We start from the raw sequence: 72,089 nt of genomic DNA, 5'->3' as shown, positions 1-72,089 counted from the left end.
CATCATAGCACTAAAAATCTTTAGCTTAATTTGAGTCCACACCCAATTTATTTTCCCTCTCCCTTGCCATAAAACTATTAAAATTATTCTACCTTGATTTATAGACCTAGCTTATGATCTATAAGATTTCATAACAGGGAGCCCTCTCTAGGTTTGGAAGGTCTAGCTTCCATCCCTAAAGATTGGTTTGTGGTTACCTTTGGGTTCCTCTCCTCATCCTGGAGGAATTACGAAGTGTTAACATAGTGGCATCGTTTTCAGGGAGTCAAAGGTTCCATATTCCCCAGGAAAGAACCACCAAGTTTCAGATCTAATTACTAATGGTGAAAAATGATCACAGATAATAAGGTTATGCATTATTCACTCGACAACTCCATTGTCAACGAGATCGAGAATTCAACTTTTAATGTTCCAGTGGCGAGTCTACTAGCTCAAGATGAGTATTATATCTGCAAGGTATGCTCCCATGAATTGATATCACATTCTAGGTTTTCTAAATCCCATGCCTTGTGTATATTGACAAGTTTATTTGCCAAAATTATAAGATTAGAAAGGAGATGATGTCGCTCTTCATTTGGTCAAATTTCACATGCATGTACGCAAGCTAAGGGATCAATTTCATGAGGAATTCTTGATGAAGATGTTTATGGTATCCTTAGAGGGAAATGCATAATTATGGTATGAAATCTTGCAAAATTCCTTTTTATATTCTCTTAGGTATTTTCATATAGTATTTTATGAGAGATATAAAGAATATGATCCTTCCTTGTTGTTAGTCAAATATTGTTGCACACATTTTAAAAAAATTATTGAGTATTTGGAAATTTTTTATGAAGATGATAAATTTATGGATGAAGATCTTGTACAAGCTATTCATGAGAACCCTTTCAACCATCAGGAAGATGATGTAGAAGTCAACTTCCATGATAATAAAAATAATTTTCAGCAAACAATAGTTTCACCCATGTCCAAAAGTGAAACTGATCAGAATTTTAATTTTGAAATTCATGTCTCTTCTTTTAAGTATCATGAAGATGTTCATATTTCAAGTGAGAATATCCAATAAAATTTTTGTTCAAATTTCACATTTTTGAATATCTGTTTCGAGAAAATAATGTCCAAGAAGCTTATGAAAATCAAAGTTTTGAAATTGGAAGCATGAAAACTCTAAGCAGTGAATTCATTCACGAGGATGGTTTCCTAGGGTTATAAGGAAATATTGATGAAAATAAGGATGTTTTAAACTCCTTGGATGAAACTCAAATAATTAATTATTTTAAATCCTTGGAATCAAAAAACTAAGAAAATTTTAAAGGCCAAAATGACATTCTTAATGAATCACAAGAACGGTCCATCTTCTATGTTTTTGATGAACGTCATGTGGATGTTATATTTAAAACTGTTCAATGATGTGCAAAGTCTTACTTTGATGTACATTACATGAGAAGAGACCAATTTTTTTCTTATTCAATTGAGAATGGCGTTGAAGCTTAAGACATAGACCAATAAAAACCAATAGTTAGAAATGAAGTTTGTCTTTCGATCTTAGCTCGTCAAAATGAGGTGATTTTTCACGTTTTCCAAGATCCTTTTACTAGTTTATTTTGGTCAGCAGACAAGGTTGGTTTCATGTTATTCTCTATCATAGGGAATAGTTTTGGATGGCAGATTGAGTTGTCATGTTTCAATTTTTTATTTTTGTCTCGAGGAGTTGAAAGCAAAGTGCAATCAAGCAGCCATTTATTTGATTGGATATATTGGAAATCTTCTTTTACATTATTGGATTGATTAGTTGGATAAAGTAAGCATATTTTTCATAAATTCTTAATTCATTTTTCAAAATGTGTTTTTGGATTGAAGCAGTAGTTGTTTTGAGCATTCGATTACTATTTAGTTTTAGTTTGGATTTTAGTTTTGGTTCTTGGGCTTACAAAAAAAGAACATGTTGTAGGATTGGGAGCAACCCAATGAATCAGGCTACTAGCCTACAGTGTTCTTTAACACCTCATAGGGAGTATGCCATCCCCATTGGAGCCAATGTTAGAGTCCTATGCTATAGTAATGAAATTCATGTTTAGTCTTTTCATCATTTTGGTTAATTTGTAAAAGTGTTGTTATGATCTCATAGAGATCAAGTCCTTAGTTTTCAAGAATCTGGATATGGAGAAGAATTTAAAAAAATTGAGAGATTTTCCTGTCAAGAACAAGATCATCTACAAAAACCTCCTTCATTTTTGTAACACATTTCATTATTCATGATATATGATATAATTTGACTTTTATTTTCCAAAAAATTGATCCCTATTTCCTACCATGCGATTCTAAATCTTAATGTAACAAACTCTATATTCAGGGAAATGGTTAAACTCGACCTCCTTAGATTTGGAAAGAAATTTTCCTCTATACTTTGTAAATTTCTATAAGAAATGAGTTGGTTAGTGTGTGACATTGAAAATAGATTTTACATTGTATAGTTCCATTTGAAAATTTCAGTGAATGATGAAGGCCGAAGTCTACTTGTTCAAGGATTCCTGTGTCAATAATTTATGGTGATGTTTATATACTATTTGTGTTTTTTGTTAATATTTTGTTATGTCCATGCTTAAATTTTATTTCTTTAGTATTTAGTTAAAAGAGTTTATTTTAGAATTCACTTCCAGGTTCTCTGTTCTAAGCAATGACACATTTCACTATTTTTTCCCTCCACCATAATATCTAAAATTCATCCTCACCTAGAAGTTTTAGATATTATCAATTTCATTACTCCTCTACTCTCCTCTTTACAATGAAATTTGACAAAGACACCATAAAGGATTTCCTACCTTACCCTGTGTAAGGATTCTTCATTTTCACATCATAACAATGAAAACATTTAGCTTTATTTTACTCCATTCCCAATGGATTTTCCCTCTCCCCCGCCATAAAACTATTAAAATTATTCTATATTGATCTATATACCTAGCCTAAGATCCAGAAGATTTCATAAGAGAGAGCACTCTCTGAGTTTGGAAGTGTTACCACCAGTCCCTAAATATTGGTTTGTGGTTACCATTGGGTTCCTCTCCTTAACTTGGAGGATTTATGAAGTGTTAACAAGAATAACTACTTCATCACTTCAAATTTATTCTGATATCCTAGATGACCTTAATATGGCTTAGCATGAAATTACCTCAAGATAATATTCTTGAGCTCATTGTCATCTCACAAATATATCTTGTCCCTACACCTGACCATTTTGTCCGTTGTGAGATGATAATTCATATCCTAATCACCTATACCCTATTTTAACCTATGCCTAAACTCTCTATAACTATCATCCGACTGACCTACCTATAGGATCTGATCATGTAAATCTGTACCATAAGAACTCATAACTGTAATGTGATTTACCTGTATCCTCATACTAAGAGCATCTGCAACCCTATTGAATTTACCTTTAATGTACTTGATCTCAAAGTTGAACTCACTCATCCTGGACAGCCATCTAGATTTCCTAGAATTCATATTCGGTTGTTCAAATAAATACATAATCCATTGTGATCACTCATCAGTACAAACATCCTACCAAGAAGATAGTGCCTCCACATCTCCAATGCATGTATTATCGTTTCTAGCTCAAGATCCTGTGTCAGATAATTCTACTCATGCTCATTCAGTTTCCTTGATTCATAACACACTACCTGTCCTTCCTACATTAAGACTCCACCAAGCCCTCTCTTGCAAGAATCTATACATACCACAAGCTTTTTATCTGAATCCATAATCTTTAGAACTAGATCATTCATCAAAAACTGCTTCAATTTCTCGAAACTTGTTACACATTCCTCTTTCCATTCACATTTCTTACCTTTCCTTTGCAATGAACTGATAAGATAAGTGATCTGCCAAAATTCATCGAAAACCTCCTATAAAAACATTTTAATCCCATAAATCACCTTACCTCATCTGCATTCCTAGGAGCCTCCCATTCCATGAGCACCCTTATATTTTATGGATCCACTGATATGCCTTCCTTGGAAGCTACATGCCCCAGGTAATGTACCTTTTCTAAGCATGGTATACAACTAATGTTCTCTTAGAAATCTCAGTAATGCTACTAAATGTTGGCATGATATTCCTCATTCTTATAATATACAAATATATCATCAATGAATACAATAACAAACTTATCCAGATAAGGATGCAATACACTATTTTCCAAACACATAAAGTCGTTGGAGCATTAGCCAAACCAGGAGGAACCACAACAAACTCATAATGTGCACAATTGACCCTAAACGTTGTCCTGCAAATATCCTCTTCCTTGAGGCATACCTGATGGTATCCTGATCTTTAGTCAATCTTCAAGAAAATTGTTGCTCCCTTCAACTGATCAAACAAGTCATCAATCCTCGACAATAGATACCTATTTTTGATGTTCACCTTGTTCAACTGTTTGTAATCAATGATAGCCTTGGAGTACCATCCTTCTTCTTCACAAAAAATACTGGTGCGCTCCAAGGCGACACACTTGGTGTAATGTATCCTTTGTCAAGAACTTCCTTCAACTACAATTTCAACTCTACTAACTATGGAGTGCTCATCTTGTACAGTGCCTTTCATGTTGGTGTTGTCTCTAGTACCAACTCAATGGAAAAATACACTTCTCTATGAGGCAAAAACTCTAAAATATTTGCTGGGAACACATCCTCAAATGGTTGTAGAACTGGGTGCCTGGTTAAAACATCTACATCCTCAACTTCCTTACCTTTATCATTGGAAATATGCATTGTAAATAACACACACCCATTCCTGTGACTACACTTGGCCTGTATAACTGTCACCATTCTAACTAATGTTTCCATCTTCTTAGCCTACAAGACTCTTTGTTACTAATTGTCATCCAAATAATTAATAGGCTTGTCATAAAAACCCACATTAGTCCTGTGAAGATATAACCCGTCCATACCCAAAATCATATTTTATTATTCCAACAGAAGTACATTCAAATGCATGGATGTAGACCTACTATTCAATTAGAATGCACAAGCTCTTACCCATTGATGAACTATTTTCTTAGTACCTGTAGCCAACTACACTAAGTAAGACTTTGCATGCCCTTCCTTACTCAAACTACTTATCTACCAAGTTAGGATTAACATAATTATAATTAGATCCAGGGCCAATCAAAATATAAATAACTTGATCACAAATATTACCATCCATATCATGTTGGCATTGATGTCAACATGGTCATGATGGTGCTAGTCATATGCCTGTGTGATGAGTTCTTGGTGATGGATGTTTGACTTGATGGTCTTGTCAATTGGCATTGATGTCAACATTCTTATCATTAACTAGACCTAGTGGAGATGATGTTGTGGCTTCTGACTTGGATATGGATTCCACATGAGATGTTGGTATGAGGTTTGCATGTTATGTTGATGGCAATGTTGCTGCCACAACACATTGGAGTGTTTTTACTACAGAAGGTTGGAGTGCTTCTATATGTGATGAGTTGTGGTTTCTTGTGTTGGAGGTTCTTCCACCCGTGTCGGAGGTAGTTGTATGACATGATGTTGTTGCTACAAAAGTTGTATATGCTTCTATAGGAGTCAGAGATGTTGAAACAGGTCCTAGAGGTGTTTCCACAAGTTATGGTTGCAACTTGAGGAGCTTGTATTGGTACTAAGGTTGGCATAATAGGTCTTGTATGTCATAGCCCTATTATAAGCCTATTTATTCAGTTGTATACCTATTGTAGAGGCTTGGAGGAGTGTTCAAGAGCTGAAGAAGATGGTCCATTAGTTGGTAAAGATTTTGGTCTAAAGAAATCATGTTTTTACTAAGCTTAATCCCAGTTGCATGCACACTCAGTCAATGGAGTCACTGAAAATTTATAGTTGCATGGAGACAGGACCAAGGGAGAATTTATAGCATCAGTCACATGGATGGTAGTGATAAGGGAGAAAATGAGGTGTTTTCATGAGTTATTCTCTACATTCCTCGCTCTTCTCAGCTAATTTTTGTGTTTTGTTGAAATACTTGATTGTAACTTTTTGTTTATGGTCATAAAAGTTCGTGGGACCTTCAAAAGATGATTAATGTTGAAAATGTCAAAAAGGCTAATGGAGTTGATGGTTGATTTAGTTAATGAGCTAAATCTGGATCAAATCAAGCATATGAACAAAGTTGTGATGCCCAATAGTTCTATGTAATTATTCATTTGAGCACTTCAGTTCATGTACATATTGGAGGAAGCCCATTGTGAGTATGGTTGAGTACACTAGTCTGTGGTGTGAGTGTGAGCTTGGAGAAGACCCTGCGAATTGTGTGAGATTTATTGTGCAAAATTTCTTAAGAAATTTTCAGTTGTAGCAGCAGTGAGCTGAATTATGTTTCAATCATAATATTATGTAGTGAGTGAGGTGTTGATGTGTTGAGGATTAGATTTTGAAGAGATTGTTTTGCAGATGGTGTGGAGTTTTGATTGCAGCCTGTATTGTAAATTTATCATTTGATTAAGCTTTGCTGCTATGTTATTGTAGTGCTCACGTTGAGCAAGTTTAAGGAGTCCAGTGTCAAAATATATGGAATGAGGCTCACATGGATGAAGTGAAAGCATGGAGGCTTTGAGTATATAGTTACTTGGTAGATTCAGTAGAAGGAAGAGTTTTTTCCATCCAATGGTGGTTGGATAGTTCCAGAAAAACTGAGTGAGGCTCATTGGTCATGATAATACTAGCATATCAAAGTCAGTAGAATCATTTATTAGTTCAGGAGTAACTTGGAGAGGATCATTGACCATGGTGATCTTTAATGGATGGTAGTCTCTAGATCTGAGAGAGAAACAATTTCCTCTTTGAAAGATTCAACATATTGTGAAAGAAGATGAGTCTTTAGCCTCATAGGAGTGATCTTATCCATGTATAATTTTTTCATCATGTAATAAAATATTGAGTAGAATAGCAACAATAAGGTGGTTGTTTTCTCAAGGAAGGGTTTTCCACCAGACATAATTATGCCCTTGTGTTGATTGTTTTTATGGTTGCATGTGTATTTTGATGTGCTAATATTTTCTTATGTGATTTATTTTATCCCTGATAAAATATTAATTAGTTGGAGAAAAAGTTTGAAAGTACCACACTACGATTCACCACCCCCCACCTTTCAGTAGTGACCTTGTTTCCATCATTCAGTATCAGAGCGGGGCTTTCGTGTGCAGCCTAATCATTGGAGAGGGGGTCTTGGATATTTTGGAAGATTATGGAAAATTTTCTGAAATGGATTAGAAAGGTATTCCAATGATTCATAAAGGTAAATTTGCAAGTTGGAGAGAAAAATTGGATTCATATTTCTATTCGTTGATGAAGATATTTTGTTATTAGCTGAATATGGAGTTAAAGATAAATCTAACGATTTGGCTAAGAAGATTCTTTTGAATGGTAATACAAAATATGCTAGCATGCATGTCAAGCATTGTGAGACTGCCAAGGAGATGTTGGCCAAGTTAAAGAATATGTATCTTGGAGGAAAATTGTATTTTTTAGAAATGGAAAAAATGCAAAGGATGTTACTTTTATTGCAGTAACAAATCATTCCTCCTCAAATGATGAAGATGAAAGAATGATTGATATCAGTGAGATATTGAAAATAACAAATGAAGAGAAATTAAAGATAATTGCACTTGAAGAAAAAATTCAAAGATTGAAGGCTAAATTAGTTTCTGCAAGAAAAGAAGTATAGATGCTCAAAACTAGTGCTCAGGCATCTATAAGAAAACTAAAAATTGTTGGAGAACCTAGTTGAAACAAAGATAATGAGATCCATGAGGCATCGATGAAGCAGCATAACAAGCAAACAAGGGCCAAGAAGAAATATATAATTGGAAAGTGTTATAATTCTGGAGTTCATGGGCACATAGAAACAAGTTGCAGTAACGGAGAGATCAAACTCTCTCATGAAAAGGAGCAGAAAAAGGAGAAGCCACATCAAGCATGCAGGAAAAGGAGGTCTCCATCCAACAGGTATAATAGTCTATTGTTATTGTTCCCCATCCAATGACTTTGGCCATAAGGCTATTGACTACATGGCACATGCGAGGAATAACAATTGGTTCAACAGAAGATATCAACATATTACTCATTTCTTTGGTCCCATTAGATGTTTTGTATGTGACAATGTTGGACATAAAGAGAATGATTACAATCTTCCCGTGTGTTATAGGAGATCCATTCAGAAAGATGAGAATATGCAAGGCCAAGCACATAAGAAGAAGAAGGCTCAACAGATGAAAGTTCGGAGGGGAAAAGAGCAACAATGGTTTTTCTCCAAAAATTTAGACCTACATGGTCTCAAGGAGAGCATATGGTTACATGCAAATTCTTATTTGTGTAGCCATATGGACAAGTGTATGAGAAGAAAAAAAATCATTTTTAGAGATGCATGTGTTGAGGGGGTGTACATGATTTTTGAAGTATACATTTCATGTCTGATCTATTTTATTGTAGTTTATTTATCAGTTGGATTGGCTATATTGTTACTAATGGTTTTTGGAGAAGCTATATGTTTTTGGAGATTGATGGAGGATTAGACATTCAAGGGGAGAATTGTTTCTTCCTAATATATCAACAATGTTTTTGGATTGTGTTCCTATGTAGTCCATACATTTAATATTGATTTGATGTAGGGAATAATTTTGGTTGGTGTTGTCATATAGTAGCAGAGATATATGATTGCATGGCATAGATGGTATATTGATGAATATCATATTGTTAGATGATATTTTGTTCATATGTTGCCATGCATGTGTTTTTTTTAATCGTTCAAAATAGTTTCATTAGATTTTCAATAAAAAAGTACTTATAAAAGATGTCTCGATGACCCCTTTTCTGTCATTCCTATTGGACATGTTGGAATTAGGGGGTCGGAGGATGCCACATATAAGTCTTTACATACTTTATTTCCACGTAGATTTGAATCCATACAATGTTGAAGGGGGACAAAAGGATCACCAGAACTGATAACAACATATCAAGGAGGGGGATGGGGAGGGAGTATAGGGGGAGCTACAAGATATCCAACACGATCATGCTTATGAAAATAAAAATGTTCTAGCTAAGATTCTAGGTTGTGGAGCTGGTCATTCGTTTAGTGTTGGTTGTGGTGAAGGTTATCCAACTGTTCCAATATCTCATTTTGATAGAATTGTATATCATTTATATAAGAAAATCACTCGTTGTGGTTGTCATACCTATTTTCATGAAGAATATGCATATTAACAAGGATGTTTCAAAGCTTCTATGCTATGGAATCCATGGTTACTGGAGCCATGATACAACCTAGAGAATGAGCAAGAGAGAGTGCCACTCCTCCCTCACGTTTGAGGATTGTCGATTTCCTCAAAGATGAGATATGACTATAAGTTGGTCAATCTGCATTGATGTGATGTGCCCCCGTTGCCCACGATGAGGCCTCCCTTGTTGGCACAACATTGTTTTCACTACAAAAGGGTTGGTAAGTGGGGCCTTGGAATACTCTTCAATGATCCTGGTAGATAAAAAATGAGGACAAACACCAAAACCAAGATACAAATGGTTTATCCTGAAGTAGACAAGAACCCAATCACGGAGGGTTTGGGGATAGACTATGAGGGACTTTCTCAAAACCCAAAAAATTCCTGGAAAAGACTCTGGCCAATAACCCACTAACCCTCTGACATATATAACAACCAACTGAACAAGCTAAGACCAATCCTAGAGAGTGTGTACCTCGTAGTAACACAAATTCAAGTAACAAAGAGAATGATAGGGAGAAACAAAACTACCCATGGTCAAGAAGCAACCATACGAGGCCTTTGAAGGCAAACCATAAACAATCCACCTGCAAAAGCCAAACTTACAGAACTGACAATTGAAGCTAATGACAAAGACATAATAGGACACTTTGGAAACTTGTAGAAATGAAAACCATAAATCCTAATAGTCCCCATCCCAAGGTCCCCAGATATGGCTTGGAAGGCATAAGATAACCCACTTAGCTAGGAAAAGACAATAGGACATAGTTACCTAACCAAGGTCAGCAAAGAAGACAACCAGGAGAAAGCTTCTCCAAATTCAGCGTGGGTGTTGAAGCTTCCAACTATAGGCTATGAAAAAACCTAAATATCTGTCGTTGGTGTTCCCAAAACCTAGATACTTAATCCAGAGCTAAATTCATACCAAACTAAGGCATGCTAGGCTTCCAATTCATTTCTCATCTACAGTGAAGACCTCAGCGAGCTTCCATGGTCCCTGTCACATGCTATATAATGCTCCTTCCTTCCCAAATTCATCATTCGAAATTCCAACCGGGAGTGTAATGCTTTCTTACATCTTAACATAATCAACGCACCATCTAGAGAGTTCTTTACATGAGTGTACTATTGATTGAACTACTCATTAATATGAGCATTACTTCCGCATGGTGTAGAGGGAGAGTCCTGAGGGCCTCCGCTATAACATGTGGTCACCCCCATTAGGGGGTTTTCATGCATGTGTTGCAACGATGGATATTTGTTGTTCTTGGATCATTTAGATTATGCACTTTATGACTCACGTTTTTTCATTTTAGATACATTATGTTTTTGGTCATGTGTTGTTGGATGGATGAGATATGAGAAGAATGATTGTTGTTTCTCATGATATTTTTATGCATGCTACTGATATATATTTGGATGGATGAGTTATGATTACTATTGCTCATATAAGGAGTGCACATGTTTTCTTCTGGTGATATTTTTATGCTCATTTATTTGTTTCTAATGCCTCACTAATGATATGTTTCTCACCTATGATGAGGATAAGTAGTTTCTTCTACTTATGATGCCTTGGTATGATGGATTGTGCTCATTGATTTTTCTCTCATGGGGAGAGAGAATGTGATGATGAGGATGTATTTGGTGTTGCTTCTATGATATATTGTCATGCTGTATTATTAGATGGTCTTATTGTTGTATCTCTGTGGAGCTTGGTGATCTTGCTACAGGAAATTCTTTGATGGGATGGGGATGGTGAAGGTGTTGAGTGGCCATGCACTAGCATATGGTTTTGATAATGCTCCTAATATTGTTTCTACACATGGAGAGTTGATTCCATTGCTCATGGAGGCTTTATGTTTCGATGTATATGCCATGTATCACATGTTATTGTTGCTTCGCTATGGAGCATATATCATTGCTCATTGTTGCCATGTACTCATGATATTTCATGTTTTGAGAATGTATTGATGACACCACCATTGTGTGTACATGTAAAAGCCATGTATTATCATTGTTTCATGTTTTGGGCACATTTATCATGGAGAGACCCATGGTGTCTAACATATTTTGTCATTAACTATATATGGGTCAATGGAAGTCCAAGCTACATTCTATGCTGTATATCTTTGATGTAGCCCCACTAAATTAGCATGCATGATGTAAACTTGGTTCCATAAAAGTCTTGGTTGATGATAAGTATAGTGGAGTCATTTGTTAATCCTATGTACTTGTCATTTCCTTGTACTTTCTCCTTGAAGTATTGTATGTAATGTACTTCATTGTATATAATGTCCAAAATCAGTTAGGATCATGGTCGATGAGTAGTCTCTTTCACTTGGAAAGGAGGCTCATTCTATCAATAATAATGTATGATTGCAACCCCATTACAGGCTTGGGGGAGCATGCTTAGTTTAGAGTTGGGATGGCATTGACTAGAGAGATGATTGGCAGCTAAGGTTCTTGTTTTGGTCTACATTAGTCATCTATTAGCATGATGTTGATTATGATAGGGTGAGTGCTTCTCTCATCCTGCACATTATTGGGATTGTACTTTAGCGTTTGTATGGCCCTTTGCCATTGATGTCAAAGGGGGAGAGATTTTGGATTGTTGAATAAACCTTACATATTGTATTGAGGTTGCCATCAATGCTAAAGGGGTATTTTGTTGGCATTGTAGTGTTGGAATTGATGTTAACAAGGTCATGATGTTGTTAGTCATATGCATGTGTAATGAATGCTTGGTGATGGATGTTTGGCTTAATGGTCTTGTTTGTTTACATTTACATCAACATTCTTATGGCTAGACCTAGTTGAGATGATGTTGTGGCTACTTACTTGGAGATGGATTCCACATGTGATGTTGGTTTGGGGTTGGCATGATATGTTGATGGAGATGTTGCTGGTGTAGGAGGTTTGAGTGGTGCTACTATAGGAGTTTGGAGTGTTGCTACTGTAGGAGGTTGGAGTGGTGCTATATGTGATGAGTTGTGGTTGCTTGTGTTGGCGTTGATTCCACCCATGTTGGAGGAATTTATGTGACATGATTTTGCTACTACAAAAGTTGAATATGTGTCTACAGGAGTCAAAGATGTTGATACAGGTCCTCGAGGTATTGGTATTGATTCTAAGGTTGGCATAATAATTGTTTCATTTCATATACTCATTCATACACTACTTCATCAATTGCAAACCTATTGGAGAGTCTTGGAGGAGTGTTCAAGAGCTGAAGAAGATAGTCCATCAATTGGAAGATGTTATGGACTAAATAACTTAAGATTTTACTAAAATTAAGCCCCAATCACATGCATGCTAAGTCAAGGGTGGAGTCAAAAATCTATAATCACATGGAGATAGGATCAAGAAATAAGTTATAGCCCTAGTCACATTGATGACAATTTTAAGGGAGTAACTAAGGTGTTTTCGTGATTTTTGCTCCGTATTCCCCCCGTTTCTCAACTAGTTTTTGTGTTTTGGCGACATCCTTGATCGAAACTTTTCGGTTTATGGTCAAAAAATTTGGTGGGACCTCCAAAAGCTATTTAAAGTTGAAAATATCAAAAAGGCTAATGGAGTTAGTGGTTGATTAAGTCAATGAGCTAAATATAGATCAAATCAAGCATATGGACAGACTTGTGATGACCAATAGTTCTGTGTAATTATTGAGTTGAGCACTTGATATCATCTACATATTGGAGGAAGCTCATTGTGAGCATGGTTGGTTACACTAGTGCATGGAGTGAGTGTCAACTTGAAGAAGAGCATGCAAACTATGTGAGATTTATTATGCATAATTTCTGAAGCAATTTGCAGTTGTAGTAGTACTGAGCTGAAGTATGTTTCAAGCATAATATTATGTAGTGAGTGAGGTGTTGATGTGTGGATTGGAGTAGAGTTGGACGAGATTGTTTTGTATATGGTGTGAATTTTTAGTGTGGAGTTTTGATTGCAGCTTGTGCTGCAAATTTATCATTTCGTTGAGCTTTGATGCTATGTTGCTGCAATGCTGATTTTGAGCAAGTTAAGGAGTCCAGTTTGAAAATATATGAAATGAGACTCACATGGAGGAAGTGAAGGCATGGACTGTTTGAGTGTATAGTGACTTAGTAGATTTAGTAGAAGGAAGAGTTTTCTCCATCAAATGGCGGTTTGATAACTTGACAGAAATTGGGCAAGGCTCATTAGTCGTGATAGTACTAGAAAATCAGAGTTTGTAGAGTCATTTTTTAGTTCAGGAGTAACTGGGAGAGGATCATTGATCATGGTGGCCTTCAATGGATGGCAGATCATATATCTAAGAGATAAATCATTTCATGTTTTAAAGAGGTAGCATACTTTGCAAGAAGACGAGTCTTATTTCTCATAGGAGTGAGTGTATCCATGTATAATTTGTTTAACACATAATAAAATATTGAGCAGTGCAAAAATAGCAGTGTGTTTTTTCTCCTGGGGAAGGATTTTCCGCCATACATACTTGTGTCCTTGTGTTTATTATTTTTATGGTTTTGTGTGTATTTCTGATGGTCTAATATTTTCTTATGTGATTCAGTTTATGCATGATAAAAGATAATTTAATTGGAGAAAAAGTTTGAAAGTGCCACACTACTGATTCACCCCCACTCAATAGTGATCTAGTTTCTGACATCTCAATGATAGATGCCTGATGATCTACCTAGCTGTTATCGAATGCTGCATAAATATGAGGAATACTCTATCCAAATTCTACCACTGTCTTTGACTCCTGAGCACTATAAATATGTGGTATACCACCTCGATGTTGTAGACAATCTCTCCTACGATGAGCCTTGCCGCAATTCCAACACTGTAAAGGATTTCAACCCACACCCTTGTTCTTCTCCATAGACAGAAATTCATGCCCTATGTTAGATGCATTGAAATTATTATGTGGTGTTGAATTCTCTTTGTTATCTATGTCCTGAGGCCTTGTTCACTTCTTATCCCATTTTTCTTTATCCTTTGCATTACCTTTCCAGTCTTTTTAGACTCACGTATGCACTTTCATTAATCATAACAATGCTTTAGCTTCTGGATGGTCTCCTCCAATGATCTAGTGCTCATTAAACTCGATCCTATCCTTGAATGCTACCAAAAACCCACTAATGAATCTCTCAATCTTTGCCTTCTCCTCCTTGAGGTAAGTCACATATCTCAATAAATCTAAAAATATGTTGGTGTACTCGTCATCATTCATAGATCCCATATTTACCTCATCAAATTCCTTCCCCTGTCATCATAGTATCCCTCTGATATGTGCTTCTTCCTTAATAGTCTCTCAAACTCACTCCAAGTCAATTCCTCTTTCCTGATGCCTCTCATGTTCTTTACATATGCCCACCAAATATTTTATTTACCTTTAAGACTAAATTTAGCTACTCTCACCTTCATGTTTGATGATTAATCATGAAATATGAAGAACTTGATCATCCCAAGGAACCACATTTCTACATCATGTGAATTACTCATTTCCCCACCAAATATATGTTTCTTTGCTTTCTTGACTTCATCCACCAAGTATCCCATGTCACTCCTATAAGTATGATAACGATGATAACCGTGATACCTACCTAAACCAAAACTAGAGTAAATTCCATTTCCGTTGCCTTGTCTATTAGTTGTTTCCAAGAATTTTCCATCTTTGATTGTGTCATCTTTATCGAACCTATGCCTACCATGAGATCTACTGCCATATGCCCCATTAGTCATATCCTCTTGCCCATGACTGATCCGAAGTCATCATTGTCTCTGCAATTCTAACAAAATATGAAGGATTAATGCATTAGATTATTTGTGTTTCTCCAGTGCCTAAATGATCCTATCATTGTATATTTTGTAACTCATTATTTATGCCTTAAAACTTCTCAATATGTCTTCTATGTCAAAATAACTCATAAAACCATGATGCTCATTTTATCCATAGGGAGAGTGTCATGAACTGTAGTCTACCATTCTGTTAGTCATCTTTTCTCTTCTCTTCCTGCAAGCTATATCATGTGAGCTAAACGAAATCATAAGCAAGAAAACATACCTTAGTATAGTTTGGGGAGGATATCTCATCTAAAATACCAACAAGATTAGCATAATATATGTGTAAACATGATCACAACAATATATAGACATCATCTCAATCACCATCAAGTTACATGCATGATTCCACAACTTCAACACCAACTAGGAACAATTCATGCCTAACAACATAGGTACAATGCACATGCATACACAATACATACAAACACTCACATGCATTCATGATGAACACATTATGACAACAACACCATCAACTTTTGCATGACATCACAAAAAAAACCATGACCACCACCATGCATACACAACAAGCACATAGAACACAAGCATAAGGACACATATGTAACCAACGTGTATGCCTGACTAATACACCACCTATCCAGTCTAAGGGGTGAACCATGCTTTGATACCACTCTGTAACAACCCCTTTGCACATACCCAAGTTAATGAGTTTGTTGGGGTAAAAATGTGACGAGAAGCTACTATGATGTGATTCAACTCCCTAGGTATAGTTAAGGAAGTGGAACCGACATAATGAAACCAAACTCACCTTCCACACTTGCCACAAAACCTTCAGGAGCCAACCAACCCTTCGAGGTGGTCAACCCCTCAAACTACTTGAAAAATTACTAATATGGACTCTTAGTCATCCCCATGACAAGCCATGCATGTGACTGAGGCATTCCATTCACTCCCATAGCAAGGCATGCTAGGGGTTGTTGACTTTTTCAAGTGTTTTTGTGCGAGTGACCCCTGATTCTAAGCACCTTTTTCTTAGCCACTGCACACAACTTCATGAAAATTTCAGAAATGATGAATAACATTGAAACAAGGTTACTTACTTGATCTAACCCCTACTAGCCATGACATGAATTTCATTGAACACATCACAAATGTGTAATCTACAGGTCAAAACAACATATCTCAACATAGAGGTCTCATACTTATCTATGATTCATAAGGAACCATTGATGCCTTATCAAAATAGCTTCATTTAATATATTAGGTCATATATTCATTGTTAATTCATTTTCTAATCAAAACATGATGAGAGACATACATCAAGTTTCTCATAAAACATCGTGATAACCAACATATAACCAACAAAATTAACCACAATCTAAGAACCATAGAAATGACATATGAACACGTATATTTACCCATAAAATACAAGAGGAAATAAGGTCTTGCTAACATATGAAAAATGCAACAAGGTTTGGGACTTCCATATACCACCCAACCATAGATTGGGCTGAACCAAATCTCTCTTTTAGCCAATCACCCTCATGCCATATTCCAAGCATGAATGTGGGATCTCATGGAACAAGCCAAACATAAAAAAACTAGGGCTTCAAGAGGGTAAACCACATCAATTCTCAACTAGTGATTCTACCTCATGGTCAAACATCACTATCTGTTAGCCCAAGCTGTCAAGAGCTCCCCAACATTTGTTCCAACGAGGGCTTTGAAGACTAGCAACTCAACCCATAGCTATTGTCGGGCTTCGAGAGTGTTTTCCTAATAAGGGATTTCAGGAGTAGTAACTCAACCCACCAAGAGATTCCTGAGCATTTTTACAACCAAGGCTTCTAGGGAAAGTAAATCAAGCCAAGTTGTTACATAAATGGGAAATGGGAAAGCTAGGGAAAGTAAATCAACACCATGACTGTCAAAGAAATGAGAAAGCTAGGGAAGCCAATGTCAATCGAGGCAATCCTCCATGCCAATGACAGATCATACCTAGAAACCACATGCATATGCCATGCATGCTAAAACTAGCAAGGAAATCATACACGAAACTCCGTACCTGCAAGCAAAACCCATTGTAGTTGTTGATCGTGATGTCCTATTGCGCTTTCCTATTCTTCCTTTTCCTTCTTGCTCCAAATCCCAAGTATGCCATACTCCTCCAAGAGTGCTCCAAGAAAAATCTAAGTTTCCAAGAGTATGAGAGAGAGAGAATAAAGAGAGAGAGCTCCAAAACTGAAGTGCCCAAAGTCTCTCAACTTATCATGAGAAGTCTTTTTATTAATGAGGTCTTAATTTTCTTAAATTTTCTCTTATTTTCCCTCATTTTCCTCCTTGCTTGCAACATGTAACATTTCACCTCCATTTTCTCCTATTTTCAATTACTTTCATAATTTAAATGACAATTAATGTCTCATGTCTTACTATGTTTTTTTTCAACATTTAGCTTTGAATACCCATGACCATGGTTATTATTATACTTTTATTAACTTTATTACATGAATTTTTACCCAAAATTGTTACAAATAATTAAATTAAATTATAAAAATTGACCATTCTAAAATAAACATGACTATAGTTATTAATAATACAACTATAATTTTGGAAGTATTTTTGTCTTCTCATAATTTTTGTTATTCACTTGAGGCTTTTCACTATCATAACAAGTGAATAAACCAAATTTTAAAAATCCCAAAAGATTATGTTTCCAAAGTTTTCTTTTTATTTTAAATTGTAATATAATATCACACATATATTTTAAATTTCATGTCAAACAACAATATGTTAATCACTCACACACACACACACACACACACACACACACACACACACACACACACACACACACACACACACACACACACACACACACACACACACACACACACATATATATATATATATATATAACCACATTGTTAAATGATCACATATATGTTATTATTTCGCAAAACTATGCAATATCTCACAAATAACCAATAAGTAAAAATGTTGTTGCTGAAAATTCTAGATGCACAAATGTGCCCCAAGAGTTACAGCCTCCTAAGAGAGATTAGAGCTGGTGAAAAGCTGGATTCATCTTTATTGAGCAAGAAATAATAGTTACATCAAAAACTATCCACAAGGGAAAGCTTGAAAGTGTGCTGAAATCCAGAGCTAATCTACTGCCTAAAAAATGACTAAAATCGAACTACAAACTAGCTAAATTCTGCCTACAAAACGACTAACTGAAATGAGGCCCTAAGACTTCTTATTTATACAAATTGAGGGCCCCAACGGCCCTCCTAAACTTTAGGAACTCGGCTGCCAAAACTTGTAGTTAACAACAACTTTACTAGCCCTTGCTCGGCTGCCCTTGTGATAATTGATTTGGTGGCCCTTGAACTCCGAGCTGATGGTGGAGAATTCGAGTAAGGGCCCATAAATGAAGGGGACACCTTCCTAAAAATCCTCTCCACGAATTTAGTTGCCAAGTGCTCACTTAAACCTTTGATTTTGTCTCCAAATTGACCAAAAAACTGCATAAAGCACACATTAGACTTGTTGGCATAATGACTAACCCAATTCACTCTATTAGCATAAATATAATAAAAAACATGCAATAAACTAATGAGAATGGTGGATTAAGTCGAATTAGGAGGCTAAATGAGCCCATATAATTATCCATTTTTGGGGCTCATCAGAATGTTATCAATTTGTTATCTGAGGGCATGGGTGAAGTGAATGATGATAGTGGTTTTTTGCCACTGTCGGCCTCTCTCTCAAACAAACAAACAAAAAGGCTTGGTTTTGTATTCATTCCTTCCTCAGTTCTCAAAATTACAATTACCTTGACATTTTCTCCTAATCATTTGCTACTGTGAAAAGAAGGTTTTACATTTAAAATATTATTTATTTTTACATTTAAAATATAAATAAATAATATGACAGATCTTTTCTTGCAATCAGATTTTAAGAGTGATTTGTTTAAATTCAAACTGATCAAAGTTTAGGAATTGATAATTCTTTAAAATAATTAAAAAATATGTGTTTTTTATACTTAATAATTATTTATACTTATCAATTATTTTTTAAAGTGATTTATGTTGGAATTGCTCAAATATATATATATTCATATTTTAATAAACTAACACAATTACACTAATTTTTTTAATAATAATAATTATTATAATAATGAAAATTATTATTATAATATAAATATAATAGTTATAAAAATATACAAAATAATAATTATTATAAAAAATATTATTAGTTAAAAAACATAATAATTATAGAAGTGGTCATTTTGTATAGGGTAGTAATTTGTGTATTCAAGCTTGTGTGATCCATAATGAATTAAGCAAATTCTTTTGGTAGAAATGAGATAAGAGAAATTTTTGGGAGACGGTTTCGAACCAACAAGTCTGGTTCATCATGAGGATGAGATGATGAACCACACTTATTGGTTCTAAATGCGTCTGGAAAAAATTTCTCTTATGTGATTTCTACCAAAGACTTTCCTTAATAATAATAATAATAATTATAATAATTATTATTATTTCAGTGATTTATAATGCTAGGAAAGCTTTTTGGGATTAATCGCATATGATTTTTGCAGTCTAAAAAAACATTTCAAGCCCTTTATTGTGGTTCATCAAGAGTACATAAATAGAGAACATAATTTAACACAAAATATAACTAGTCTCAAGATTATTATTATTATTATATTAATGAAATTTTGGTAGTGACCAATTTAAATTCAAATTCATGAACATAGAAGACATGATTTAACACAAAATATAAATAGTGTCAAGATCATTATTTTTATTATAATGAAAATTTTGGAGTGACCAATTTAAATTCAAACTTATGAGAAGTTTGTAGTTCATAATCATTTGAAAATAATTAAAAAAACAATGCTTTCTATCATATGAAAAGAGTAGTTGGAATCATAGACCATTCAAATATTTAACTCAAGCTACTGTATTAAACAACATACTTTGTATCTATTCCTCTCCAATATTAATATTAGTTTTCCCAAAATTCAATCATATCATTATGACTTATGGAGTGTTAAACCTCAAATAATTTTCAATGGTAGTTATTTTCGATTACTGTGTTTTAATGCAAAGTAATTAAAATGTTGAATGATGGAAAATGGGAATAATAAGAATGTACCAATTATAAATAGTTTATAGTTTCAATAAGCAAACATTCGGGGTAAGAAAACATTTTATTTAGGATGAAACTTCAAATATTGTATTTATGGTTGAATAATTTTTATGTGCTTACACTGAGAGAGTGTGTATGTTTTTAGGGTGAGAAGGAGAAACAAGGGGAGATAGAGATATAAATGGGGGGCAGGGGGGTGGGGGAAAAGGGGGGAAGAAGCGAGAGGTAAAGATAGGGAGGGAGGAAGAGATATAGATATAGAGAGAGAAATGTTAGAGAGAGAGAGAAGGGGAAGAGAGAGAGAGAGAGGGAGGGGAAAGGAAGGGAAGGAGGAAGAGATAGATACATTTGGAGAGAGAGTGTGTATGTTTAGGGGCTGAGATAGAGAGATAAAGAAGGAGAGACAATGGGAGATAGAGATATAGATGGAGAAGGTAGAGATGTGCTTACATTGAAATCAATGCACACTATTAATCTAATTACTTTGAAATTAATGTACATCATACATCTTGTTGCATCGAATCAGAAATTAATATCTACACTAAAGTCAATGCATCTAGTGCAAACAATCAAATAGGATTAGAAACCAACATCTATAATAAAACCAATGCATCTAGTGCAACAAATCAAATAGGATTAGAAACCAATACCTACACTAAAATGAATTCATCTAATGCAAGAAATAAAATATGAGTAGAAATCAACATCTACGGTAAAATCAGTGCATCTAGTGCAAGCGATAAAATAGGATTAGAAATCAATATCTACACTTAAACCAATGCATTGTGTGCAAGAAATCAAATAGGATCAAAATCAACAACGACACTGAAATCAATGCATCTAGTGTAAGGTATTAAATAGAATTATAAATCAACATCTACACTGAAATCAATGCATATAGTGCATGTGATCAAATAGGATTAGAAATCAACAACCACATTGAAAATCTTAAATATTCATGATGTTGTAGGTCTAACTTCTATGTTTGTATTTGTCTCAGTGAGACTCTTTCTTCTTCCCTCTCTATCCACCTTCCATTATGTTTCTACCTCCCTCCCCCTCTCCTTCTCTCTCTTCCCCTCCCTCTTCTCCGACTCATTCTATCTGCCTCTCCCTAACTTTCTCTATCTTTCTCTTCTTTCCTCTCTCCCCCTAATATCTATATTTACACCTACCTCCATCTCTCCTTATTTGTCTCTCTATCTCATACCCCTAAACATATGTCATGCTCTCTCTCTCTCTCCCCATATCTCTCTATCTATATATCTATCTCTCCCTTTTCCTTTCCCTCTCTATCTATTCCCCTTCTCTCTCTCTCTCTCTCTCTCTCTCTCTCTCTCTCTCTCTCTCTCTCTCCACCCCCTCCATCTCCCATCTATCCCTCTTCCTCCCTCATATATCTTTTATAATTAATTTTTTTATTTGAAGGTAACATTACACATATCTTCAGCATATACAATATATATTAGCCAACACATATCTAGTAACATTACACATATCTTCCACATATACAATATATATTAGCCGACACATATTTTTTTTTAGTGTAACACTATGATATGTGACAACATCTCCGTCAAATTTTTTTTAATATTTTCTTTTACGTGACAACGTCTCCATCATATTTTTTTTAATAGTTTCTTTTACCTGACAACATCTCCCTCATATACTGGGCTATAGATCTCAACAAAATAAAATAAATCATAAAAACTAATTAAATTATAACTATTTCGTTATTAACTATAAAAAATTAATGTAAGAATTTATATATTTAAAAAAAATGTATTTATGACTAATTGTAAAAAAATAATATATGTTTATAATAAGTATAATGATGCCTAAAAAAATAAATCATAAAAATTAATTAAATTATAACTTTATTTTAAATTATTATTATTTTATGTATTCACCCTTGTCATCCATAATGAATTAAGCAAAGTATTTCAGCGATATTAGACGGCTAGTTTTTAATATAACCATTACTTAATAATATTTGTTTTTAATATATTAATAAATTAATATCATAGTTTAAATATTATTGTTCAAATATAGCCACTACTTGCAATTATGTCTCTACATTGCTCTCTATTTAAGTCTTTTCCATTGCTCTCCCTCTATTATTATTTTATTATTAACTATAAAGAATTAATATGTGTTACAAATTTATATATTTAACAAAACATATAATATGATTTTTAATAGTGACAATGTATGACTTAGACATTGTTACGTCATGGCTTACTAATACCACGCAAAAACAATAATGACTTTTTCTTAATTAATGAATTTAAATAAAACAATACATTTACCTTTAAAATAAATATCATACTTTGATTTGTGATTACTAGTAAGAATATTTTAGAATATATGGTAGAGTTTAAATCCCTAATATCTACATAATAACTAACACATGTCACATTGACAAAATTTAAAAAACAAATGAAATTATTATTATTTTATGATTAACTATAATTAATATATGTACATGATAAACTTGATGTTGTTAAAAGAAAATCCATAAAAACTAATTAAATTATAACTTTATCTTAATTATTATTATTTTATTATGAACTATAAATAATTAATATATGTGTTCAAATTTTGAATATTTAAAAAAACATGTAATACGATTTTTAATCATGAAGATTCTTGATGTCATGGATTACTACTACAACCCCAAAAAATATATGATATTTTCTTAATTAATGAATTTAAATAAAACAACATAACTACTTTTAAAATAGAGTTTAAATCCATAACATCTACCTAACAACTAATGCATCCATATAAATTAAATGACTAGTACACATCAATAGCCATTAAAAATCTTACCTCATGATACATGTCACATTGCCAAAATGAAAACAAAAAAAAAAGAAATTAATAAAATAAAATATTCATTCAAATTAACTAAATTAGAACTTAATTTTAAACTATTCTTATTATATTAATTATAAAAAGAGCTAATATATGAGGTAAACATATAAACATTTACAAAAAGGGATAACATTATTCTTAACCATAGAGATTCATTCCCACTTTACTTATTAATACCACATTTTCAAAAAACTATCACTCATGTTTATATAGCAATTTTTTAATTAATTATTTTTACTAAAAGTGCGAAAAGGGCATAACTAATTTTGAGATAAACATCATCCTTTAAAATATTTTAGAACAGTCTATGGAGATTAAATTCCTACCATCCACCAAATAGTTGTTGATAATGTAACACCCCCTTCCCACGTTTACCCAAGTTAACGAGTTTTTTGGGGTAAAAATGTGACGAGAGGTTACTATGATGTGTTTAAACTCTATAGGTATAGTTAAGGAATTGAAAATGAAATAATTAAACCAAACTAAGCTTCCACACATGTTATAGAACTGCAAGGAACCAACCAACCCTTCCTGGTAGTCAACCCCTGAAACCACTTGACAATATATTGATGAGGACCCTTAGTCTCTCTGATGACAAGTCATGCATGGAATTGAGGCTTTCAAGTTGCTCTGATTGCAAGGTATGCCAATGACTGTGGATTTTTTCAAGAAGTTTTGTGCGAGTGACCATGGATTCTGAGCCACGTTTTCATGGCCAAGTCAAAGGCCACTTCTCAGAACTTCATGAAACTTTCAGGAATGATCAATAACATTGAAACAAGGTTACTATTGCAAATATTGGTATAAGTACTTAATATAAATCCTACTAGCCATGACAGACATTTCATCAAAGATGTCACAAATGTGTAATATATAGCTCATAACAAGAGATCTGAGCATAGTGGTGTCATACTTATCTGAGGTTCATAAGGAATCATTGATTCCTTAGCAAAATAGTTGCATTATAATATATTAGGCCATATATTCATTTTTTATTAATTTTCTAATCAAAACATGATGAGAACCATACATCAAGTTTGACATAAAACATCCTCATAACCAACAAAAATAACCAGGATATAGCAATCATAAAATCCACTATCTAAACCAGTATATTTACCCATCAAATACAAGAGGAATCAAACTATTGTTAACATATGCAAAAAGTAACGATGTCTAGAACTTCCACGTACCACCTAATAATAGATTGGGCTGAACCAAATCTCTCTTTGAATGAATCAACCATTTGCCATATTCCAAGCATGAATGTGGGATCTCATGGAACAAACTAAACAAAACCAAATGATAGATTCTAGAGCCAAAACTACCTCAACCCTCAACCATTGATTTCACCTCACAGTTAGACATCACTAACCATAACCATATCAGTCTCTACCAAAGCTGTCGAGTGATTAAGAGTGTTTGCTCCAACTAGGGCTTCTAGGACTAGTAACTCAAACCACAACTGTTGTCCGACGTCCAGAGTTTTTGTCCAATGACGGCTTCGATGACTAGTAACTGAACCCACCAAGGGCTTGCACATTGTTTTTCCAACTAAGGCTTCCACGACTAGTAACTCAATTCAAGCTATTATAGGGCTTCCATAACGTTTGTCCAGCCAAGGCTTCTAGGAACTAATAACTCAACCCACGACTAAAGGAACATGAGAACTAACTAGAAAATAAAAGAAAAACCCACAACATCATGAGTATCCAAGAAATGGCGAGGCTAGAAAAACCACCATCAATCTAGGCAATCCTCCATGTCAATGAGAAATCAAAACCATAAACCACATGCATATGCCATGAATGAAAAAACTAGCAACGAAATCATACATTGAGCTCGATACCTCCAAGAAAACCCCATTGTAGTTATTGATCCCGATTTCCTCTTGTACTTTCTTGGTCTTCCTTTTCCTTCTTGCTCCAAATGGTAAGCATGGCACACTTCTCCAACAGTGCTCCAAGAAAAATCTAAGTTTACATGTTAGGCCCCTATACTACTAGTTTAACCCCTTATTGTTATTAGTACAACCCCCTTATTATATTGTCGTACCCATGTAGTCCCAATATTTTTATTATTGTGCCCTGTAGAAGCCCACTATTGTTATTATTGTGCCCTTACATTATTATTGTTATGTCGGCTCTCATTATATTATGACCTGTTAGATTTCTATATATAGAAAGGAGGTCTTGTCATTTGTATCATCAAATAATTGTTAATATGTGTAATGTAAAGGAGGTTTCCCCCTCGAAGAGGCTTATTTCTAAGGTATTGATTTATCTTTGCTATCCTTTTGTGAGCTGGTTTCATAACATTTGGTTTCACAGCTTTGGATCATAGGGTTTCGCTGCTCCAAATAGGTCATCGTGGCATTTTCACGATAACTTTTTTTTTTTTTCTGCGACGTTTCATATGTGAAAAAAAAAACCATTTGAGAAGAACTTGCGTTGAACCTCAGGTCTGAAGTTTAGAGCTTTCCTCGCTATATTTTCAAAGATGTGATCTGAGGAAGTTAGGGTTTTTGCAAACTCCATAATTTTAACTAAAACAAGTAATCGTGGGATTGTCACTATAAATATTTCGTTACAAAGTTTCAAAAGCTAAAACAAAAACCCATTAGAGAAGAGATTGGTCTGAACCTCAGTTCAGAATTTCAGATCCTGTCTCACTATAGTTTCAGAGATATAGACTAGGGAAGTTAGGGTTTTTGTAGACCCCCAAATTACATTCAAAATAGGCCAACTTGGAAAAATCATCATAACTGTCTCACTTAGCATCGTATTGAAATTTCGTAAGAAGTTACAGAAATAGGACAGATTTTAGTTTCATGTGTTTATGTTTCAGATCCAAAGGGAAAAACAGTGACACGTGGCACTTCATACAAGTTCATTCCTCTGAAAAGGTATAAAATCAGGTCATCTTGGGAGATTGTGTATAACTCTTTCTTGGAGAATCCAATTTTGATCAGACTAGTGGCATTGGAAAGAGGACACAGAGGGCTACTTCAAGTCACAATTCCAGAATTGGAAGAGCTGAAATTACAGAGTTATAGTCATTTCAAGATCGAGCTCCTAAAATCAAGAAAAGGTGATATGAGGAAGTTTGATGGCAAAGATCTGGTAAATTGGATACCACAGATGGAGTAATATTTTGATCTACATGAGGTGCAACTATTACAAAAGGTATGTATTGCATATTCATATTTATAACCAGATCAATTTTTATGGTATAAAGGGCTTTGTTCTCGTAAACCACTTGTTATGTGGTCAATTTTCATGGAGGAAATGATAACACATTATGAGGATACAAAGAGAAACACCTTCTTTAGCCAATTGATAAATCTCAAACAAAAGTGCTCAATGGTAGAGCACATTGAGGACTTTCAAAAATTGAATAGAAGGGTAAATGATATTCCAAAGAAGCAAAGGATTGATGTCTTCATAGGTACTTTAAAGGATAACATTCAACATGAGGTTTGTCTTTGGGAACCTAATTCATTGGAAAAGCATTCAAGTGGGCAAGAAAAACTGAAAGAAAAATTATGGAAACAAGGAATCCCGCCACTCATGACTATAATTATGCAAGTGTTTCTTCTTCTAGCATTCCACAACCTACAAGGTTTACACCATAAAAATTGGAAGAAAAAAGAGAAAAAGGGCTTTGTTACAATTGTGATAGCAAATGCACTAAAGCTCATAAGTGTGCTGAGAAGTAATTATTTTACATAGAGTATGAAGAGGAGGAAGAAAAGGATCAAGAAACATCAAAAGAGGAGAATATACACCAAGAACCAACCCCAGAGGAAGAAGAAATGAATCCGACCATATCTTGTAAAGCATTGGCAAGAATTACCACTCATCAAACTCTCAAGATAGCAGGACATATCAAGAAGAAAAAGGTTCAAGAAGAGAAAGATCACATCAAGAAAGAAGAAATGAATCCAACCATATCTTGTAATGCATTGGCTGGAATTACCACTCCTCAAACTATCAAGATAGAAGGACATGTCAAGAAGAAAAATGTTCAAGAAGTGAAAGATCACATCGAGCATCAAGAAATGAATCCGACCATATCTTTTAAAGCATTGGAAGAAATTACCACTCCTCAAACTCTTAAGATAGAAGGACATATCAAGAAGAAAAAAGTTCAAGCAGTGAAAGATCACATTGAGCATCAACAACAATTTCTCCAACTTTTAAAGGATAACGCCACTTTGGTGCAAAATCAAATGAAACAACAGGTAGATCAACATCGTAGTGATTTTTTTTTTGATGTAGGTTATTGGGTATTTTTATGGCTACATCTCAAGCAAGCTATTTATGATAAGGAAATGTTGGCAATCTACATGCGCTTAAGAAATGGCGACCTTACCCAATGGGAAGTCACTTCAAGGTAAAAATGGATCATGATAGTCTTAAATACTTTTTAGAACAAATATTATCTTTAGAAGAACATAAAAATGGGTCACAAAGATGTTGGGTTATGAATTTGACATCATCTACAGAAAAAGGAAGAAAGTTTTTGCTGCAGATGCACTCTCAAGAAGGAATGAGGATGTGGAAGCATTGTTTTGTGATATTTCTATTAATTAACTAGATTGGATAAACGAAGCAAGGGATGAATGGAATAAGGACAAAGAAGTGTGGCCACTCATTCAAAAGTTGTAAAATATCCCAATTCAAACAATATTTCCAGAACTTGAAGAGGAAAGAAAAATCATATTGGAACCTGGAGGAGTCATAGAAACAAGGACCCGATAGCTATGAAATCGATCAATTTCAGAGTATCTCATCAAGTGGAAGAACTTACCCACTGAAGATTCCACATGGGAGGACAATAATTTTATACAAAAGCATCAAGAACTACTCAAGTGTCGAGGACAACATTTTTTGAAGGAGAGGGGCATGGTAGGCCCCTATACTACAAATGTAACCCCTTATTGTTATTAGTACAACCCCCTTATTATATTGTTGTACCCATGTAGTCCTCATATTGTTATTATTATGCCCCAAAGAAGCCCACTATTGTTATTATTGTGCTCTTACATTATTATTGTTATGTCGGCTATGATTATATTATGACCCCTTAGACTCCTATTTATAGAAAAAAGGTCTTGTCATTTGTATCATCGAAGAATTGTTCATTTGTGTGATGTAAAGGAGTTGCCCCCTCGAAGAGGCTTATTTCTAAGGCATTGACCTATCTTTTCTATGTTTTTGTGAGCTGGAGCTAGTTTCATAACATTACAAGTGTATGAGAGAGAGAGAGATATAATAGATATAGAGCTCCAAAACTGAATATACCAAAGTCTCTCAATTGATCCTCAGAAGCCTTTTTATTAATGAGGCCTCTATTTTCTTAGATTTTCATGTATTTTACTTGATTTTCCTCCCCACATGTAACATGTGATCTTTTGTCTCACTTTTCTCCTATTTTCAATTATTTTCATGATTAAAATTCCAACTAACGCATCATGCCTTTCCAAATCCCTTGCCATTAATTAATCACAAGTGATCCTTGTCACTATGTTTTGCCCAACATTCAATTTGGAATGTGTGTCCCATGACTATGGTTATTGTTTTTCCTTTATTAACTCTATTACATGGATTTTTAACCATAGATGTTAGAGAGCCTCCCCTTTGTGGGAACACCATTCTCGATGTTCAATGACACCTACAGGCAGCAAGACTGCTGAAAGAAAAACATATTGCCCATGGAGCTTTATAACTTAGCTCATTGTAGTATTTATAATGGTCGATATGTTGAAATAAACCAACATGAAAAACATAACAACATGAAAAACATACCCATATTGCTTATTGGAGCTTCATAATAAAACTCATGGCAATATTTACATCCACATACATATATACGCATGCCAAGACATCACACCAAAACATATATCGAGAAAATTCACTCAATCAGTGAATGGAGAAGTATATATCGAGTGCATCTGATCTGCCATCTCCCATGTAGCTTTGTCGGGACCAAGGTTTTTCCATTTCACTTTAACCTGCTTGATTTCTCGGTTTTGGAGCATGAGAATCTTTCTTTGCAAACTGCACTAAGGTTCCGACATTAACTCTCCATCTCGGTCCACCTGCAATACAGACTATTCGATCACATCATGAGCATCTTGAAAATAATTTTTGGGCTTGATATTCTTGGGGTTGATATTCAAGGAGATATTCTTGGGCTTGATGCGTAAGTATACTTATTCAACAACCCGAAACTCCTTAATGATCCTATTATAATCTGCATAACGTTTTTGCCTATTCTCTACTGCTTCTAAATTCTTCTTTATAACCTTCATTTCCTGTTCCATCTCTGCCAACATTTCTGGTCCAATCAATACCCTGTTAACTAGACCACTCCAACTAATACAAATATTTTAACTCCACCTGTAGATTGCCTCAAATAGACTCATCCTCAGAGACTCCTAATACTCATTATGGTAAGCCAACTGAACCGGTGGAATATACTCTTATTAATTTCACTCCTGATGCATTATATACATCCTAAACATGTCCTCTAATATATTGTTGAACCTATTTGTTTGTCCATCTGTTTACAGATGGCATGTTGTGTTGAAGACCAAATTTATACCCAAAATTGCAAATAACTCTTTCGAGAACCTAGAAGTGAAATTAGCATCCATGTATCACACATTTTTTTTTGGAACACCATGTAACCTTACCACATCTCTCATGAATACATGTGATACATCATTAGCTGAATATGTATATTTTACTTGAATGAAGTGCGCTACATTTTTCAACCTATCAACCACAGCCATGATAGAATCGTGCTATCTAGATGTCCTTAGAAAACCTGTGATGAAGTCCATGGTAACGACCTCCAACTTCCACCCTTGAATCATAATGAGTTGTAGTGGACCACTTGGATGCTTACAGTCTCCTTTTACCTGTTGACAATCCAAGCATCTATCGACAAACTCTCCTACCTCTTTCTTCAAATTCAGTCAATAGTTGTGTTAGAGTCCTATGCTATAGTAATCAAAGTCATGTTTAGCTTTTTTATAATTTTGGCCAATTTGTAAAAGTGTTTCTATGATCTCATAGAGATCAAGTCATCAGTTTTTGTGAAGTGTGTGAGATCAAGTATTTAGTGTCAATTTAGGTTAGGATATTTTAAAGTTTTTAAGTGATGAAATATATCAAATCATTGATTTCATAAAAAGTCTAGCTTTAGTAAGTCTATGGTTAATGTGACATCCAAGTCATGGATAAAGGTAATATTGGGTTCGGTTTTCCATCTTTGGGACAAGTTAGTGGTGTCTTTTCAGTCAATTACATAGTCATATAAAATTTTACATCATATCTTTGTCACCATTTGTAAGCATGAAAGATGGTTTAATGAAAATAAAGAAAATAAGGGGTATGAAGGACTTTAAGGGCTTGATGAAGCTCCATAAGTAATCTAAAATCTATTTGTATCAATTAAAGTTTAAGTTAACGCTCAATTTCACAAATGAATTTTATTTTATTTTTTTGCGTTTTTGAACTATTTTTTTATGAAGAAGTGTGTTCCTACGCTTTTTATTATTTTAGCAGTAAAATTGAAGACTAGTTTGTGAAGAAATCGAGATGAAACTTGATAAAAACAGTTGTTGGTGTGTCACTAGGTGTTACAACTCCCTCCCCTTGAGAGGAACGTTGTCACTGGTGTTCTTTCTTTAAGTAAATAGTGTAGGATAGACTTTCTGCATGGTTTCCTCTCATTCCCAAGTCACCTCATTTGGGCCAAAGTGTTTCCACTGCACATTAACTTGGGTGATGGCTCACCTCTGCAGGGTGGTTTCTCTCTGACCTAGGATACGAAGAGGCTCTACCAAAATTTCTCCCTCAGGTTCTATCTACACATTCATAACCTTTTGTCATAATTTTTTTTATAAACCATAATTACTAATAGTTATATTTCATTCTATCATTACCTGAATGCTTTCCCAGTTAATAATATGCCAAGGGTCGTACACATATGTTTTAAATAAGGATATAGGGAAGACATTGTGGACTGGGATGTCATCCATGAGTGCTAGCTTGTATGCCACAGGTCTGATTTGTTCCAGAATCTGAAAAGGCCCATAGTACCGTGGTGCCAATTTTGCACAACCCTTCCCTTGCAATGTGCTTTTCTGGGGCTTAACCTTCAAATATACGTGATCTCCTAACTAGAATTCTTTATGGGTTCTTTTCTTATATTTATACACCTTCTGCCTATCTTGAGCAGGCTTCAAATTTTGGCGAACCTTCTTGATGCTGGCCTCCATTTCCACAAACATATCAGGACCCAATGCTAATTTTTTATTTGGACTATTCCAATCCTTGGGTACCCGACACTTCGATCCATATAGAACTTCAAAAGGGCTCATACCTAATGATTGATGTTGTCCATTATTGTAGGTGAACTCCACCAAGTGGAGGTAATCCTCCCATTTTTCGGGTTGTTGCAGTACAAACATTCTTAGCACGTCTTCCAATAATAGATTCACTTGTTCTGTCTGGCCGTCTGTTTGTGGATGGTATGCAGTGCTGAATTGAATTTGAGTGCCTAATCCTGCGAAGAGGGTTTTCCAAAATGCAGATGTAAATTTTACATCTCTGTCGGAGATCACTACTTGGGGTATACTGTCTAGTTGGAAGATTTCCCTCATAAATATGTCTGCAATCTCCACCGTTTTATAAGTGGATTTTACAAGAATGAAATGAGCAGTTTTTCTCAGCTTTTCCACCCCAAACATGATAGAGTCATGTTGTTTTTTTGTACGAGGTAATCTAGTAATGAAATCCAAAGTGATTGTCTCTGATTTCCAATGAGGAATGGGCAAGGGTTGTAACAAAATGGTAGGATGTTAGTGTTTTGCCTTTACCAATTGTCACTCTAAACATTTGGACAAGTATTCTGCCACATATTTTTGTAGACCGAGCCAGAAATAACTTTTCTTGATAGCAGAAAAAAATTTCTGGTATCTTGGATGAGTTGCGTAAGGTTTTCTATGAAACTCATATAATACCAATTGCTTGACAAACTTTTGGTGGGGAATATAAATCCTATTTCTGAATGTTAATATTTTATCCGGGCTAATTCCATACCCCAACTCACTCCCTTTTTCCTAAGATTCCGAAGCTTGCTGCCATAAGAATGTATATTCCAGGTCTCTGAGGGAGGCCTCTTGGATAGCCTTTGGCAGGTTATATTGTGCTTGGTTGAATTGTACTTCATAAATGCAATGTACTTTTCAGCTTAAAGCGTCTGCTACCCAGTTTTATTTTCCTTTGAGGTGTTTCATGTCAAAGTCAAACTCGCTCAAGAATGCGGTACATTTGGCCTGTCGAGCATTTAAACTAGATTGGTTAAAAAAATTTGTAAGACTACTATGGTCAGTTAATAACATAAATTTCTTTCCTAAAATTTAGTGTTTCCACACTTTTAATGCATGCACTACTACAGTTAGCTCTAAATCATAAGCAGAGTAACATTGTTCATACTCCTTCAGTTTTTGTGATTCATAGGCTATGAGTTTTCCTTCCTGAATTAATACTCTATCGACACCCTCCTTACTTGCATCTGTACATATTACAAAATACTTTTCTAGATCTGCTACTTTTAGCACTAGGGTGGTCATGAGAAGTTGCTTTAATTGTTCAAAACATTGTTGGCATTCCTCTATCCAGTGGAAAGCATGCCCCTTTTTCTGTAGTGAAGTAATTAGAAAAGCTATTTTTGAGAATCCTTTGATAAACCGATGATAATACCCTCCTAGGCCCAAAAGGGATCTTACATCAGCAATGTTTTTTTGGTGTGGTCCATTCCATGATAGTTTTGATCTTTTCTGGATCCAGCACTATACCTTCTACCGATATTACATGGCCTAAGTATTGGATTTGATCCTTGTAGAAATCGCACTTACTAAATTTTGCATACAATTGGTTATCTCACAGAATCTGCAATACTATTCTCAAATGTTGCTCATGTTCCTCCTCACTTTTTGAATAGATTAGGATATCATCCATAAAAATTAGTAAAAATTTATCCAGAAATGGCTGGAAAATGCCATGCATTAGGCTCATGAATGTGGGCGGAGCATTGGTAAGGCCAAAAGGCAGTACCACGAACTCGTATTGTCCATAATGAGTTTGAAATTCAGTTTTGCAGATGTCTTCGTGCTTTATTTTGATTTGATGGTAGCCAAACCTTAAGTCAATTTTGGAGAATATGCTAGCTCCATGTACTTGATCGAATAAATCGTTTATATGAGGTAAAGGATACTTGTTTTTGATGGTCATCTTGTTTAGCTGACAATAATCGATGCATAATCTTAATGTCCCATCCTTTTTCCATACGAATAGTACATAGGCTCCCCAAGGGGACACACTAGGGCGAACATAACCTTTATCTAACAGTTCCTAAAGCTGCATTTTCAATTTTGTTAATTCAAGAATGCTCATGTTGTAAGGGGCTTTAGAAATAGGAGCTACCCCAGGCACTAACTCAAAGATAAAATCGATGTCTTGCTTTGATGGCAACCCAGGAATGGATTCAGGGAATACATCCACAAATTCTCGAATTACAGGATTGCTCTCTAAGGAGGTCATCTTATTCCTATCATTGTTGTACCTTATTTGGACAACATAAATTTTGCATCCCTTCCTTATGCATCTTCCAAGTTGGTTGGCTATAATAAGGTGTAGTTTAACATTCTTATTGATTCCTTGAATTTCGTTTCGCTGCCCTGACTCAGTAAGATAACTGACTGATTTTTCTTTGCAATCCACTAGAGACCAGTGACCCTCCAACTAGTCCATTCCTATCAATACATCATATGAATCCAAGGGAAGGATGTTCAAGTCAACATGAATCGGTTGTCCTGAAACTGTTACAGGGCAGTTTTGTGTTTTTGGAGACACCTTCCTTTTTGTCCCGGTCGCTAGTTGAATTAGCCAAGGTTTCTTAAATTTATTTCTTTGCAGTTTACATTTTTCTACCACATTAGGACTAATATAGCTCAAGCTAGCACTTGGATCAAATAAAATAGAAACCTATTGATGAGCAATCATACCTTCACATTCGATCATAGTGGGTTGATATTCTGCTTGATGATTGTCCAAGGCAACATTGATTCTCGGCATGCTTCTTGTGATATCTCCCACTATATATGCTTCTTGCATGTTTTACATCTGTTCAGTTTGAGCTTTGTGTGGGAAATTCTTGTAATAATGTGCTTCCCCACATCCCAAACATTGCAGTGGTGGCTTTGGTGGCTGGTCTGTAATAGTTTTGCTAACTCCTTCCAACTATCTACTCTGAGTATAAGTCTAAGTTTTGGGCATATTTCTTGCAAATTTTCCAAAAGTCCTTTGTTGACTATTTCTGCCATTTATGACTTTTGGTTGTCTATTTTATGGTACATTTCTTATTTTCTTGCCAGTGGCTCCCCTAGGTCCTTCATTTTTCTCCCTCATCTGCTGATAATAGATGAAAGCTTTATGTATGGCATCATCCATTGTTTTAGGATAATCAAATTCTAATTTTTCCTTCATGAAATTTGGCAAGCTGCTAATGAACTGCTGATTTTTATCTTTTTCTTCTTGCATTTATGGAATGTACTGGTCATAACAGGAAGTAAATCACTTCACATACTCATCCATGGTTAAGGCTCCCAATCTTAACTCATGGAAATCCTTTGCTTTTTCGTCATAGCAATGTTTAGTTAGGTATTTATCTTTAAAATGTTTCTGAAATTCCTACCACGTTACTTGCTCGTCATCTATCTTCCTCATGGTTTTAATTTCTTCCCACCAAAGGGTGGTCTTCCCTCGTAATTGGTAAACTGCTAGTCGAGCTTTAAGTTTCATAGTATACTCATAAATCTGAAAATATTTACCCATGTCGATCAACCAGGCTTCTACTTCTTCTTCGAATCCCCTTCAAACAACGATGCTAAGATTTTTTTGAACTCATGTTGTAATTTTGTCTTTTGCCTTTTTGTCCTCTTTTGATCAGACACATTATCTAAACTTCATTCTTCTTACTCCTTATGGCCTTTTACTGATTCGCATTATCCTCCCCATTGTTGGCAGTTGGGGTTTTTTCTCTGTTTTCTGTACTGGCACTGGGAGCATGTTGATTTTGTCGATTGGACAGACACTTATGGATCTTGTCATGTTCTTTCCTTAGTTTCTCATTGTCCATCCTCAAGTTCATGATTTATGTTCATAGTTGTTGCATGATTTCCAATAGAACAACGTTGGCCTGTTGAGATTCCTGTCCCAATTGTACCTATAGTTCTGGGTTTGTCTCCACATAAGGTGTTTCTAGTTGTCCTGCTGGTCTGGGGCTTCTTTGCATTTTTTTTGTCTTGGTACTGACTTCTATTCTTTCTTCTCTCCCTTTCTATGTTCATATACATCCAAACTTAGTTTATGTAATTTGCTTAATGCATGATTACACGTAGATAAAAGACTTAATGAATTGTACTAAAATAACCCAGAAATTTTAGTTTATGAGATTGGGCTCTGATACCATTTGTAACATCCATATATATACAAAAAATAACCATTAAACAAATAAAAGAGTTGGGCTATAGAAATTAATTGACTATTGCCAACGAGCGTTTACACCACCCATAACCTTCACAAATTATAGGGCTATTTCATGTGGATAATGTGGCACCGAATCCCTATTGGACTCCACATAACTTTGATAGAGAATGGAAACTAATTTTCCTTCCTGGTCCTTGCCTTGGGGCAATACACCTCATTAAGGCGAGAGAGCCCCAAGGTCCTCCATTGTCCTCGTCATCCCTTCCATAGTTGGCTTCATAACTATGTACTAACTTGGTTGCTCAGAGGAGTTTGGAGACTATGCATCTAGCGCGATCTTCGTTGTTGGATCCTGGATGATCAACGGTCCTGATTGCTTGAGGTTGATGGATAGGGTTAAGATCCTTTAGTTGCAAGGGAACATTCATTTGTTCCTACTTCTATTTCATGATGCTTCTAATCTATGGCCCTGATGGTAGACTCTTAGTTCTGGTTCGGGGTCTGTCATTCCTATCATGGCATGGACCGTGGATCCTGGATGATCCAATGTCCTGATTTCTTGAGGTTGATGGATAGGGTTAAGATCCTTTGGTTGCAAGGGAACATTCATTTGTTCCTACTTCTATTTCATGATGCTTCTGATCTGTGGCCCTGATGGTAGACTCTTAGTTCTAGTTCGGGGTTCGTCATTCCTATCATGGCATGGCTGCATACTTCTCCACTAGGTAAGGGCAATTAATTATTGATGTTCGAGCGTTTTTTTTATCGTCCTTTCCTTATTGTTTTAGTAGATGAGATGGTATTTCTTCATTGTCTCTCTTGCGGAGGGGTTACTGATACTAAATGGGTTTGCTTGTCAAATATGTGCGACCTCCAGACGGAGAAATACGGCTTCACATGTAGGTGGAAGGTAGCAATCTCATCCATTCATGGTTAAGTTGATTTCCTTTTCCTAAATATTTGTTAAGGGTTTTAAGCTATTCTATAGAATTTGGCTATAGCCCCGGGGAGTGCAAGTCTACATTCATGTAAGATCTCTTTTGTCATTTGTTTTTAATTTTGGATTCCTTAAACTAGAAATGGTTATCATTTAATTGTTCTTTTGAATAAGTAATGTCTCGATGGTTTCGTTTTGACCTTGGGGCACGACCTTCTTGGGTTTCGACATTCTAAGTACTGTTGTGTCGTCTTTTCTCCTGGTGGGTTATGTCGAGAACTCCTTTTGCTTTGAGTTTTTAAGCTTCCTCTTGTGATCAGAGAGCTTGAAATTGTATTAAGATGGAATTGGGCCTTATGACCAGAATATCTCTGCTCGAGGGTTTTAGCTATCTATTTTAGTTAAAGATAGGGTCGGCATGACTGACGTTTACACTTGTATTTTGGTTTGACTCTGGTATTCGATGGGGATGAGAAAATGGTTTGGTATTTATACATATATTGTAATATATTGGCTGTTATGACCCAAACTCTTACAAGGCTTTATTGTATATACATATTGATTAAGTTTGTTTTAAAAGCCCATAATATTTTAAGATTTTCATGAAAGGAATCTTTGTTTTTACATTCCGTGTATGCTTCTAAATGTGTCAGAGTTGATACACTATTGTCTTTGTTCTATGATTGAAGGGTTTGAAGCTTTTATGAGCCTGGGTATCGGCTCTTCGAGGGTTCTTGCAAAACTCAACTGAGGCCGATAACCCTAACCCTTCGGCAATATACATATCTTCACACCAAATATGATTTGGGTCGTTATATACATGATTTTCATGTTATAAATGTACAACGATTGCTGTTGTGATTTTTGGAAGTCTATTAGTATATGTGGGTACATAATTTTAATATGTAGCATAATTGTTTACAGTTTTACAGTTGAGTTAGAGGCCTGTTAAGTATGATAGACTCGAGTGATAGCTCTCCATATCAATACTTGACTATTAGATTCATGATTCCTCTCGGAATAAATTAGAATTATTTCCATAACAATATCATCATAAAAGCAACAATATTTGTCTCCTCCTATATGTTTTTGCAATTGTGTGTTACATTTTTGCATAAAACTTATTAAATATTTTATTTCTATCTATTTCTATAATAGAGAAATACTACATTCTATGTTACTAATCTAAATTTCTTTCATGACAATAAACATTAATTACTTCCCTAACGTAATAAATAGATGTTAACACAATGATAAATACTTATGTGACTATCTGAATAAATATGATTCCAGAGCTGGCTACAGTAGAGCCATTTTTACCAAAACTGCCATCTCCATTGTCACTTTAGACGATCTCTATGACGCTCATGCATCTTTGGAAGACATTAAGCTGTTCAACGAAGCGGTTAAAAGGTAGAGATTTAGCTTTCGACCATTCTGCTTCTTTCGTGAATGCTTCAAGCAGGATCTCCCACTGCCATAGATGATACGACCGATAAGTCCATAATCCGTATTTAATCGTACCTTTGTGGAAAATGAAAATCTCCTTTAATATCAAACGCTTGTAACCAAAGATGCATGCGCGTCATATAGATCGTCTAAAGTGACATGTAGCGAGCTGTAACCGTCCTGGTTTTCGTTCGAGGGCGAGTACGTGTATTGTTCGACATCTACGAGCAGGTTTCCGATGGCATCGAAGTAAATACTTCCGCTTGGGAGCTGAACGTTGTCACAGCTTCCCGATATGGGTCCATACTGCGCGCCTACCACAGATAAGAGGAGCAGTAATATGAGAGGTAAACCAAACGGTGCAAATGACCTCGTCTCCATGGCCCCCTCTAATAACAAAAATCCCTTGTAATGGCGAGCTGAACAGTAGGAAACTAATGGTTATCAATTTGGAATGAAGACCCTTTTTATAACATTCTGAAGTTATTATTATTTTATGATTAATTATAAAGAATTAATATATATGTGATAAATTTGATTTTGTTAAAATAAATAAAAAAATTAATAAATTGTAAATTTTTTATTAAATTATCATTGACTATAAAAAAAATAATATAAAATTTATATATTTAAAAAAACTATTTATTATTAATTATAAAAAAATTAATATAAGTTTATAATGAGTATAATGATATTAAAAAAATAAACCATAAAAATTAATTAAATTATAACTTTTTTTAGTTATTATTATTTTATTATTAATTATAAAGAATTAATATGTGTTATAAATTTATATATTTAACAAAACATATAATATGATTTTTAATAATGAAGATGTATGAAGTAGACATTGTTACGATGTCATTGCTTACTAATACCAAAGCAATTATGACTTTTTCTTAATTAATGAATTTAAATTAAACAATAGAACTACCTTTAAAATAAAGATCATCTTTTGATTTGTGATTACTAGTAAGAATATTTTAGAATATGTCATAGAGTTTAAACACCCACTATCTACCCAATAACTAATGCATCCCTATAAATTAAATGGCTAGTAGGTGTGGATAGCCACTAAAAAACTTACCTCATAATACATCTCACATTTGCCAAAAAAAAAATAAGATTATTATTATTTTATGATTAACTATAATTAATATATATACATGATAAACTTGATGTTGTTAAAAAAAATTGTCATAAAAACTAATTAAATAATCAATATATGTGTTAAAATTTTAAATATTTAAAAAAACATGTAATAAGCTTTCTAATGATAAACATGCTTGATGATGTCATGGCTTACTACTGCAACCCCAAAAAAACTATGACATTTTATTAAATAATGAATTTAAATCAAACAATATAACTACCTTTAAAATAGAGCTTAAATCCCTAACATCTACCTAACAACTAATGCATCCATATAAATTAAATTGCTAGTGGCCATCAATAGCCATTAAAAACTTACCTAATGATACATCTCACATTGCCAAAAAAAAAAAATAAATTAATAAAATAAAATATTCATTAAAATTAACTAAATTATAATTTAATTTTAAACTACTATTAGCATATTAGTTATAAAAAGAGCTAATATATGAGGTAAACATATAAACATTTAGAAAAACACATAACATTATTCTTAACCATAGAGGTTCACTCCCACTTTACTTAATAATACCACATTTTCAAAAAACTATAACTCATGTTTATATGGCATTTTTTTAATTAATTAATTTCACTAAAAGTGAAAAAAGGGCATAACTACTTTTGAGATAAGTATCAACATTTAAAATATTTTAGAATAGTCTCTCAAGATTAAATTCCTACCATCCACCAAATAATTGTTGATAATGTAACACTCCCTTCACACATTTACCCAAGTTAACGAGTTTCCTGGGGTAAGAATGTGATGAGAGGCTACTATGATGTGGTTCCACTCCCCACGTATAGTTAAGGAAGTGGAAACAAAATAATGAAACCAAAGTGACCTCCCACACATGTTATAGAACCACGACGAGCCAACCAACCCTTCCCGGTGGTCAACCCGTGAAATCACTTCACAATATATTGATGAGGACCCTCAGTCTCTTTGATCAGAAGACATGCATGCAATTGTGACTTTCAAGTTGATTTGATAGCAAGGTATGCCAGCAACTGTGAATTTTTTCAAGCAGTTTTGTGCTAGCGATCCCAGATTTTGAGCCACTTTTTCAGGGCCACATCAAAGGTCACTTCTCAAAACTTCATGAAAGTTTCAGAAATGATGAATAACATTGAAACAAGGTTACGAATGCAAATATTGGTATAAGTACTTAATCTAATCCTCACTAGCCATGACAAACATCTCGTCAAGGATGTCACAACTGTGTAATATACTGGTCATAAGAAGAGATATAAAGCATAGGGGTGTCGTACTTATCTTAGATTCATAAGGAAGCATTGAATCCTTATCAACATAGTTGCATTATCATATATTAGTCCATATATTCATTTTTTATTAATTTTCTAATCAAAACATGATGAGAACCATACATCAAGTTTGTCATAAAACATCCTCATAACTGACAATAACCAACAAAAATAACCAGGATATAATAGTCATAAAAATCACAGAAAAACCAATATATTTACCCATCAAATACAAGAGGAATCAAGCTCTTGTTAACATATGCAAAATGCAATGAGGTGTTGAACTTCCACGTACCACCTCACCATAGATTGGGTTGAACCAAATCTCTCTTTGAACGAATCATACATTCATCATATTCCAAGCATGAATGCGGATCTCATGGAACAAACTAAACAAAACCAAACGAGGGATTCTAGAGGAAAAACTACCTCAACCATTGATTCCACCTCACAGTCATACATCACTAACCAACACCATATCAGTTTCTACACAAGTTGTCGTGTGATTGAGAGTATTTTTTCCAACCAGGGATTCCATGACTAGCAACTCAAACCACAATTGTTTTGAGGCTTCTAGAGTGTTTTTCCAATGACGACTTCCACTACTAGTAACTCAACCCACCAAGGGCTTCCACAACATTTTTCTAGCCAAGGCTTCTAGGAACTAATAACTCACCCCGCAACCAAAAGAACATAAGAACCAACTAGAAAACAAAAGTAAAACCCACAACGTCATGATTATCCAAGAAATGGAATGGATAGCAAAACCACTATCAATCTAGGCAATCCTCAATGTCAATGAAAAATCAAAACCATGAACCCCATGCATATGCCATGCATGCAAAAATTAGCAACGCAATCATACATTGACCTCGTACTTGCAAGCAAAGCCCATTGTAGTTGTTGATCTCGATGTCCTCTTGTGCTTTCTTGGTCTTCCATTTCCTTCTTTCTCCAAATGCAAACCATGCCACACTTCTCCAAGACTCCTCCAAGAAAACTCTAAGTTTCCAAGTGTATGAGAGAAAGAGATAATAAAGAGAGGACTCCAAAACTGAATAGATCAAAGTCTGTCAATTGATCCTCAAAATCCCTTTTATAAATGAGGCCTCTATTTTATTAATTTTTCTAGTATTTTACTTCGTTTTCCTCCTCACATGTAACCTGTGACCTTTCACCTCCCTTTTCTCATATTTTCCATTACATTCATAAATAAAATGCTAATTAATGCCTCATGCCTTTCCAAATCCTTTGCCATTTTGTTTGTCAATTTCCATAGCCATTAACTCATCTCAAGTAATGCTCGTCATTGTGATTTTCCCAACATTCAAATTGGAATACGTGTCCCATGACATGGTTATTGTTTTTCCTTTATTACTCTATTACATGGATTTTTAACGAGGGATGTTAGAGAACCTCCCCTTTAGGGGAACACCATCCTCGATGTTCATTGACACCTACAACCAACAAGATTATTGAAAGAAAAACATGCTGCCCATGGAGCTTTATAAGTTAGCTCATTTTAGTATTTACAATTATCAATATGTTGAAAGAAACCAACATGAGAAACATAACAACATGGCAAACATAACCATACCGCTTATTGGAGCTTTATAATAAAACTTGTGGTAGTATTTGCATCCATATACATATATACACATGCGAAAACATCACACCAAAACATATATCAAGAATATTCACTCAACGAGTGAATAGAGAAGTATATACAGAGTGCATTTGATGTGCCATCAACCATGTAGCTTCATTGGGCCCAAAGTTATTCCATTGCACTTTAACCTGCTTGATTGATCGATTTGAAAGCATGAGAATATTTCTCTACAAAATGAACTAAGGTTCCAACAAGAATTCTCCTTCTCCATCCACCTTTAATAAATATCATTCGATCACATCAACAACATATTTAAAACAATTCTAAAGAAATGGCACACAGAAAACATAATGCACTTTCACTATCGAGGGAATTGCAAGTCAATAGGCCACTAGTCCAATCATCTCAGTAATATTGAAAGGTCCACAATACCGAGGTGCCAACTTGGCACATGATCCAATCCTCAAGGAGATTTTCTTGGGCTTGATGTATAAGTATACCTATTCCACAACCTCAAACTCCTTAATCATCCTATTCTAATATGCATAACTTTTCTGCTTATTCTGTATTGCTTCCAAATTCTTCTTGATAACCTCCATTTCTCATTCCATCTCTGCCATCATGTCTTATCCAATGAATACCCCATTAAATGGACCACTCAAACTCATAGGAATATTGTAACTCCACCCATATATTTCCTACAACAGACTCATCCTTACAGAATCCTCATATTCATTATTGTAAGTGAACTGAACTGGTGGAATATAATCTTCCAAATTTCACTCATGATGCATCATATACATCCTAAACATGTCCTCCAATATCTTGTTGAACATATCTGTTTGTCCACTGTTTATAGATTATATATTGTGTTGAAGTCCAACTCTATACCCAAACTTGCAAATAACTCTTTCAAGAACCTAGAAGTGAACTTAGAATCCATGTATCACACATTTGTCTTTGGAACACCATGTAACCTTACCATATCTATGATAAAAACATGTGACACATCAATAGCTGAACATGTATACTTTATTCGAATGAATTGCATTGTATTTTTCAACTTGTCAACCACAACCATGATAGAATCATTCTATCTAGATGCCCTCAGAAAACACGTGCTGAAGTGCATCGAAATGACCTTCCACTTCCACTCTTGAATCTTAACCAGTTGTACCAGACCGCCTAGATTCTTATAGTCTTATTTTACCTGTTAAAAATCCAAGCATCTATCCAGAAACTCTTTTACCTCTTTCTTCAAATTTGTCAATAGTTTTGTTAGAGTTCTACGCTATAGTAATCAAAGTCAGGTTTAGTCATTTTATCATTTTGTTCAACTTGTAAAAGTTTTTCTAGGATCTCATAGAGATCAAGTCATCACTTTTTCTGAAGTGTGTGAGGTCAAGTATTTAGTGTCAATTTAGGTTAGGATATATAAAAAAAATCAGTGATGAAAGACATCAAATCATTGATTTCATAAAAATTCTAGCTTTAGTAAGTCTATGGTTAATGTGTCATCCAAGTCATAGATAAAGGTAATAGTGGGTTTTGTTTTTCAACTTTGGGACAAGTTAGTGGTGTATTTTCAGTCAATTACATAGTCAAATAGAATTGTATGTCATATCTTTGTCACCATTTACAAGCACCAAAGGTGTAAAGTTGCTATTGTGCTTCTCCCTTGCATTGCACTTGGACATTTCTAAATTTGAAGTCATAATTGCACTCAAACAAAGTTCTATACTGCATGAAAGGTTATAAAGACATGTTTTTTATTCAAAAAACTCATAGAGTTCATCATCCATCCTCTGGAGGTGCTCTGGATGTGAGTGGGACACTTGCTGCATTTATATTGTAGGGGATTTGTCGTGTTCCTGCTGCAAAGGTGGTGGTTTAATGAAAATAAAGAAAATAAGGTGTATGAAGGTATTGAAAAGATTGACGAGGCTCCATAAGTAATCTACAATCTATTTGTATCAATTAAAGTTGAGGGAAATGCTCAATTTCACAAATCACAAATTTGTTGCGTTTTTGCTTCGTTTTTTTTTTAAGAGGAGTGTTCCTACGTTTTTTACTGTTTTTGCGACCAAATGGAGATTAATTGTGAAAAACAAAAAGATTTTTTTTAAAAGAATTATTCATATAATAAGAAACCTCCTTCATTTTCTTCACATGTGTTAGGTTCCTATACCAATAGGAGTCATAATTTTGGATGACTAAGGTTAAGCCTTGTAATATTATACATACCTTTGCTTTCTGCAAATGTTTTCCATTTTAAAAATAAAAAATGTAAAGAGGGTATGTCCTAAAATAAAAAACAAAGGACAAAAAGAATAAGAGCAGGTAAAAAAATGAAAATATATGAACCCCAAAAACAAAAAGAGACCATGAAAGTGTGAAAGTAGAAATGCCACTACTATTTACTTTCATGCATAGTAATGATTATGTGCAGGTTGTTATTCATGCCACAATCCATGATAATTAAACTATTTAATCTTGATTATATCATGCTGTGAACTTTATTTTTATAGTTAGAGAATAAAATCTGACCAAACAGTTTAATCCTGGTAGATAATTAGATAGGTAGAGAAAATAAAAGGAGTTAATTAGTTTAATCTGAGCCCTTGGATGGTATAAGGTTAGAATTAGATAGTTTACTTTTTAAAAGAAAAGGATTGATAAGGGTTTGCTAGTCTAAATGCACCCAAATAAAATGTAGAAAAAATGGTAGGGTAAGAAATGGGTAAGTAGAAGAAAGGTTGCTGAAGTATCAAGTTGATTGCACAAAAGAACTTATGTCATGTTTAAATACATCTTTCAATGTGCATGAGTAGTAAAGAAAGCTAGAACAATGGTTTACAAGTTGGTTTAATTAACATCCCCTTAGTCATTTCACCCCTTTATTTACTAATTTCCCCATTCATAACTAAGTTCTAGTACTTAAATCCTTCAAGTCATAAAGGCTCAGAGCATTTCTCTGATTTTTGGAGGGATCAGACCCTCGACTTAATGACTTATGGACATCAAGTGTTAGAATCTCATTCATAATTATTCATCTCCACTCATTTCCCCGAGTAGCCTAATAAAGCCCCTTTTCCTAAGGTTAAAGTGCATTTACCTAGGAGAAAGTAAATAACCCCATGTGAAATTACCTTTCACTCAAAAAATCCACAAAAACATCTTATCCTAAGTATTAACTGTATGTGAGAGAAATGCATAAATATGACATTACACTTAATGCTATTTTTCATCCCCACTCATTTCATTTCATATTAATTTCTAATTTTATTATATAGCTCCTAAATACCTTTTCCACTGTATTAATTAAATCCCCTATGTATTATCCCCACCCATAGTTTAACTATAAACTATAGTTTTTTTCTTCCCCTGAAAAAACCCACTTAACCCATCAATTCTCTGCATAGACCATTTAAAATCTTCATTAACTTCACCTGATCCCTTAATCCCGTGATTAAACCCCGCATTAGTCACAAACCACTGTGCTTAAAACCCCTGGCCCCTCGCCAACTCCCGTTCATTTTCTCTGCAGAAGTTTTCCACCTGACTGTCGTTCGATTAACTACCCCATCATCTAATGGTCCAAAACCATATTGGCCAAGCCCGATGGTCTATCGTTACCCTCCCAATAAAGCGGTTTTCCCTCGAACCCCAAATGCTACATGTCAAGTGCAGAGGTAGATCGGGTGACCCCTCCTCAATACTGTCTTCACCACAAAAGTGGTGCGATGGGCTGGGAAGCTTTCTCCCCAGTAAAACTGATGAACCATCACTATTCAGTTAACTATTCCCGCACCAAATTTAAAAGGTTGCCGTTAAAACCTTGAAAACCCTTGTTTTCATTCCTTTTGCCCCACTTCACAGTAAAACCTATCAAAGCCTTCCGGCACCACCCTGAACCTCTGTAACACAATTTGACCTCTGATTATTTTCAAAACATTTCCACGACTCCTTCCCCAGACATCGCTGTGCAATAAAGCCACCAATTGCCTTTCCTGCCAACCTATGATTTCTTAATGATTGTTGTATTTTGCAGGTAATTAGCAAAAGACTAGAGATTAGATAAACAATTTTGATACTAGTCACAAAAATTGTTTACTCCAAGACTTGAAAAGAAATTGATTCAAAAGCATATATTAATAAGAAGAAGACAATTATACACAGAACAGAGAAGAAATGATTCACATAGAGACATTGACTGTCAAAATAGAGGAACCAGACAGGGTACACAGTTAGAAGACAAACAGGTAAAACATACAGGAAGTTGACCAATATCCAACTAACAGATGCTGATACATACAAAATAAATTACTGTTGAAATACACAACTAAAATGTATAGTAAAAGTAAAAACAGAGTAAAAGGAAAAAGACAAGTCAACCAAATGAAAGTATATCAGTGTTAAAGTGTATCAGATGAAAGCTAAAAGTGAATGAAGCTTCCAGCATGAAAGGTCAAACAACAAGACAACATAAAGGGCTAAAGATCAAACCATAAAGGCCAGTAGTACCAAAATAAAAGGAACAGCATGAAGCAGTTCAATAGCTGTCTCTATCTTCTTGCAAGAAGATATTTTTATTTCCTAGATTAAATCTCAAGCTAGTCTAAGATATTTTGTAAATTTGTTTGTATAAATACTTCACAATTCAAAGCATGTAAGGTGTATTCTTAGACATTTCTATACAGTTTTGATCAAAAGACTGTAAAGTTATTGTATCATTGACTAAGCCAGCAAGTTAGATTGATGAATAAAGACAAGATATTTCACAGGTTTCATGTGTTGATCGAAGTGCAGACAAGTATTCTCTTATGTTATTGTTATCTTTCTTAAAGTGTTTCCACAATATTTAATGTATTTCTAAATTTGAATGCTATAACTGGAATAATATCTCAGTATTTGTTTAGTTACACTATGTTTTAATAGTTATGCATATAAATGTTTTCAATTGATATCTAAGTTAAGTGATTCTTAATTTCTCTTTAGTTTAGGTTGTCTCTTGTATGTCCATATTAAAGGATTCTTAATTTCCCTTTGATTTAGATTACCCCTCTATTCCTCATTCACATCCCCGTCTAAGAACCCTTAATTGATCTCACCCTAATTGAAGCCATTTCACCCTTCTCTTCCAAAGACCTGAACTTCACTCAACTAGCTTTCCCTTTGAAAATCCCCTTTAGTGATTTGACCAAGTTTTGTTGCCCTTCTATTGACTCCATAGCCCAATGGTCTAAAGGCATCATTCTATCCATCTGTTTTAAGGATGTCACCATCCAATCTTCAATACAAATCAAAAACCCCCAAAACATTCATAACTAGCTTGAAATCTAAGCAAACAAAGCTAAATCATATAGAGAGAGCCCTCTCTAAGCCTAGGTTGGCTAGAGCCTATGCTTCAAAGTTGGTTTGTGACTTCCTCGATCCTTTCCTTCTTCTCATAACTTCTAGGGAAAAGTTCTGAGCAATAACATAGTGGTGACCATACTGGGGACTCAAACCCTCAGTCCTAATAAAGCTTTAAGAAAATTATAAATCTATATTCTGCGCCTCTTAAAGTCGTCTCTTAGAAGTTATTTGGAAAAAATCTCCTAAAAAAATTTAAAAATTTTGAAATTCTAGCTTCTAGGAAAACTCATTTTACTAGGGCTAAACCAGATCCAAACCCTGCCCCAGTAGTTGATAATCCCAACCTAATTTCAAGAAAATCCAAAAAAGAATAAAGTTAGGTTAGCAATATACCTTTAATTAAAGCAGATTCATGCCCTGATGATTGGTTAGTTGAAGAAGAACTTCCCTTTGATGTGTCATTTGATTTATCATTATTTAGAACAAAATATGAAAGTGCACTTGACGAAATTGTTCTAGATCCTGAGTTTATTGCAGACATTGAAGTTCAACATGCCAACAAATTAATTGATGAATACATTTTGAAATCCCCTCAATCATCCATTAATACTGCCACCACTCCTGATCTTTCTAAATAATTGTCCATTACTTTCAGTTCACCATTGATCCCTTCAACTTCAACACCGCATTCTTCACCACCATTTATACCTACACTCCTTCATCAACCTATCATTACTTATTCATCATCTACTAGTCCTGGTTCTTCATCCACTGTTCCATCATCTCCAAGTACCCCAACCCCACATCTCAGCCTCTCCCAACTGACAACCATGGAAAATAGATATGCTCCTCTTGTTTTACCTGCCCAACTTGGTGCTATGCCAGTAGAGTACCAAACTAAAAATGTTCAATTTGATGGCACAATACATTACACTGCACAAAATCATGTCAACAAGATAACAAATTACTTTGAGTTACACGAAATTGACAAAGATAATAATCAAATGAGACTCTTTGCCCAAACTTTGGCTGGTGATGTTAGGAAATGGTTTAGAGCATTGCCTGCTAATAGTATTGATAGTTTAGATATGTTTTACTAACAATTTTTGAACATATGGGAAAAGAAAAAGAATGCCCTACAAATCCTTTCGAAAAGAGTCAATTTTGCGGACAAAACCGACCTCCCTAGAAGCTAAGGCTTTCTAGTGACAAACAAGACAATTAAACACTACCTTTCTCTAAATATGCATTTAGAATAAAAGTAATCAGGTGTTTATAACATACCTTTAGTCCAACGCTTTGTAGTAGTCTAGCCTCGCCAATCCGGATGAGCTCCTCCTTCTCTTCGAAACCTGCATTCACTAACAAGCAAAGATTACATAGCACTTGAATAACTCATAAAATAAAACATATTCATGATACAGACCAAGGAGTATATGAAACAAATCATGTATAACAACCTGTTGAGAAAAATGAGCTTAATTGCATTAAGTGGAAACAAAAGAAACCATTACAACCTGTGCCTTGGTGTTGTGCAGGTCCCTCCCAGGGTCCAGCAAGAGTTCTCCTTTACTTTGATCAGCTCACCCACTTCCAAATGAAGCTAAGAAAGGATGGGAATCTCTCCTCTCAAGCTCTATAAGGGAGTCCTAATTCCAGCAGCATCTACCCTTAGGAATTTTCAGCTTTCAACCTCCCCTCCCTCTGGCCCAATGCCTGTATTTATAGTGCTTTAGAGGAAGTTAATCAGGTCCACCATCAATGGGATAAGCCCCTCTTTGAATGGGATAGCTCCCCTCTTGATGGGATAAGTTCCTCTTTCATAGGGATACATGAACCATCTGGAGGCGCTCAATACACGTCAAACAAACTTCTAGAATGCTCTAGAATCGACCACAAGTAACTTTTTTGAAGTAAAACTCGTGCCTTTTGACCTTTACAGGGGTACGCACCCACCCCTTTACAGACAGAGCGTACAAGTATGCATGGAATGTGAACTTGAGGTGCGTACACGCAGGTAAGGCTAAGAGAAACTGCATACCCAGAGTTATATAGATTTTTTAAAGACTTTCTCTCTTTCTTGGAGTTTGACATGAAGAGCAGAGGTATAAGACTTGCCAAGGAGGATAGTATGACAGTTGATGGAGCCATACTAACTGCAAATAGTCATGGTGACAAATTTTAGTGTAACAGATTGCCCCCTAAAGTGCGAAGCCTGTAGTAGATTAGGGTTTCATATCATCTAGGAAGGGTGAAGTACTTTATCATTTCAAGGATTATCTTGTGGAGAGCCCAGTCGGAACCTACAAATATTCAACACAAAATACATAGATAAGATCATATCATTGCTGAGGTAGGCATTCCCATACTCAGATTGAAAACTTTAACTAACAAACTAACTACTGCTCTGATATAGGAATGATTTTGTAGTACATCATAATCATAGACTCTTGTAGACACAGTATGGACGCAGCCATCTGTTTATGATTAGTCTACTGTACAATGAATACAAAACTCCTCGCAGCCTGGATGGTGGAAACTAGATCCAGGGTCTTCATTTCTACTTCCCGAAAAGGTACGATTCTATCCATGCGAATAAATGAGTTGATGTCGAACATGGTAGAAACCACTTGATTACCAGTCGATGATGTAAACTGTTAACAAGTGTGAGAGAGACCACCAGTGATGTCAATGGTTCTCAAAGTACCCAGTACAATCCATGAGATGTGAATGAATGAGTTGATGTCGAACATTTCACGGAATCCTTCGATCGAAAGTCAATGATGTAAATCGTCATCAAAGGCGAGAAACCTGCCATTGATGCATGCAGATTTCAAGGTACTGACGATTTCTAGGTCATCTTTCTAGATAATGTGCTGATGTCGATATAAAGCGAACCGTTGCAGGCAAGCCCACAACACGAAATCATAGATCAAGTTGAAGAAATGTAGCTGTAAGGAATGACTCAGGGATGGTCGAGATGGATGACAGTTATTTTGCAGATGAATGGTTTATTTGCAGTGACCTCTTGAACACAAATGACACGATAGATGGCTTGGTGACAATTGACCCAATAGTTAATACCCATAACCGGTTTGAAGATTTTCAATGTGGTTTGATCAACTGTTAGGCAAAGGTTTTCCCAACCCAGGTGAATGAAAAGTGTCGTGTTCAAGAGTGGTGATAAGGCTTCTTCTGAGACAAAGGATAACAAATCGGCTCATTTTTCTCTCTTTTCCCCCACCATTTCTGGCAAGTACCTCTTTATTTTTTACAAGCTTGAGGAGGATAACATATGCTTGATTACAAGCTCATCCTTCGGATGAGTCCAACTTAGTTTTAGATTCGAACCCTAAGAAGGAGTGGTCCGTTCCTGTTTGTAATCGAACAGGTCCTTTACTATGAAATTTTAACGAGTCCAGTATAGGAGAAACTCAGCGTTTTTCAATTTTAGAGAGTCTGAAAAACTTAAGAAGACTCCAAGGTTGAACTTTTTCGTAAATTTGTGTCTCCCAAGCCTGACAAAGTATAAAATAATACTTGAGAGAACCGCTTGATCTTGCGACCAAGGAGTACTTTCATGATTAGTGTCTTTGACCTGAAAAGTAAAAAGCGATCAAGGACACGTCGTTTTATTTCTAGTATCGAATTTGAAACGACAAAAATCCGGCAATCTTTTCCTGTTTTTACGGTCAGAAAAGGGCTATAAGGGGACCGTCTTTTAATTTCGTTTTAACGAGTGTAAAAGAAACGCTCGGCAATCTTTTCATGTTTTAGGAGTCAGAAAAGGGCTTAAAAGATGACTCTGATGTTTTTGTTTGTGAAAAAATGACAATTTTCCCTGAAAATCCTTTTATCCTGCACAAAAACCAACACATTACTCATACCTGTTTAAGATAGATAAAAATACTTTGAAAAATACCTTTTCATGGTGAAAAATAAACAAATTCAGCATTTATTTACCCAAAAAACGTATAAAAAGGGCTTTTACCATTTTACTATTGAGGAGAGAAAAAGGGCTTTTGGCAAGAAACTTCTCGTGGATATTGCGGAGAATCCGACCGTCGAAACCGAACGCCGTCTCATCAGGTATTCTACAACATCCTCCTCTTCATTTCCATCCGTTTAGAATTTTCTTTTAGGCCCTAGTTTCATTTTTTGGAGGTTTTGGGGTTTCAAGGTCCGCTTTTCGGGGTACGCAGGTGCTCCACTGGTGACCTGCGTACCCCGACATTTTCTCAGTTGGGAAAATGCCGGGCATTCGCAGCTTGCCTTAAGAGAACCTGCGTACATACGCTCTGTCTCTAAAGGCGGGCTGCGTACACCGTGGAGAGGATTTTCAAACCCCCATTTCTCCAAAATGGACCAAATTTTTTTAATTTTATGGACTCTAACAGATGGTTTATGGTGTGTAGATTTCCCACCATGCTTGATTGGCACGAGAGAGAACACGAAGACGTTGATTTGGCCGCCATTAATCACCAACCTTCCATTGATGCTTTGAAGGCATGCGGCCTTTACAAATACTGGGCCATACCTGGCATGAGGGCCCAGGTGCGCTTTCTAGAGTGGCTGGTTGAAAGGTGGAACGTTCAGGATCAGTGCTTTTACATTGGAGGGCACCAGCTCGAGATAGAGCCCTCAGACATTTATTTTCTCACTAGTTTGCCCAAGAGGGATGAACAATTGACTCTGTCTGGGACTAGGCCGGGTGGCCAGTCCATTACTAGTCTCCGACTAGAGTGGTGCAATAATCAGAACCAGGAGAAGGGGATAGAGATCAAAAAGATATCCCGACCTGAACTTATGGTAATTGCCTTTACAGTTACCAGACTTTGCGGGGCTTCCGCTTTGCACATTGCCACTGGATCCCAGATGCGGATGGCGATTGATTGCTATTGGGGCACCATTTTCAACTGGTGCAATGCTGTGTTGGCCAACTTAAAGGGCCAACTGACTAGGACCAAAAACGGACAGCTGAAGACTTTTGGTTATGGGCCTTTAGTTGTGAGTTTTGCCCTAGAGAGGGTTCCGATGCTGATCCCACAGCAGCTCACTGTTGAGGTTGGGCCTCCCCGAGAGCCTAAGTTGACGCGATGGGTTGTGGTTATGGCCCATCATCCTGACAAGGGCACGGAGGTTGTCCGATTTAGACCGGAGTATTTTCACTGGTTGGAGGACCAGATCTTCTCGATACAGGATTTTCCTTATGCCGAAGTTGATTTTCGTGGAGATCCGGACATGGTTCTTCCACCGGGAGAACAATGGGACGACACAGGTACTTCATTTTTCACAAGTTTTTAAATTATCTACTTTTTTGTTTTTTATATCGTCTCAAAACTGACAGTAATAATTTCAAAAATGCAAATGTAGGCCCACGTCGTCCAGCCAATCTCCGGCCTTTTGAGAGGAGACAACCAGTTGCACCGGCACCGGCCCCACAGGATGCGGCCGCAGAGACCTTAGCGTCTTACGGCAGATATACCAGAGACTACTATAGACGATATTCCTATCAGGCTTCAGTGCTATGTAGTCGCAGTCCCAGGACCTTTTAGGAGGTTCTTGTGTAGGGTGGCTCGTGCAGTGGTGTCGTATAGAGAGCATCACCAGTGATTGGATGGTCGTTTTTGTAGACACATGTGACATTTTGGTTTTTTGTACTTATCATTTTTGGCGATCATAAGGTATTTTTCAACCTATGATCGAAGACGATGTATTTTTGACACACTCCTATCTATATATATCATTATTACCGGCTTATCTTGTTGAACATGTGTGATGAAATGTTTTTAAATTTACATGTATGATTATCGCAAATGTCTGTCTAACATTCGAGAAGCAATTGCATCTGCTAATGTATTTAAAGACCTTGGAATATGTTGATATTCAATGTAATCAAATTCACGTTCCAAGAGACGCACTCTCAAAAATAATCTTAATAACACTGGATTTCTAATGGCATACACTCTATTAAGCTGTAATACAAGTTCAGAATTTAACCTCACTATCAAACTCCGAATCCCAAATGAAATAGATTCAGACAATAATTCAATCACTGCACTGTATTCTGCAATGTTGTTTGTTGTTTGACCGAGGCTCACCCCATGCATAGAAACTAACTCGTCAGAGGGCAAATAAATAACCCAAGCTGCGGAAGAGATATTTCGTGTACTACGACAAGCACCATCAGCAAATCCGATGTATGTTTGGAGAGGCATCGACATCTGCAAACATCAAGCATAAAATCAAGATAAGCAGAATAACGACGAAAACACACTTTCTAAGCTAAGCACACTGTCTAAACTAACAAACACACCAGCTAGAAAGAAAAACCTAACCTAAAATCTCCATACCCATCATTTAAGCATAATACCTTTTTAGGTAAAGTCCATTTCTGGGTTTACCCAAAGAGTCCCCGTCAAAATCTACTAGCTCATAGGCCCCTTTTGCTAGCTTTCGCTTGACAATGTAGGGCCCATGCCACATAGGAACGAATTTTCCAGCACCTAATTTATCGTTAGCTTGATCATATAATAGCACGGTCTCCTTCGGAAAAATTTCGATCATACTGAGCTTTCATACGTTTTGCGTGAGTCTCGATCACCAATGCAGCATCACGTCGAGTCTCATCTAATTGAGCTAAGTATAATAAATGCGTCTCCTCTTCAGAAGTAGCTGGAAGTAATTCGACAGCCATTTGAAGTGACGGGATTTCGCATTCAATGGGCAGCACGGCTTCCAAACCATAAACTAGTTGGAAAGGAGTGAACCCTGTTGATGTTTTCACTGAGGTTCGGTACGCCCAAAGTGCGGAAAATAACATGTTGTGCCAATTCGACCGATGAATACCAATGATTCGTCGGATCATGATAACTAAAACTTTGTTGATGGACTCAACTAGACCGTTCGCTTGTGGATAATAAGGAGTTGAGCTATCGTGATGCAAACCAAGCTGGCCTGTAAGTTCTGTCATCATAACGTTTCAAAAATGGCGCCCATGGTCAGTGATTATCGCTTGTGGGACACCAAACCTAGCAATAATGTGATTGAATACGAAAATTGCAGCTGTCTTGCCGTCTGCCTCGAATGTAGGCATCGCCTCGGCCCACTTAGTAAAATAATCAACCGCAAGGATGATATACGCATGCCCCCCCGGCCAAGTGAGGGTTACATGTAATAAAATCGATACCCCATTTGGCAAAAGGACCAACGGCAATTATAGGGTGGAGAGGAGCAGGTGGAGCGCGTATCTTGTGATCAAACACTTGACAGTTGTGGCATTTCCGGACCGCAATAATACAGTCTTTAAACAAGGATGGCCAGAAGTAGCCAGCGCGCAATATCTTTTGGGCTGTGGCATACCCAGACATATGACCGCCACACGCTCCAGAGTGACAGTCATTCAAAACCCTTTCAGCTTCCTCGTGAGTTAAGCAATGGTGAAAAACCAAGTCCGCCCCACGGCGATAAAGAGTATCTCCAATAATTTTGTACTGTTGGGACTGGAATCGAATTTTACGACGTTCCGACTTTGAAACTTCGGGCCGAAAGGATTGGGTCTAGAGATAGATGATTATATCCCCATACCACGGATCTAAAGTGTTGATGAGAAACAAAGATTCGTCCGCAATGGGTTCCTCTGCCACAGTTTCTGTGTCAGCATGCGGGAAGTCACACATTAACTCTGCAAAAACTAAGGATTTCTTAGACTTAGATTTCTCAAACTCCAAGTCGAACTATTGCAGGATAACGATCCATTTAGAGTACTTGCCCCCTAGCAATTGTTTAGTCAAAATGTAGACCATAGGGTTGCAATCCGAAATAACTGTAGTTTTACGGAGTAGAATGTAGTGACGAAAACGTTGGACAGCTTGAACGGCTGCCAATGCCAATTTCTCCACATGTGAATACTTGAGCTCAGTTGGATTTAAGGTCCGACTAAGGTAATATATCACATGTTTCGTTCCGAATTCATCTTCCTGTACTATGACCATTCCAATGGGGGAATGAGCGGCGGCGAGGTACAAAAAGTAATCCTGGTTGTAGTTGGGAGGATGCAGCAACGGTGCATGGGTTAACGCGTGCTTGAGTGCATCAAAAGATTTTTGAGCTATCTCATCCCAAGAGAATTGAGCGTTCTGTTTCAACAACCGGGTAAAACCCTTTGTAATCTCGGCGTAGTTAGGAATGAATCGCGTAAAAAGTTTGCTTTCCCCTGCAAACTTTGGAGTTGGCGAAGACTCGAAGGAGGAGGCAATTTGATGATAGCTTCTACCTTCGAGGGATCGACGCGAATGCCGGCTTTTGAAACTACAAATCCCAGCAATCGTCCCACTTCTATACAGAAGACACATTTGTGTGGGTTCAACCGAATCCGATAATGCCTACACCTCATGAAGATTGCCCGTAAATGGACAAGGTGATTAGCTCAATGTAAGGAGTGAACGGGCAAATCAACGAGATACGGTTGCACAATGTGTTTGATGTCATGAAATGCATAAGACATCGCCCTTTGAAAAGTGGCTCCGGCATTCTTAATCCCAAAAGGTAATTTGCAGTAAGCAAATGTCCCCCATGGACAAATGAAAGCCATTTTTGGTTGATCGGCAGGTAGAATATTGATTTGGTTGTAACCGGAAAAACCGTCCATAAAGGAAAATATTTCACTGCCGGCACAATCATCAATTATTTGATCGATATAGGGTGTAGGGTAGTTGTCCTTGGGACAAGCACGATTAATATCCCTATAGTCGATACATATTCTTATTGTTCCCTGTTTTTTGTTAATCGGAACAATATTCGATACCCAATCCGTTAACGGGATCGGATAAATGAAACCTGCTTTCAACAGCTTCTCAACTTCTGCTTTAATCGCAGCCGCTTTTCGTGGGTGAATCTGACGCAAACGTTGTCAGACAGGTTTAGCGTCCGGGTAAGTCTTGATCTCATGGACAACAATCGCGGGATCAATTCCTGGCATTTCCTCATAGGACCAGGCAAACACGTCGTGGAATTCTTGAAATAGGGCCTTGTATGTTTGAATCTCGTCATCTGAACACGAGGCACCTATATGAATGTGCTCAACAATTCCGGGCTTGACTGAAATGTCAATGGGAATAGTGCGAGAGATGTTTCCCAAATTCAACTCTGAATCAGGATGTTTCATTGGACTCTGAGCTTCTTTGACATATTCAGTTGTAAAGATTGATGAGAAATCGTTTTCAAAACGATCATCCTCAGGTAAAAACGAAGATCTATGATGGAGATCTTCCCATGGTAAATCGTCTACGCACAGGACTTCGCAAAGTTGTTCGTCAGATGACACAACTTCGGGAAACGCTATTAATTCCGAGGTTGACGTGAAAAGTGATTCCTCACGGACCACATTCATTTGGTCGATTTTGGTTGAACTCGGGTCGGTAAAAGACTGCACGGCTTCATAGGCAATTTCATATGGACTCAAAGGCATTGCATCACCAAATGAGTCTATCTCAGATTCAGAAGGAACGATCCAAGGATCGTCATAAACAATGGTGTCTGAAGTAATCATATGAATAGATGCAAATGAAGATACGGCGTTGATTGGAGGAAAAGGAAAAGTTCCCAGTAAACCGGCATCTTTAACTAATCCTACTCCAACATCCTTATAAGGGATAGTCGTTTTACCGACATGCTGGATACTTTCTGAAGAGGCTGGGTCAGATGAAAAGTAAGCCAGCTGGTCTATGGTTACGATCTTGCCATTATGTGGAAACTTTATTACTCTGAAGACCGATGAAACGACCGCTGTCATAGCGTAAGACCAACTTCGACCCAAGAGAAGGTTGTAGTCTAGAGGGGCATCAACCACCTCCACATCTAGACTAACGGTTTTTCCTTCAACCCCTATAGGCAAATCCTGTAGAATGCCAAACGGATGGAACCCACGGCCATCAAAGGCCTTAAGAATGGTCGGGGATTGATTTAGTGAAGGAGAACCAAGCGATCTCCAGCACTGTATCGACATAATACACGTGGAAGCTCCCTCATCAATTACAGTCCGATGAATAGGCCTGTTTTTTACTATCACTGGAATCTGGAAAGCCATTTGATGAGGTAAACGCGGTGTACTATTTTCTAGATCAAAGATTATTAGGTTCGGGTCCTGAACATCAACAGCTCCTATAGCCGACAAAAGTAATTTGCGTTGTGCTGGGCATGATTGCAGCACTTCCAAAGCCGACATTGCTGAGGGTGAAACAACTAAATCCTCAACAATGTTGTAATTCTGGGCCGCTCTCGCATGTGGATTGAAAGCAGACCTTCGAAGTACACCCTTGGCGGGCGGTTTGATTACTAAGTCCGGGTTAGGCTTCTCGATCTGTAGTGGATCGGAACCGGGAGCTGAGGTTGATGGATTAGAATGAGAAGATTCTGCTTCTTTGCCATCAACAGGACTTTTACTACCATAATCTTGCGATCGAGTCGCAATCCTTACATGAGACATCATTAATATGGGTTCTTCACTGGCACTCGAGGAAGAACCTATCATCTTACTCTCCTGCTTTGGAAATGGATCTTTTAAAACAGCAGGAGTTGGGGAACCTTTGACGATTTTCACAACCTCGGCCCGATGAGGACAATCTCTTGTAAAATGATCCTCTTCACAAATAAGACAAGGATATCGAGGTTTCCACTTTTCGTCATTGGTTTCCGACTTTTCAGTTTTCTCCTTTGGAGCTTTGTCTGCTTTATTCTTCTTCTTACCTTTCTTCTTCCCACCGGATTTTGATTTAGTCGTAGATGACTCTACAGCGTGAATATCAGCGGAAACTTCAGCAGAAGATTCTCCTGTCGGGGAGTCTGGTAAGGTTATAATAGGAGAAGAATTCTTTGAGGATTTCTTCTTGCTTTTAGTATTTACCGTACCAATCATGCCATCAGCAGCATGAGACCTCGAAGGAACAGCAGCGATTTGATTCGACTTAGGAAGATCTGGGATCTTTTCGTGTAACGTACCTGACTGAGTATAAAATAAGTCAAGGTACTGCGCTTGAGCAATCACTTGCTCCTCAGTAACTACTCCGGCCTTAGCTACGTCTTCAGTAATCTTCGGTAATAATGATTTAACAAACCATTCAGCTAAGATTTGGTCTGGGATAAAAACTTTCACTAATCGCCTTCGACGTCTCCATTCGTGAATATGATCGGAAATATAAGTGGACGTCGATTGTTTTAATGAAGTTAGTAACTCCGTGCCATTATCATATCTGACCGGCAACTGAAAATGAGTTAAGAACGAGGTAGCTAACTGGCTAAAATTATAAAAAGAGGCCCGTGGTAACTCAATGTACCACTTGGCCGCGAGACCAATGAGAGTACATTGGAAAAGACGTAAGCGAATCGAATCATCCGAGATGGAATTAGAGGCACACCAGAGGTGGTAAGTCATCACATGATTCGATGGGTCCTCTCCAGACTTACCTTCGAACTTGGGTATGTCACTGGGCAACTTATTTGGCATTGGCGGCCAAAACGGAATATAATTTATTGGATTGTTCGTTAGGTGCGACAAGTCTGGTAAATCCAAAGTTGCGATAAACGGTAATTGTCGATTAGGATCCCTAAAGCTCTGGGTCACAAGACCAGTCCCAGGAGGAGGATATCTAGGATAATTTGGAATAGGAATCGCGTTTGGGATATTGTATCCTCCCGGAAAACCAGGATTAACCGGACCGTACTGGGGTTGCCGAGGTTGTTGATAAGTGTACCCAGGATATTGTTGATACTGGTAAACTGGCTGCTGGACAGCAGGCCCGTATTGGTACTGTCCCTGGTACAGTGGATAAGTGAATTGTGGTTGACTAGTGACAACCGTACTTGAACCAGGTTGTCCTACAGGCATCTGAACCGTAGTTTGAATCGTGGATCTAGACAATGGTAAAGATGTCTGAGGAGTAGTTGCAGAGACAGTAGAAACCGGAGTTGTCGATACTCCAGAAGTAAGTGTGATAGATTGAACAGATGTTGCGGTAGTTGCAGCAGTTGTTTGAGATGGAGTACTAGGGGCAATAGGCCCAGACTGAGAAACTACCGAAGGTACAGAAGTTTGAACATGAGACTGGACTGGTTGCTGGGGTGAACCAGAAACTAAGGGTTGTCCAGTTTGAGATGACAACTGTACACTTGGCTGCAATACCTGTTGAACTTGCGATGGATCCCACACTATGTTCATTCTGGGGTATTGACCCATGACAGGTTGAGGATATTGAGATCCATAACCGGATTGAGGGTAGGATTGATAATTGAAAGGTACATTTCCCGTACCTTGAACATAAGATTGACCTTGGGGTGGTTGATAACCTTGACTCGAGTACTGACCTTGAGGTAGATACCCTTGAGGTAAGTATTGATACTGGGGTTGACCTTGAGGTATAAATTGATACTGAGGTTGACCTTGGGGTACATATTGAGGCTGGGGTTGACCTTGAGGAATGTATTGTACCATGGGTACATACTGTCCTTGAGGTTGCCCCCCAGGCGGTAACTGGCCACCTTGAGGTTGAGAACCGAGAATTGAACCTGACATCATGTAAATGTCCCCTACACCCAACGGTTTATTACCATTGTTTCCAGTTAATAACCCATGTTCAATGGGTTGAGAAGATGCTCCCGCAAAAGTACCAGAAAGTGACTGATACCCAGAGGGAACAGAAGGACCGCCGTACAAGAAAGATTTAGGAGATTGAGTAAACATAGACGACTGACCTGACATATTTACAGGAGTATAAATACCTCCAGGTGGATAAGGAGTACGAGGTGGAGAAAAACTTGACCCTGAGTTGTCCAAATAATTAGTTAACGAAAGATACCAAGTAGTACTTCTAGGAGGACTGTAAAAAATGGATTCACGCTCCCTTAGATCAATAGTAAGTTGATCTTCAGGGATAGGGACGCCTATTTCTTCTTCTGGAGCAAGTTCTTCAATAGCTATCAAACCAGAAGGAAGATTTTCGGTGATGACTCTTTCTACCCTTGGTGAATCAGGAGCACTAGAAGTTGGAGTAACAGGTTCAAAGATTTCAGGTTCTTCGCCTATATCACTAGTAGATGAAAAACTACCAGCAAGCTCGGAAACTGCAATAGCTTCGGGATTATAACCTGTTTCTAGACCTTGGTAATCTGGATGGACTACCAACGACGACTCTCCTTCTTCATGTGAACCTACTTTACTGCCACTAGAAGTTACAAGGACTTTCAAACCTTCGTAATGACCAGGGACGCCTTCAGGAGGTTGGCCCCGAAGTCTACGGGACTTCCTCAACAAATCGGCCACGGTTACAATCTCAGGTGACTGGCCCTGAAGTCTACGGGACTGTCTCGATAATTCAGCCACAGTTAAAAACTTTTAACTACTGCACACGCAAACAAAGTAAAATCTCAAAGCAAACCGCCTAAAGTCTCTAAAGAACCAAACAAATTCGAATCACACGCCTAAAGAATCTAGGGCGTCAAACCATACACAAACAGTAGCCTTCCGGACCGAAAACACTAGTTGGTGATGAAGCCCAACATCGTCGAATTCAGTACAGAAGTGGCGGGTGGAACATTTACCCCGACAACCTGCTTAATGAATAGACCGGCACAAGTTCCTCCACTTTAACCGTCTCGAGTGAAGTGAACCCTCCGGAAAATCCAAGTGAGTCTAGCCGACGTCTGTTCCAGGTACAGTGGGATCTTCCCTCCACCGTCACCTTGGGTAGAATCCTAAAGATAATGGTCACTAAGGTCACCAACAACGACAAATATACCTGGGGGAACAGTCTACGATCCGATAGCACGCAAGGGCAGAGTAACAAGCTCAATCCCCTTGCCGGCTCCTTGACAATAATCCAAGGTTTACCGACAAGTGACCCCAAGCTCCTCGACAATAATCCGAGGTTTACCGTTTGTAGTACGTGCGTATCTGGCGTCTTTCCCAATGAAGGAGGATTGATCCCCTCACTGGTTCGGACACGGTCTCGTGCTTCTCCTTTAAGAGGAGCTTTCCCAGAGCATAAATGTAACAGTTGGATTTATCCTACCACAAGATGAGCTACTTGTTTGGTTTTGCTGTCTTGGAGAGCTAATTACTCTCCTACTCCAAGACACTAGCCTGATCTATATTGGTGTTTCAGAGCCCTAGTAAATAAAAATTTACTAAGTAAATTTTACTTTAAGCGTTAATTTTTATGGCTTTTCTTTAGGACAAAAGGTAGTGGAGATGAAACTGATGGTGTGTAGACTCGACTCAAATCCACTAAAAAGATGCACCTAGGATGATTTATACTATTTTTCTTTTCAATGAATTCCTTAGCTAAGAGAGTTGGAGAATGCAAAATTGATATAAAGACAACTTTCTTGGCAACGAAAATCAAATCTTTCTCTTTTCCAAAGCATACAACACATGACCACTAATTATTTCACGAAAATTCCTTTTTCTTTTCAAAGACTTCAAATGCTACTAAAACAAACTTTTCTTCAAAAGAGATTTTTTTTGTATTTTTCCTATATTAACAAAGCATGTAAAACTACTTTAACAGAAATCAAAGTTAAAAAATCTATGACAATCAAATCAACTCAATTTCACCCAAAAGCAAATCTAAGAGAAATTCACCTAAAAGTAAATCTAATGAGGCAAAAGCCTACCAAGTATAATTCCAGGATGTTTTACTCAGTTACAATTCAACCAAGGACTCGTTCATGCAGAATCATAAACCAGTCAAAAACAAAAATCAAAATCTTTTGTTCTTTTTCTTAAGAATGAAATTCACAACTTTAACCAACAAGCTTTCTCGAAATTCCGCAAAGAGACAACACAAAGGTAGGTTTCTCACACAGGTGGATTTTATGAAAGGTCCGACTCCTAAGAAGACTGAAAAAACCAGGGAGATCCAAGGTTTTACAACTTCTAAAGCCAAAGTCACTACAGGACCAATGCAAAAATCAAACCCTAGGGCTAGAATTTCTATGAATTTCACTAAAACCCTTGACACTAATGAAACAAGCTTAGGTGAAGACTTCTGACAGGTAACCAGTCGATCTAGGCAGGAAAAACAAATTAAAAACAAAATCTAAGAGGCAAAAAAGGAAAAATTGAAATTTTCTCAACTTTTGAGAGGGTACGCAGGCAGCATGTTTGCACAGGTGCGTGTACGCTCTGTGTACAAAGCTGCAGTGCGTACAAGTACGCACCGTGCTTAACGCAGAGGCTGCGTACTTCTAGCAAAAACCAAGAAAAGTAAAATCTAACTTAACCCTAAACTATTCCACCCAAATTCACAGTCAATCAGTCAAAAACCAGAAAGAAAACAAATTTTCTCAAATCAAAGTATCAATCAAAAGAGAAATCAATCAAATCCATGGATTCCCCAGTGGAGTCACCATTTTGACATGCGGAAAGAGTCAATTTTGCGGACAAAACCAACCTCCCTAGAAGCTAAGGCTTTCTAGTGACAAACAAGACAATTAAACACTACCTTTCTCTAAATATGCATTTAGAATACAAGTAATCAGGTGTTTATAACATACCTTTAGTCCAACGCTTTGTAGTAGTCCAGCCTCGCCGATCCGGATGAGCTCCTCCTTCTCTTCGAAACCTGCATTCACTAACAAGAAAAAGATTACATAGCACCTGAATAACTCATAAAATAAAACATATTCATGATACAGACCAAGGAGTATATGAAACAAATCATGTATAACAACCTGTTGAGAAAAATGAGCATAATTGCATTAAGTGGAAACAAAAGAAACCATTACAACCTGTGCCTTGGTGTTGTGCAGGTCCCTCCCAGGGTCCAGCAAGAGTTCTCCTTTACTTTGATCAGCTCACCCACTTCCAAATGAAGCTAAGAAAGGATGGGAATCTCTCCTCTCAGCTCTATAAGGGAGTCCTAATTCCAGCAGCATCTACCCTTAGGAATGTTCAGCTTTCAACCTCCCCTCCCTCTGGCCCAATGCCTGTATTTATAGTGCTTTAGAGGAAGTTAATCAGGTCCACCATCAATGGGATAAGCCCCTCTTTGAATTGGATAGCTCCCCTCTTGATGGGATAAGTTCCTCTTTCATAGGGATACATGAACCATCTGGAGGCGCTCAATACACGTCAAACAAACTTCTAGAATGCTCTAGAATCGACCACAAGTAATTTTTTTGAAGTAAAACTCGCGCCTTTTGACCTTTACAGGGGTACACACCCACCCCTTTACAGACAGAGCGTACAAGTACGCATGGAACGTGAACTTGAGGTGCGTACACGCAGGTAAGGCTAAGAGAAACTGCGTACCCAGAGTTATATAGATTTTTTAAAGACTTTCTCTCTTTCTTGGAGTTTGACATGAAGAGCAGAGGTATAAGACTTGCCAAGGAGGATAGTATGACAGTTGATGGAGCCATACTAACTGCAAATAGTCATGGTGACAAATTTTAGTGTAACACGCCTCAATCATCCATTAATACTGCCACCACCCCTGATCTTTCTAAATAATTGTCCATTACTTTGAGTTCACCATTGATCCCTTCAACTTCAACACCGCATTCTTCACCACCATTTATACCTACACTCCTTCATCAACCTATCATTACTTATTCATCATCTACTAGTCCTGGTTCTTCATCCACTGTTCCATCATCTCCAAGTACCCCAACCCCACATCTCAGCCTCTCCCAACTGACAGCCATGGAAAATAGATATGCTCCTCTTGTTTTACCTGCCCAACTTGGTGCTATGCCAGCAGAGTACCAAAGTAAAAATGTTCAATTTGATGGCACAATACATTACACTGCACAAAATCATGTCAACAAGATAACAAATTACTTTGAGTTACACGAAATTGACAAAGATAATAATCAAAGGAGACTCTTTGCCCAAACTTTGGCTGGTGATGTTAGGAAATGGTTTAGAGCATTGCCTGCTAATAGCATTGATAGTTTAGATATGTTTCACTAACAATTTTTGAACATATGGGAAAAGAAAAAGAATGCCCTACAAATCCTTTCAGAATATGAGAATATTAGAAGGGCGCCTAACGAAACTGTTCAAGATTACTGCACTAGATTCAATAATATATACAACACAATCCCAGTAACCTTAGATCCCCACCTAACTTAGCATTAATAAAGCTTCCTGATGGGTTTTACACATATATGGCCTACCAACTCAAGGAAAGAAGCCCCCAACATTAGAATAAATGCAAAGTGTAGAAGTTAGTGTAGAAGCTATTTTTTAGCTAAAAGGGCTAGAGTTAGAAATGAAAGGAGGGGGACTGCAAAGGATGAAACTTCATCATCCGATATTAAAATAGATAGTTTAGCCAAAAGTATGGAAAAACTAATGGATAGAATAGAGAACATAGAAAGGAAACCCCAATGGGATAACCAACAAGCGCATCCAGTTAGAAACCCAAATTTTAGAAGAAACCAAAACATTGGGAAAAATGGACCAGATCAGAACATCAGGCCTCCTTTTCAAGAAAATTATGCAAACACATCCAATCCAAAAGATCAATAACAAGATACACAAATTAACCTAATGGGAATAAATGATGAGGACAATATTTTTCTAACCAAAGATGAGCAGGAACTATATATGCTGCAACAATTAGAAGTACAGTCCAGGGAATCATTTGATTACAAACAGGGATACGAATCTTACATATTTGAATTGCATAAACAGTATAACCTAAGAAGAAAAAAGAATGTTGATGTCATTGACCAAACTAAGAAAACAATGCAAAATCAACCCAAGGAAATAAAATAAGCGCCTGTTTCAAAAATCCTCCAAATTTTCCTTAGGTAGAACTCGAATCCTTCTAGCCACACAATTGTAGACATAACCTCTGATCAACCTTCTGTTGATCAACCATCCACTTTCATTCCACCTAAGGGACCAGTGGAAAAAGCTAAAAAAATTAGATTAAAAAATCCACATAAGAAGGTCCCAATAAAGGAAAAGAAGACAAGCCTACTCAAATCCCTGTTGCAAAAATTCAAAACCTTCAAGTAGAAAAAGTCTCTTTGCCATTCAATTTGGGAACAAAGATAGCAAAGATAAAGATTTCAATTCCTTTAACAGAACTAATCAAGAATGAAATTTATAAATCACAGATAACCCAGACCTTAAATATTGGTGGAAATGAGGATTTAGTGAACTTATTTGATGACCAACCAGAACTCATATTTGGTCTAGATGTTAATGACAAACCATTAGAAGGAGGAGTTCCACCTTTTTACATTAGCCTTAGTATCCATGACAAAATTCTACACAATGCAATGTTGGATTCTGGGGCCTCTCACAACTAAATGCCCAAATCAGTGATGGAGAAATTAAACCTACACATCACAAGGCCTTATAAAGACTTATTCTCATTTGACTCTAGTTAGGTACAATGTCTAGGATTGAATAAAGACATGTGCGTTACTTTAGTTCAATATCCTGCAAAAGAATCCTTATGGATATTGTGGTTGTTGACATCCCACCAAAGTATGGCATGCCATTATCTAGATCATGAGAAGCCAAACTTCAGGGATCCTTACAACTAGATATGTCATATGCAACAATCTCTATTTTTGGACAACCTAAGTAAATATACCTAGAAACCTTAATGAAATATATGGTAAGTAGGGAGGATTTGCCTTAAATCTTTCCCATCTACTCCATACATTCAGATATCGATTATTTTAGCATGTATAATGCTGATCAAATGCAACAAACAATTTTAGACAATACTAATACAGAACCAAAAGAAATTGTAGTTTCTACACAACATGAATCAGACCAAACTATAGAACTGTTCAATGAACAAGACGGTTAAAATGTTATAAATGATGAAACATTTGTTGCACGAGATAGTGTAAATATAGATCATGAGATGTTATGGCATTTAGAATTTGATGGATTAGTAAATAAGTTAGGAGCAGGAGTAGGAGTGTGGATATATAATTTGGAAAATGATTACTCAGAAGGCCATGCATATAGATTGAATTTCAAATGTACCAATAATATGGCTGAGTATGAAGCATTAATTTTAGGTCTTAAGTTAGTTAGGAATTTAGGATCTAAAAGGGTTTCTATCATGGGAGACTCCAAAATAATTGTAAAAGAGATTGATGGTATATATATGACAAAAGACCCTAGATTAAGTTGTTATAGGGACACTATTGTACAAATATTTAACACTTTCATAGAATCAAGGCTTGCAGTAATTCCTAAAAATCATAACATGCAAGCCCATAGTTTAGTAGTGTTTTCTAGTACCTGCAAATTACCCTTCCAGCCCAACCATCAGTATACTACTAAAGTTAGGCATAGACTTGCGATTCCAGATAATTTGAACAATTGGCAAGTATTTTTTGATGATAAACAGATAAACGACTTTTTAATTTAAAAAGAAGAGTTTAGCAATAACAACATAGATACTAACAAATCAATAGATCCTAACACTAAGAAAGAGATAGAAATAAATGAAATAGAAGGTGAAGAAATAGATAGATTTAACCCTAATAAGTTTACCAAATTATATATAAATAACTTAGAGTAAATTGAGATTGATGAAATAATCAGTGAGGAAACCGATGTAATTAATCTCAAAGATAATTTCTTACCTAAGGGATTAACCCCTCTCAAAGATTTATTTGATTAAAATGATGTTCCTAGGAAGCCTAAGATGGAGCCTTTAAGGTTTGATATAGAAAAATGTAATATAGGCACCGATGAAAATCCTAAATTGATCAAACTTTCGAAATCATTACCCCTACTGAAAAGATAAAATACATTGAGATATTGAAATAGTTTCAAGATGTCTTTGCTTGGAGTTATAAGGATGTCAAATCTTATGACACCAACATCATCCAACACACGATTCCTGTTAAAGAAAATCAAAATCCTTTCAAACAAAAACTTAGAAGGATTAATCCTGTCTTATTACCAACAAATGAAAAGAAATTCAGAGAATGCATGATGCTAAAATAATTGCACCAATCCAATTTTCTGATTGGGTCTCAAACTTGGTGCCAACTAGAAAGAAAACTGGTGAGAACACACTCTGTGTGGATCTCAGAAACCTCAATAAAGTGTCACTAAAAGACAATTACCCTCTCCTCGAAATGGACCACATTTTACAGAGGGTAGTTGGAGCAACTAGAATCTCATTGTTGGATGGGTTTTTTGGTTATAATTAAATATTAGTTCATCCTAATGACCAACCCAAAACTGTGTTTACTACTCCTTGGGGCACATTTATGTATGTGAAAATGCCTTTTGGGCCAATGAATGTAGGAGCCACTTTCTAGAGAGCTATGGACATAGCCTTCGCAAAAGAAATTCATGATTTCCTTGTAATATACCTAGATGATATTACTGTATTTTCAAAATCTAACAATCAACATTTGGATCATCTAAGGCAAGTTTTTATTGAATGCAAGAACTTTGGAATCTCTTTGAACCCCAAAAAGTCCTTCTCTAGGTTAGAAGAAGGAAAGTTGTTAGGTCACATAATTTCAAAAGATGGTATAAGAATAGACCCTGCTAGAATAGAAGCCATCCTGCAAATACAACATCCTAGGAACATTAAAGAGTTACAATAATTTTCTTAGAATATTTATATGTAATTTGGTAGAGTTAATTAGATCACTAAACAACATGTTGGAAAAGGACTCCACCATAAAATGGACTGTTGAGGCTAAAAAATCCTTTGAAGACATTAAACTAGCCTTGACTAGAACACCTGTGTTAATCAGTCCTACATTTGACAGAGATTTCATCTTGTTTTCCTTTGCTTCTGATCACACAATTGCTGCAGTTCTATTGCACATAAATGACTAGGGCTATGAGAAACCCATTGCTTTCTTTAGCAAAGCCCTGAGAGATGCCACCTTGAGATATAATATAATGGAAAAACAAGTCTTCGCCTTAGTCAAAGCCATTAAGGACTTTAGGGTGTACATCTTATATTCTCATATAGTAGCCTACATTGCTAATTCAGTAGTTAAAGACATCCTAACTCAGGATGGTCTTGATGGAAAGAGGGGAAAGTGGATTTCCACTATTTTAGGATATGATATAGGAATAAAACCTACTAAGTTAATCAAGGGCCAAGGTTTAGCCAAGCTCATGGCTGAATCAAACTGTTAGGCCTTGGATATAAACTTTATTGTAGAAATAGATAATGAAATTTTTGGAGTGACCAATTTAAATTCAAGTTCATGAACATAGAAGACATGACTTAACACAAAATATAAATAGTGTCAAGATCATTATTATTATTATAATGATTTTTTTGGTGTGACCAATTTAAATTCAAATTCAAGAGAAGTGAGTAGTTCATAGTCATTTGAAAATAATTAAACAGATAATGCCTTCTTCATACCTAATCATTTTATAATTCAAAATCATATGTGTTTCTCAAAACACTACTTATTACCACATATGATACACTATTAAAACAAAACCCTAAAAATTAACTAAATTGAAACTTTATTCTAAATTATTATTATTTTATGATTAATTATAAAGAATTAATATATATGTGTGATAAATTTGATTTTGTTAAAATATATGTGTGTTTTTTGTTAATATTTTGTTATGGCCATGCTTAAATTTTATTTCTTCAGTATTTAGTTAAAAGAGCTTATTTTAGAATTCACTTCCAGGTTCTCTGTTCTAAGCAATGACACATTTCACTATTTTTTCCCTCCACCATAATATCTAAAATTCAGCCTCACCTAGATGTTTTAGATATTATCAATTTCATTATTCCTCTACTCACCTCTCTACAATGAATTTGACATAGACACCATTAAGGATCTCCTACCTTACCCCTGTGTAAGGATTATTCATTTTCCCATCATAACATTGAAAAAATTTAGCTTAATTTTACTCCATTCCCAATGGATTTTCCCTCTTCCCTGCCATCAAACTATTAAAATTATTCTATATTGATCTATATACCTAGCCTAAGATCCAGAAGATTTCATAAGAGAGACCCCTCTCTGAGCTTGGAAGTGCTACCTTCAATCCCTAAATATTGCTTTGTGGTTACCATTGGGTTCCTCTCCTTAACTTGGAGGATTTATCAAGTGTTAACAAGAATAACTACTTCATCACTGTCAATTTGTTATGATATCCTAGATGACCTTAATATGGCTTAGCATGAAATTACCTCAAGATAATATTCTTGAGCTCATTGTCATCTCGCACATATATCTTGTCCCTACACCTGATGAATTTGTCCATTGTGAGACTATAATTGATATCATGATCACCTATACCATGTTGTAACCTATGCCTAAGTTATCTATAACTATCATCCGATTGACCTACCTATAGGATCTGATCCTGTAAATCTGTCCCATAAGAACTCATAGTTGTAATGTGATTTACCTGTATCCTCATACTAAGAGCATCTACAACCTTGTTCTATTTACCTTTAATGTACTTGATCTCAAAGTTTAACTCACTCATCATGGACAACCATCTATATTTCCTAGAATTTAGATTCGGTTGGTCAAATAAATACATAATCCATTGTGATCATTCATCAGTACAAACATCCTACCAAGAAGATAGTGCCTCCACATCTTCAATGCATGTATGAACATTTCCAGCTCAAGATCATGTGCCAGATAACTCTGCTCATTCTCATTCAGTTTCCTTGATTCATAACACTTTGCCTGTCCTTCCTACATTAAGACTCCACCAAGCCCTCTCTTGAAAGCATCTATACATACCACAAGATTTTTATTCGTATCTGCAATCTTTAGAACCGGATCATTCATAAAAAATTGCTTCAATTTCTTGAAACTTGTTGCACATTCCTCTGTCCATTCACATTTCTTACCTTTCCTTTGCAATGAACTAATAAGATAATTTATCTGCCAGAAGTCGTCATAAACCCCCTATAAAAACATGTTAATCCCATAAATCACCTTACCTCATCTGCATTCCTAGGATCTTCCCATTCCATGGGCACCCTTATATTTTATCGATCCACTGATATCCCTTCCTTGGAAGCTACATGCCCCAGGTAATTTACTTTTTCTAAAAGAAGCTACATTTGCCAAGCTTGGTATACAACTGATGTTCTCTTAGAAATCTCAATACTGCTACTAAATGTTTGTCATGATATTCCTCCTTCTTATAGTATACAAATATATCATCAATGAATACAATAACAAACTTATCCAGATAAGAATGCAATACACTATTCGCCAAACACATAAAATTCATTGGAGCATTAGTCAAACTGGGAGGAACTACGACAAACTCATAATCTGCACACTTAGCCCTGAACGTTGTCCTACAAATATCCTCTTCCTTGAGCCGTACTTGATGGTATCCCGATCTTAAGTCAATCTTCTAGAAAATTGTTGCTCCCTTCAACTGATCAAACAAGTCATCAATTCTCGACAACAAATACCTATTTTTGATGTTCATTTTGTTCAACTGCCTGTAATCAATGATAGCCTCAGAGTACCATCCTTCTTCTTCACAAAAAAAACTGGTGCGCTCCAAGGCAACACACTTGGTGTAATGTATCCTTTGTCAAGAACTTCCTTCAACTACATTTTCAACACTACTAACTATGGGGTGCTCATCCTGTATGGTGTCTTTCATGTTGGTGTTGCCTCTAGTACCAACTCAATGGAAAGTACACTTCTCTATGAGGCAAAAACTCTAAAATATTTGTCGGGAACACATCCTCAAATGGTTGTAGAACTGGGTGCCTACTCAAAACATCTACATCCTCAACTTCTTTACCTTTATCATTGGAAATATGCATTGAAAATGAGACACACCCATTCCTATGACTACGTTTGGCCTACATAACTGTCACCATTCTAACTAATGTTTCCATCTTCTTACCCTACAAGACTCTTTGTTATCGATTGTCATCCAAATACTTAATGGGCTTGTCATAACAACCCACATTAGTCTTGTGAAGATATAACCAGTCCATACCCAAAATCATATTGTATTATTCCAACAAAAGTACAATCAAATGCACGAATGTAGACCTACTATTCAATTAGAATGCACAAGATCTTACCCATTGATGAACTATTTTCTTAGTACCTATAGCCAACTACACTAAGTAAGACTCTGCATGCCCTTCCTTACTCAAACCGCTTACCTAACAAGTTAGGATTAGCAAAATTATAATTAGATCTAGGGCCAATCAAAATATAAATAACTTGATCACAAATATTTCCATCCATCTCAAGTTGGAATTGATGTCAACATGGCAATGATGGCTGGTCATATGCATGTGTGATGAGTTCTTGGTGATGGATGTTTGACTTGATGGTCTTGTCACTTGGCATTGATGTAAACATTCTTATCACTAACTAGACCTAGTGGAGATGATGTTGTGGCTCCTGACTTGGATATGGATACCACATGTGATGTTGGTATGAAGTTTGCATGCTCTGTTGATGGAGATATTTCTACTGCAACACGTTGGAGTGTTTTTACTATAGGAGGTTGGAGTGCTTCTATATGTGATGAGTTGTGGTTTCTTGTGTTGGAGGTTCTTCCACCCATGTTGGAGGTAGTTTTCTGACATGATGTTGCTGCTACAGAAGTTGGATATGCTTCTATAGGAATCAGAGATTTTGATATAGGTCCTAGAGGTGTTTCCACAAGTT

This window comes from Pinus tabuliformis, chromosome 4_2 (assembly GCF_031772625.1).
Source record: "Pinus tabuliformis cultivar Carrire ecotype Pingquan chromosome 4_2, CPIR1, whole genome shotgun sequence".
In the NCBI taxonomy this organism is placed as follows: domain Eukaryota; kingdom Viridiplantae; phylum Streptophyta; class Pinopsida; order Pinales; family Pinaceae; genus Pinus; species Pinus tabuliformis.
The sequence above is the reverse complement of the archived record's forward strand: the minus strand, read 5'-3'. Positions refer to the sequence as shown.